The sequence below is a fragment of the Schistocerca piceifrons genome, chromosome 6 (genome assembly GCF_021461385.2).
Source record: "Schistocerca piceifrons isolate TAMUIC-IGC-003096 chromosome 6, iqSchPice1.1, whole genome shotgun sequence".
In the NCBI taxonomy this organism is placed as follows: Eukaryota; Metazoa; Arthropoda; class Insecta; order Orthoptera; family Acrididae; genus Schistocerca; species Schistocerca piceifrons.
In genome coordinates, this window is record NC_060143.1 from 434,658,928 (window position 1) to 434,731,016 (window position 72,089).

The window sequence follows — 72,089 nt, forward strand, 5'->3', positions numbered from 1 at the left end:
AAATTAGCCTCCGTGAATTACTTGGCAAGTGCCAGCCCTTAAACTTTGATTAATAAGTTCGGTAAAAATCGTTCCCTAAAGTTAAGATGACAAGAATTATTTAGGCGCACGTTTACACGCCAAACTACCAAATGAACTACGAGGTAGAATAGAGGACGTACCTCGGCGTGTCTTGAAACGTCAGAGCAGGACTTACTCACTACTCGTTGCACTTCTACAGGGTCTTTCAAAAATGACCGGTATATTTGAAACGGCAATAAAAACTAAACGAGCAGCGATAGAAATACACCGTTTGTTGCAATATGCTTGGGACAACAGTACATTTTCAGGCGGACAAACTTTCGAAATTACAGTAGTTACAATTTTCAACAACAGATGGCGCTGCAAGTGATGTGAACGATATAGAAGACAACGCAGTCTGTGGGTGCGCTATTCTGTACGTCGTCTTTCTGCTGTAAGCGTGTGCTGTTCACAACGTGCAAGTGTGCTGTAGACAACATGGTTTATTCCTTAGAACAGAGGATTTTTCTGATGTTGGAATTTCACCGCCTAGAACACAGTGTTGTTGCAACAAGACGAAGTTTTCAACGGAGGTTTAATGTAACCAAAGGACCGAAAAGCGATACAATAAAGGATCTGTTTGAAAAATTTCAACGGACTGGGAACGTGACGGATGAATGTGCTGGAAAGGTAGGGCGACCGCGTACAGCAACCACAGAGGGCAATGCGCAGCTAGTGCAGCAGGTGATCCAACAGCGGCCTCGGGTTTCCGTTCGCCGTGTTGCAGCTGCGGTCCAAATGACGCCAACGTCCACGTATCGTCTCATAAGCCAGAGTTTACACCTCTATCCATACAAAATTCAAACGCGGCAACCCCTCAGCGCCGCTACCATTGCTGCACGAGAGACATTCGCTAACGATATAGTGCACAGGATTGATGACGGCGATATGCATGTGGGCAGCATTTGGTTTACTGACGAAGCTTATTTTTACCTGGACGGCTTCGTCAATAAACAGAACTGGCGCATATGGGGAACCGAAAAGCCCCATGTTGCAGTCCCATCGTCCCTGCATCCTCAAAAAGTACTGGTCTGGGCCGCCATTTCTTCCAAAGGAATCATTGGCCCATTTTTCAGATCCGAAACGATTACTGCATCACGCTATCTGGACATTCTTCGTGAATTTGTGGCGGTACAAACTGCCTTAGACGACACTGCGAACACCTCGTGGTTTATGCAAGATGGTGCCCGGCCACATCGCACGGCCGACGTCTTTGATTTCCTGAATGAATATTTCGATGATCGTGTGATTGCTTTGGGCTGTCCGAAACATACAGGAGGCGGCGTGGATTGGCCTCCCTATTCGCCAGACATGAACCCCTGTGACTTCTTTCTGTGGGGACACTTGAAAGACCAGGTGTACCGCCAGAATCCAGAAACAATTGAACTGCTGAAGCAGTACATCTCATCTGCATGTGAAGCCATTCCGCCAGACACGTTGTCAAAGGTTTCGGGTAATTTCATTCAGAGACTACGCCATATTATTGCTACGCATGGTGGATATGTGGAAAATATCGCACTATAGAGTTTCCCAGACCGCAGCGCCATCTGTTGTTGAAAATTGTAACTACTGTAATTTCGAAAGTTTGTCTGCCTGAAAATGTACTGTTGTCCCAAGCATATTGCAACAAACGGTGTATTTCTATCGCTGCTCGTTTAGTTTTTATTGCCGTTTCAAATATACCGGTCATTTTTGAAACACCCTGTAGCTACCACGCTTCATGTCGGTTGGTTGGGCGTAGCCACACTTCCTCAACTGCCGTCAAGATAGTTAGTCACGACACCGAGGTAAGTGATAAACAACTAAAACAATTCCAAGGGATTTTTTTGTACACTGACATATTCAATTAAGCCACACGCAACCCACCGAAGCAACTCGGCGACTCCAATTCAATCGGCCGGTGTTGCTTATAACAGACTCGAAGGAGCTTGTCCTTCCGACCTCTAGGAAAACCAAATCACCATGGACGGTGGATCTGCCCTCACGACTTACAACGCCGTGGCCGCTGGCTCCGCTCCTTCGTCGTCCGGCTCGTCCCCTTGCCGTCCTGCCTACGTACACAGTCCCACGTGACTCTCGCTCACCGCCGATTCCGACACACCACCCAGCAGAGTGCACGCACTGCCGTTAAATCAGCGCCGCCAAAGATGAGCTGAAGACAAATAAGTATCGAAGTCGACTCAAAGATCAAAATGACGATCGATGGAAACTGGTGCCAGAAACGCACCAGCTCAATAATGTTGTATAAATAATTTTAAATATATAGAGTGAACATTAATGAAACTGACAAACTGCAGGGACTATTTCTACCTGGAAATGGAGGGAAAAAACCTCACAGGTTATTGCAAAGAACGGTTAGGGACTATTATTCAATCTCTACTGATCTCTCCATCATCTAGGTCTGACTTCCAAAGGACACGCATAATTTGTGCCAGATCTGGAGACTTACTTGTTTTCAAATCCTTCAGTTGTTTCTCTACGTCAGGGACGTTTATTTCTATGTCGTCCATATGGGAACTTGTGCCATGTTCAAATTCCGATATATATACAGGGTGTTACAGAAAGGTACGGCCAAACTTTCAGGAAACATTCCTCACACACAAATAAAGAAGAGATGTTATGTGGACATGTGTCCGGAAACGCTTAATTTCCATGTTAGAGCTCATTTTAGTTTGTTCTTCCACCTACGCTCAATGGAGCACGTTATCATGATATCATACGAGATACTCTACCTATGCTGCTAGAACATGTGCCTTTACAAGTACGACACAAAATGTGGTTCATGCACGATGGAGCTCCTGCACATTTCAGTCGAAGTGTTCGTACGCTTCTCAACAACAGATTCGGTGACCGATGGATTGGTAGAGGCGGACCAATTATGTGGCCTCCACGCTCTCCTGATCTCAACCCTCTTGACTTTCATTTATGGGGGCATTTGAAAGCTATTGTCCACGCAACCCCGGTATCAAATGTAGAGACTCTTCGTGCTCGTATTGTGGACGGCTGTGACACAATACGCCATTCTCCAGGGCTGCATTAGCGCATCAGGGATTCCATGCGACGGAGGGTGGATGCATGTATCCTCGCTAACGGAGGACATTTGGAACATTTCCTGTAACAAAGTGTTTGAAGTCACGCTGGTACGTTCTGTTGCTGTTTGTTTCCATTCCATGAGTAATGTGATTTGAAGAGAAGTAATAAAATGATCTCTAACATGGAAAGTAAGCGTTTCCGGACACATGTCCACATAACATATTTTCTTTCTTTGTGTGTGAGGAATGTTTCCTGAAAGTTTGGCCGTCCCATATATGTAAGATTCTCCTGCGTGAACTATTTCTTAAATGCTTCAACTTTTCTGACTGGTTCGGTACTTGACCAACGACGGTGGGCCACATTCCGGTGATCAGCAGCACTATGCCGACACCACTTCACCCGTGGCGAGCTGGAGAGAAGCGCCGCGTTTCTCCCGTAACCGGGTTGCGAACCGGCCGCCTCCGGGTGTAGTGCCCCTGGCTGCGCCACCCACGCGCCTGCCGCCCCCTACGGACACGGGCAGCTGCCATTCATTAGGGACATTAATTAGCCGCAGTTAGGGGGCCGGCGCGTTAATCCACAGTTATAAATTGTAATTAGCGGGGCCGCTCTCCTCTCTAATGGGGAAATACGGCTCCAATTGTTGCGACCGCCCGCAGAGCTGCGCGCCGAACCGTCCGCCCAGCCTATACTCCGTGTGCAGCCGAGAGCGGCGCTGACGTCACGGGCCGAAACTTGTCAAGTCACGATGTGATTTACAGCGCGGCACTTCGACTGCATTAATAATTGTAGAGTGGCGCTGTATTCTTACCACTGGCGTGCAGTATCAATTCAGGAACGGAACTGAACTGGTGGCCACTCGACAAGAGCCGAATTTTGTACCACAATACTTCAACTTGGCAGATGGCGACAAAGTTCGTTTTTTTCCGTTGTCCGATTTTTTTCAGGGTTGTATGTTGCTACATCTACATCTACATTTATACTCCGCAAGCCACCCAACGGTGTGTGGCGGAGGGCACTTTACGTGCCACTGCATTGCCTCCCTTTCCTGTTCTAGTTGCGTATGGTTCGCGGGAAAAACAACTGCCGGAAAGCCTCCGTACGCGCTCGAATCTCTCTAATTTTACATTCGTGATCTCCTCGGGAGGCATAAGCAGGGGGAAGCAATATATTCGATACCTCATACACAAACGCACCCTCTCGAAACCTGGACAGCAAACTACACTGCGATGCTGAGCGCCTCTCTTGCAGAGTCTGCCACTTGAGTTTGCTAAACATCTCCGTAACGCCTCCTCCTTTGTTGATGGACTACATTTTCTAAGGACTAACCCAATGAATATCAACCTCACACCTGCCTTACCAACAATTAATTTTGTATGATCATTCCACTTCAAATCGTTCCGTACGCATACTCCCAGATATTTTACAGAAGTAACTGCTACCAGTGTTTGTTCCGCTTTCATATAATCATATAATAATGGATCCTTATTTCTATGTATTCGCAATACATTACATTTGTCTATGTTAAGGGTCAGTAGCCACTCCCTGCACCAAGTGTCTATCCGCTGCAGATCTTCCTGCATTTCGTTGTATACTACAGCATCATCCGCGAAATGCCGAATGGAACTTCCGATACTATCTAATAGGTCATTTATATATATTGTGAAAAGCAATGGTCCCATAACACTCCCCTCTGGCACGCCAGAGGTTACTTTAACGTCTGTAGACGTCTCTCCATTGAGAACAACATGCTGTGTTCTGTTTCCTAAAAACTCTTGAATCCAGCCACACAACTGGTCTGATATTCCGTAGGCTCTTACTTTGTTTATCACGTGACACTGCAGAACTGTATCGAACGCCTTCCGGAATTCAAAGAAAATTGCATCTACCTGGGAGCCTGTATCTGATATTTTATGGGTCTCATGAACAAATAAAGCGAGTTGGGTCTCACACGATCGCTGTTTCCGGAATCCATGTTGATTCCTCCAGAGTAGATTCTGGGTTTCCAGAAATGAAATGATACGCGAGAAAAAAACATGTTCTACAAGTCTACAACAGATCGACGTCAGAGATATAGGTCTATAGTTTTGCGCATCTGCTCGACGACCCTTCTCGAAGACTGGGACTACCTGTGCTCTTTTCCAATCATTTGGAACCTTCCGTTCCTCTAGAGACTTGCGGTACACGGTTGTTAGAAGGGGGGCAAGTTCCTTCGCGTACTCTGTGTAGAATCGAATTGGTATCCCGTCAGGTCCAATGGACTTTCCTCTGATGAGTGATTTCAGCTGCTTTTCTATTCCTTGTTCACTTATTTCGATGTTAGCCATTTTTACGTTTGTGCCAGGATTTAAAGAAGGAACTGCAGTGCGGTCTTCCTCTGTGAAACAGCTTTGGAAAAAGGTGTTTAGTATTTCAGCTTTACGCGTGTCAGTCTCTGTTTTAATGCCGTTATCATCCCAGAGTGTCTGGATATACTGTTTCGATCCACTTACTGATTTAACTAAGACCAGAACTTCCTAGGATTTTCTGTCAAGTCGGTACATAGAATTTTACTTTCGAATTCAATGAACGCTTCACGCATAGCCCTCCTCACGCTAACTTTGACATTGTTTAGCTTCTGTTTGGCTGAGAGGTTTCTGCTGCGTTTAAATTTGCAGAGAAGCTCTCTTTTCTTTCGCAGTAGTTTCCTAACTTTGTTGTTGAACCACGGTGGGTTTTCCCATCCCTCACAGTTTTACTCGGCACGTACCTGTCTAAAACGCATTTTACGATTGCCTTGAACTTTTACCATAAACACTCAACATTTTCTGTGTCGGAACAGAAATTTTCGTTTTGATCTGTTAGGTAGTCTGAAATCTGCCTCCTATTACTCTTGCTAAACAAATAAACCTTCCTCCCTTTTTTTATATTCCAATTTACTTCCATATTCGGGGATGCTGCAACTGCCTTATGATCACTGATTCCCTGTTCTGCGCTTACAGAGTCGAAAAGTTCGGGTCTGTTTGTTATCAGTAGGTCTAAGATGTTATCTCCAGGAGTCGGTTCTCTGCTTAATTGCTCGAGGTAATTTTTGGATAGTGCACTCAGTATAATGTCACTCGATGCTCTGTCCCTACCACCCGTCCTAAATATCTGAGTGTCCCAGTCTATGTATGGTAAATTGAAATCTCCACCTAAGACTATAACATGCTGAGGAAATTTATGTGAAACGTATTCCAGATTTTCTCTTAGTTGTTCTGCCACTATTGCTGCTGAGTCGGGAGGTCGGTAAAAGGAGCCAATTATTAACCTAGCTCGGTATAACCTCCACCCATAATAATTCATAGGAACTATCCACTTCTAATTCACTACAGCGACAAACACGCCACCCCCGGTTGCATGCAATCTATCCTTTCTAAACACCGTCTGTGCCTTTGTAAAAATTTCGGCAGAATTTATCTCTGGCTTCAGCCAGCTTTCCGTATCTACAATGATTTCAGCTTCGGTGCTTTCTATCAGCGCTTGAAGTTCAGCTACTTTACCAACGCAGCTTCGACAGTTTACAATTAGAATACCGATTGCTGCTTGGTCCGCGCATGTCCTGACTTTGTCCCGCACCCTTTAAGGCTGTTGCCCATTCTGTACTTGCCCGACGCCATCTAACCCGCCTATTCGGTACTGTACACGTGTCGTGTGGGTGAATGGTGTAAGACTCGCCAGTGGCGAGTGCAAGCTGGCTATCTCACTTGCGTCTTGTAGGTAAAATAACACCATAAAACCCACTGACAAGGAAATATCTCATACGCTCTTCTGTGCACTTGCAGGTGACGATCAGTTAAGCGAAGTAATCTTCTCCATCGTCTCTGGAATGTTCCCAATAACGGCATCTGTTGTACAAGGAAAAAAGCCATCATAGTGAGACTACAGTTTGCAAATGTAGAAATGTACCGCAGACCTCTTCAGTTAGTTACAACAAAGAAAGGAACACTAAAGGTATTCATATTCAATTAAAATGTTTAATTATTCAATGCACACGTGTTGGGTGTGAGATCAACATTAATAGGTGTACAAGTACTCAAGAATTACTGACGTTAGTTAGCAGTATGATATTATTCAGAGCTACTTATTATCTTTAATGTGCCGAAGACAACTGAATTTCATCTATAAGAGTGCTGCAGAATAAATGAAACATCTAGTCTAAGTCTGAGCAGCTCACAATTGCTACTAAACTGGGGTAGGTTGATTCACAATCCCTGCAGTGATATCTCTCTACGAAAGATGAGAAAACAACTCCCGTTGTTGAATAATTATGCAAAGTGAGAGTTGAGTAGAGCAGGAAGGCCGGCCAGAGTGGCCGAGCGTTTCTAGCCCCCACAGTCTGGAACTGCGCGACTGCTACGGTCGCAGGTTCGAATCCTGCCTCGGGCAGGGATGTGTGTGATGGCCTTAAGTTAGTTAGGTTTAAGTAGTTCTAAGTTCTAGGGGACTGATGACCTCAGAAGTTAAGTCCCATAGTGCTCAAAACCATTTGAACCATTAGAGCATAAAGCAGGGCACAGGCTAAATGCAATATTTACTCAAAAATCAGCAACGTAACAACGCCAAGTTACAACTGGACGCCTGTGGATCTCTGCGCGTGCTCTCAACACGCCGCTGTGCAGTCGCGAAAATCGAAATTTAAGTGCTAGGCTCCTAGTGTGATGATCACTGAAGTTCAATACCGAAGAGAAGCTATTACATACCTCGCGTGTCGGACGTCAAAGATGCGTATGTCTCGCGCTCCGTCCCACTACCGAACGTTATGCCGTGGTGAGGGAGACTTGCAAGTTTACACCGACAATCGAGAATTTCTCCATTCCCTTCGAAACAACGGGAAAATAACGTAGAATTTTCTCAATAGGCGGCTGTAGTGTATACGTTAACTCACTAGGGATTGGCACTTTACAACGCTCTCGCCGTCATTGGCTGAGAAATTTTCTTGAGGAGGAGGCAGCTGGTTTAAACGCTGTGTTCGGAAAACCGACGAAGGTTCTCGTATGTATACTCCAGTGCAAGCCCGTGTTCCGTTCTAACTTCGCTCATGGCCTTTCCATGGTCCTCACGCCTTTTGGAAACACACTTCGTACGTCAAGCTTAGGGACGCGGCCACCTGAAGCGCGACCATTCAAGCCTTTCGGCCACGGAAACACGGGTGTCCTCTCCCGTAATCCTCGCTTCGTGCGCAAACTGCCCGCAGGCCTGCCACCAGCTACTTCCGCGTAGCACCAACAGCACAGAAATTCTGCTCTCACGTTCCAGACTCGACCTTAGGCCTTTTTCCGGGAGAGTTACACGTAATGTTACAGCAATCAGTTTATATGCTGTCGCTTACTGACATTGAATAAACACTTACGTAGCAGTGAATTTAAGACATTTCTTCAGAACTTTCCATTAGATTGATTACATTACCTACACTACTAGACATTAAAATTGCTACACCACGTACATGACGTGCTACAGACGCGAAATTTAACCGGCAGGAAGAAGATGCTGTGATATGCAAATGATTAGCTTTTCAGAGCATTCATACAAGGTTGGCGCCGGTGGCGACACCTACAACGTGCTGACATGAGAAAAGTTTGCAACCGATTAATCATACACAACCAGCAGTTGACCGGCGTTGCCTGGTGAAACATTGTTGTGATGCCTCGCGTAAGATAAAGGTCGGATTGCAGCCTATCGCGATTGCGGTTTATCCTATCGCTACATTGCTAATAGCGTTGCTCGAGATCCAATGACAGCAGATATGGAATCGGTGGGTTCAGGAGGGATTTACGGTACGCCGTGCTGGATCCCAACGGTCTCGTATCACTAGCAGTCGAGATGGCAGGCATCTTATCCGCATGGCTGTAACGGATCGTGCAGCCACGTCTCGATCCCTGAGTCAATAGATGGGGACATTTGCAAGACAACAACCATCTGCACGAACAGTTCGATGACGTTTGCAGCAGCATGGACTATCAGCTCGGAGACCATGGCTGCGGTTACCCTTGACGTTGGATCACAGACAGGAGCGCCTGCGATGGTGTACTCAACGACGAGCCTGGGTGCACGAATGGCAAAACGTCATTTTTTCGGATGAACACAGGTTCTGTTTACAGCATCATGATGGTCGCATCCGTGTTTGGCGACATCGCGGTGAATACACATTGAAAGCGTGTATTCGTCATCGCCATACTGGCGTATCACCCCGCGTGATGGCACGGGGTGCTACTGGTCACACGTCCCGGACACCTCTTGTTCGCATTGACGGCATTTTGAATAGTGGACGTTACATTTAAGATGTGTTACGACCCGTGGCTCTACCCTTCCTTTGTTCCCTGTGAAACCCTACACTTCAGCAGGATAATGAACGACCGCATATTGCAGCCCCTGTACGGGCCTTTCTGGATACAGAAAATGTTCGACTGCTGCCCTGGCCAGCACATTCTCCAGATCTCTCACCACTGAAAACGTCTGGTCAATGGTGGCCGAGCAACTGGCTCGGCACAATGCGCCAGTCACTATTCTTGATGACCTGTGGTATCGTGTTGAAGCTGCATGGGCAACTGCACCTGTACACGCCATCCAAGCTCTGTTTGACTCAATGTCCAGGCGTATCAAGGGCGTTATTACGTCCAGAGGTGGTTGTTCTGGGTACTGATTTCTCAGGATCGAAGCACGGAAATTGCGTGAAAATGTAATCGCATGTCAATTCTAGTATAATATATTCCCGTTTATCATCTGCATTTCTTCTTGGTGTAGCAATTTTAACGGCCAGTAGTGTATTATTTCTGAGTACTGTTTCATCCGTTACTGTGAATCAGAAAAGCTTCTTTTTTACATAGCCTATGTAAGTGAAAAGTACAGCTAGGGTGTCCATTTAATTATCATTTCGTTTCTAGCAAAGCTGCATGGTCATCCACGGTAACTGTTCTTTCGGGAACAGGTACTACCGTCATATATAGTAAAAATATGGCTTCAAGGCCGTTGACCTTCTTGTGCGAACGCACACTCTATGCCCGAGCTCGTACGGGACTTGGTAGATTAATCTGCCACGAGTAATGAGTATAATGGGCAAACATCTATTAGGCGCACTACGAATGTAGTGGTGTGGACATGTTGGGAATTTGGATCTCACGGGGAGCGTGCAAGGGATAAGTTCCTGCAGACGCACTATCCTCTGTGCCCGCGGTTTCTCAGATGGATAGAGCGTCTGCCATGTAAGCAGGAGATCCCGGGTTCGAGTCCCGGTCGGGGCACACATTTTCAACATGTCCCCAAAGAAGTATATCAACGCCTGCTTGCAGCTAGGGTGTCCATGTAATTATCATTTCAAATCTGTGAATGTTGTGTAGTATTAATTTAATCACTTAATCAGTTTTTTTACTTACAAGGCTATCATAAGACTATACGAGTATATGAGACTGTTTTTTGGTCATCAGTCATCTGGTTTAACGTGGCCTTCAGTGAAGTCCTCTCTTATGCTACATATCAGAGAATACTTATGCCCAAAGTCCTCAATTATTTGTCTGATGTGTTGCAACCTCTGTCTTCTCCTAAATCTTCCTCAAGTATCATGGAAGTTATTTATTGAAGCCTTAACACATGTCCTATCATCCTCTACCTTTTTTCTCTTCAATTTTTTCCTACATGTCCCTTCCCTCGCACGACTAGGAGGAGAATCACTTCATTTCATGTCACCATGTCATGACAAATTAGTGTTCCTTTTGCAGGAACTGAGTAAGTATAGACAGAGCATCTGAACTCATCACCACTACGAAATTCTCTTTGATAATAATAGTAATAATCTGATGAAGGCCCTGTAAGCCAAAAAAGAATTAACGCTCTCATTGTAACTGAATTTATGAAATTGAGGACTGACGTCTGGTGGCCCGCATCTAAATTTGTAGTCCTTACATTTTCTTAGAGTATTGCAATTTTTGTGGTGGAGGGCTCCAAAAATATCAGATTCGTTACTTCTCTTCTTATTATTCATACAGAACGAGATGATGCGTTGGTCACAACTGAAGACTGACGTTCACGAGAACGGTGGTTCAAGTAACGGTTCAGCCATCCAGACTTAAATTTTTTGGGATTTCCGTAAAGCATCTAAGGAAGATTCCGAGATGATTCTTCAGAAATGTTACGGCTCATTGCCTTCCTTATACTTTCCCCAGCCTGAAGCTGTGCTCTTGCTCTACTGACGTCATCATTGACGGGACGATAAAGTTGAAACATCCTTCCTTTCCTCGTTACCAGAACGCGGACAGGAAGTGCAATACCAGTTCTGGAATAAGTTCAAATTTCTCTTTTGTTAAAATTTAATTTTCAGTCTCAGGTCACACGATTGGTATCATATGCGCTTTCGACTTCTTAATAAGTCATCACAGCTGACCTGGTTACAAGGAAGAAACGAAAGGGGAAAGCAAATATCAGAAAAATAAATTAAACAATTAAACTGATCCCTATACGTAACTACTCGCACCTGAATACGTTTCACAGTAACACATTAAACTGAACTTAACAGGGCAGAAGACGCACAGTGTAAAGTATGTGCCGCATTGTTTTTGGAATAGAAGGCTACAGTTCATTATGTAATACCTGAGCTGTGGAGCGGCTCGATTCGATTGTGCCGGCGATCAAAGATACTTGTTATCATCGCTCTATGTATGTTTTTCTCGAGCGACGAGAGGGACTTTGGACGTTGCAGCAAGTGAGTATTTCGCTCCGGCTGCACCTGCGCGGGCGGTGAAGTCCTCCTTCGCGTTCGTTGTTGGTACATTGACACACGGCTGGATGGCTGGACGACATTCCTTCATGTAATGTGATCCATTGGCTGTGGGACCAGATGGAAACATTCAGCCCTAGTCGCTCCTGAGTATGCTGTACGCTACGCTACTGCTCATTCAAGGTCGCTGCCAAAAAACTTCTTTGGACTATTAAACGTTGAACTTGTGGCATGGTTAACTGAATGAGGTGAGCATCTGTTCCAGATGAAACTTTGCATTCAGACCTGTACAATCTTGTAACTCCCCTGACCGTGCTCTAATTATTCATTTTCTGATGCAACTCTTCTACCTCAATTAAATATTGTATACATTTAAAGGTAATCCAAGGAACTAGGTGTGCCTTCTATTATGAGTGTTACGTGGCACTACCCCGAATTGGGCCGGCCGGAGTGGCCGAGCGGTTCTAGGCGCTACAGTCTGGAACCGCGCGACCGCTACAGTCGCAGGTTCGAATCCTGCCTCGGGCATGGATGTGTGTGATGTCCTTAGATTAGTTAGGTTTAAGTAGTTCTAAGTTCTAGGGGACTGATGACCTCAGATGTTAAGTCCCATAGTGCTCAGAGCCGCACTCCGAATTGTCAGTTTACGTAGTTGTGTACTTCATCAGACAATCCTTTTTTACTTCAGTTTGTATAGAACGCTGGTAAATTGTAATTGTTTCTTGTGCTCCCGTAATCGCTACATTTGTAGTGAAGTGTGATTGGCATTTTGTTACCTTTGGTTTATGTATGCTGTAGTAAACAAAATGCTTGTATCATTCTTTGTCTGTACTAACCCATTAACGGTTGGACGAGCGTTTAAGATGCAAGCAGCTGGAGGTCATCCTGATCCCACATGCTGAAGTCACTTCTTTCATCACCTTGACTGATGTATTCTTTATTGTCAAATAACTACATGTAAAAGCTGTATTTTATTTTTAATTATGTCAGAAGATTGTTGTGTAAATTTTTTAACATTTAACTGGAAGTAATTTTCTTCAAAGATTTTAACTTTTATCTGGTTAATTAATATTTATGTGACATTACTTTTTTATCTTTAAAGTTTAGTAGATGACATTTCCATTCAGGGTGTTAGATTTTTCTGAATTCGTCACTTGATTTTTGGAAACCTTAATTGATAAATTTGATGTGAAACATGTACCGGAATGAAATTGGTGCAAATGGCTCTGAGCACTATGGGACTTAACATCTGAGGTCATCAGTCACCTAGAACTTAGAACTTCTTAAACCTAACTAAGCTAAGGACATCTCACACATCCATCCCCGAGGCAGGATTCGAACCTGCGACCGGAGCGGTCGCGCGGTTCCAGACTGAAGCGCCTAGAACCACTCCCAGAATGAGATTTTCACTCTACAGCGGAGTGTGCGCTGATATGAAACTTCCTGGCAGATTAAAACTGTGTGCTGGACCGAGACTCCAAGTCGGGACCTTAGCCTTTCGCGGGTTTTCCATGCTAGAAACATCCCCTAGGCTGTGGCTAAGCCATGTCTCCGCAATATCCTTTCTTCCGGGAGTGCTAGTTCTGCAAGGCTCGCAGGAGAGTTTCTGCGAAGTTTGGCAGGTAAGTGCCTAGATGCCGGGAGAACTGAAGCTGTGAGGACGGGACGTGATTCGTGTTTGGGTAGCTCAGATGGTAGAGCACTTTCCCGCGAAAGGTTAAGGTCCCGAGTTCGAGTCTCGGTCCAGCACACAGTTTTAATCTGCCAGAATGTTTGAAATATGTGGTTTTACATATCGATACCATTCCATGGGCATCACAAAGTTGGCAATGTAATTGCAAGTTTCCGTCAGATGCCAGTAGCAGTGATATGGAATTTGGCTTACCCAGTGGTGCATTCCCACTGAGCCACAACTGCAGTGGCTCTGGGCTACGAGGACCCTCTGCTGCTATAATATAGGACGGCCGGCGGCAGCCACCTGTGCTTGGAACCACTTTACTACACGACGTCACTATGACGCCGAACCAGCACAGCTCTGACACCATCGTCCATGCTCAGTCAAGAGAGCCTAATCCTTGTCCCTACATTATTAAAATCCTTCTTCATACGCCTGGAGAAATACAAGATCACAGAGCGAGGTGGCGCAGTGGTTAGCACACAGTACTCGCATTAGGGAGACGACGGTTCAAACCTGCGTCCGACCATCCAGATTTAGGCTTCTCACAACTTTCCTATATCACCCCAGGCAAATGCCGGGATGGTTCCTTTGAAGGGGAACTCCCGATTCTCTTTCCCAACCTTGACACAGTCCGAACTTGTTCTGGGTCTCTAATGACCTTGATGTCGACGGGACGTTGACTCAATCTACCTTCCCTCTTTTTGAAACACAAGTTAAGTAAATCCTTTGCTTACTGTGCTAACTTGTCCGTTAATTATATGTGCTCCTGTCCCGCCTTCCTATGATGACAGTTGCTACACAACATTATAGTCCAGTTCTCCTTAATTTGTACACAAAATTTACGGTAAATGGATTAATAACTGCTATTAGTACACATGTTTGGTAATGCAATTATTGTTAATGAAGATTTTCTTTATTATAAGGTTTAATATTGTGCCAAATTTCCTTTGTAAACAAAAATTAAAAAAGAAATAAATGTGTTGTAGATGGAAAAACACAAAGAAAAGTGGATCTGGTTAACCAACCGTTCCTACTTCCAGGCCCATACCTTTGCTCTCCTACTCCTGCTGCATAACATTAGTATAAAATTAACAGCTTTTAAATCTCAAATGCAAGATCAAAAATATTCACAATGTAAATTAAATTGTGAGATGTAGCCTTTCCAAAGTGAAAACTCAAAAAAATTACGTAACCGCTGTTAGTTACAGGAAAACTGGAAGATGATTAAATGACTGTCGTCTACAAAGATTATCCTCGAGTGTCAAAGTAGTCACCGGTGCTTGCAACTTTACATTAATAGGCAATATCAAAAAAGTGTTAAATCAAGATAACGTTAAGCCAATGCGAGCTACGAGAAAAAGGAAAAACAACAAAGGAAAAAGAAAATAAAAACGACGAGAAGAGATTTTATAACAAATCATAAAACGAAGAAACTTTCTGAGGAAACCGCTTTATTCACTTAACAACAGAAGACATTTTTTTTATAAAATGGTAAAAGTTTCAAGCTCTTCAAACGGCTCACTTTAGGAATGAGATATTGAGCTGCATGTTCCACTTTAGGCTACCGTTGTTTAGAATATGGATTTTTCTATTTTGCTGTCATAGTGCCCACGTAAGAAGGATGTGCAGGAAGGTAATATGATGTCGGAAATTTTAAGATTCAGTTACATCCTCATTTGTAGCGTTTTCCGGCATAAAATCAAGTTATCAACGAATAAACTGATGTTTACGGTAAGGTTTATATACCATGCTATTTGTAAGCCAAATGGCTGAACATCCTTTACGAAAACTCGTAAGCTGCTCACGTCAGTAAGGACATATTTGCAGCCGGCCGGAGTGGCCGAGCGGTTCTAGGCGCTACAGTCTGGAACCGCGCGAGCGACTGCTACGGTCGCAGGTTCGAATCCTGCCTCGGGCATGGACGTGTGTGATGTCCTTAGGTTAGTTAGATTTAAGTAGTTCTAAGTTGTAGAGGACTGATGACCTGAGAAGTTAAGTTCCATAGTGCTCAGAGCCATTTGAACCATTTGAACATATTTGCATAATCCATCCCTCCTGCAGCGTCTTACCCAACAACATCCGAGACGTCCTGCTCTGACTAAGGCATCATACTTGAATTTTCCGCTAGCATAAAGGACTGATACCATAGCCACGTAGAAGGAAGAGCCGTGCATATTGTGACCGGTTTGTTTGAAAAATCTCAACGGGGAGACGCGAAGAAATACACCGCAAATCTCGCTATAATCTGCTGGAAAACTTCAAAAACCATATTTATCGAATATACTTGGGGCTCATACGTTTACATCGTATTTTGGATGTAATTTTCTCTGTAACTTTGCAAACTAATAACTGAAATTAATATTTAATCAGGTCAACGTAAGAAATGTTACTCTTTCTCCAGAGTTATAGACAATTTAGTCAACAGTCTCTGGAAACACTATGCAGCGTGGATTTGATCACTAGATGGTGTTTTCAGCGAAGAAGCAGAAACGGCAGAATAGGTTGGTCGGGAAATCACTGTCTTCAAACGTGGGCTAGTCATGGGATATCACCTGAGTAACAAATCCATCAGGGTCATTTCAAACCTGATAAAGCTGTCGGCTGTTGGTGATATGATCGTGGAGTCGAAACGCGAAGGAACTGACCCCAGGTTCTGACTGACAGTGACCATCAAGCGTTGAGGACGATGCCTGTAAAAAATTTGCTTGAACACAGCTGAACTCAGCAGTCCAACTAGGATGATGACTATCCAGCTAGCGAGTGATAAACGATGGGATACAATAGTCGATCAGCTCCTTGTAATCCACATATTTCTGTAGTCACATGACACTAGAGTGTGGTAAAGAGCGACATCACTGGATTGCCAGCGACTGGAAACGAATGATTTTTAGCGATGAAGGTTTTGGGTTTGGGTCTGACAAGTGCCTGGAGAACTTTACCTACCATCATGTGTAGGTGCCCCCTTAATGCGCTTAAAAGAACGCTGAATGCGGAAGGATATGAACACAAAAAATGGTTCAAATGGCTCTGACCACTATGGGACTTAACATCTATGGTCATCAGTCCCCCAGAACTACTTAAACCTAAGTAACCTAAGGACATCACACGACACCCAGTCATCACGAGGCAGAGAATATGAACACATTTTACAGAGTTGTGAAACAGTACAGGAACAGTTGGGAGACGATGACTGTATCAACATCACCTTCACCACGGCATGAGCTCTGCTGGGAACAGTTTCAGTGATGTGTCTAAATGTCTGTGGAGAAATAGAGCCCATTCTTCCTCAACAGCCGCAGTCACAGAAGATAGTGAGTGATGTTGGACGCCGGGGTCTGGAGCAAAAGTCGACCTAATAACGCGGCACCCATTCCTAAAATGGACTGGCATGCCCAGAGTCCTGACCTGAACCCTATGAAACACATTTATGATGAATTAGGTCGACTTTGTTCTAGATCCCAGCGTCCAACATCACTCACCACTTTCTCTGACCGCGGCTCTTGAGGGAGAATGGGCTCTATTTCTCCATAGACATTTAGACACATCACTGAAACTGTTCCCAGAAGGTGATGGGTGGACATACCTCATATTAATATTCACTAACAAGTGTCTTGACAGTGTATTTAGTTTCCGGAGAGTTATAGCTATGAGTTACAGTTCTTTCAAACATGTCTTTTCAATCACGTAGGTGATGTATTTCAATCAACTGTATGCAAATCAATTTAAAGTAAATTTCTATCAGTTTTAATGCACGAGCTAGACATTTTCAAAGTTTCAGATGTGGGCGGTACATGCTGTACATGATCGGCTGCGTTACGATGGATGTTCTAGCGGCAGAATGTTCATTTAAGTGGGGTGTTGAAACTAGTGCCCTTTGCCTGAATGCTCAACTCAGTGCGCCTTCTAAACGATCTGCGGACGAAATGTAAAGCCTAGTTTACGCGACGACACTGAAACATCCCCTTAAAAAAATATGAATGACTGTGCTAGTAACTTCTTACGTTATTTGATACAAAGACCGCTGAGCAGTGATCATCACTAAATTTTTTTTAGCGCGACGCAATCTGACTTTCAATAATCCCTACAAAAGAATGGCCCTGACTAACAATAACCTATACCTTTCACGAATCACTTACCTCACGAAAATCTTCGTTACTCGAACTACTGCAATACAGCGAGCGCCAATACTGCCGGCTAAATAAAAGATTCTAACCACTGAAGGCACTGAGTACTGATAGGCATAGTTAGTAAATGAAAGATTTTGATGGAGACCAAACAATGTATTTACCTCAATAGTGTTCAAAAGTCATAATATATAGATACATATATATATCACAAATTTCCTTTCTGACGGACACACGTCCAGATCGTCCGCTCTCAAAACTCTGCCACCTCTCTTCCCTCATCCACCACTGCTGGCGGCTCACCTCCAACTGCACAACGCTACGCGCTGTTCACATCCAGCTGCCCAGCACTACAATGGCGAATATTACAACAATGCCAACCAGCCACAGACTGCACACAGCACAGCCAGTGATTTTCATACAGAGCGCGCTACATGACCTTACCAACATAAAAACCCAAACAGCTTACCTACAACACTAGGTTGCAGGCAACTGCGCTACCGGCCACTGCGCATGCGCGCCGTGCGTTTGCTCCACTCGTTGGTGAAACTGAACACTTTCAGCGTGTTACAACTTTGGCGACGCTAGTTGCAAGAGTTTTGTGGTTATGTGCGTTCGTAGAGTGTAGCCAAACTGAAATATGAAATGGGGAACAGAGAATAATGTTCTCTTTTTGGATATATATGCTTTGCATAGGTGTTTGTGGGATTTCTGTGAGGCTGATCACAAAAATAAGCAACATATTGCTGCCGCTGAGACCGTTATGTCCGATCATAACATAGATGCTTTGACAATATGTGAGCTGGAGGACAAAATTTGTTGAGTTAGGAGCACATATACAACTGAATTAAGAAAAATACAAGCAAGTGTAATTCTAGCTGTGTCAATGCTCTCGTCTACTAGATGGCCAAGTTGGCCAACTCTTTGTTAAAGAATAATGGTGACTGGAGGGAAGGCTATACAAATTCAAGAAGCTGCATTCTTATTCAATATTCATCTATTTAAAACGTCGCCGCAGTGGTCCCCATTCACGTATGTTAGAATTTTGAAATATTGCCACTGTACAGATCTATCTTCAAGAGAGTAGTTTGCAAACCATTCTCTTCTTAATGCGGCCTGCATCGAATAATTATTGTTGCTAAAGTTAGTAATTATTACTGTTAATGTTAATAGCAATTGGTGTTAATGAAATAGCGCCATCACCAACTAAAACCGTATCTTGTAGCATGCCTAGCGTTCTCGATTATAATGCAGGTAGTATGATATGTAATTCCAGTTCTGGCAATAGTGCTTCATGCATTACAGTACCTTTATTTCTTATCGCATAATTAACTCTATTTAAAAGAAACTTGAACAGTTCTGGTTACATTCTAAGGTAATTAAAAGAAATCCTTGGATCTTCCGTTATCAATTATTTCAGCAAAGATGCTGAGCAACCGAGCTGGCGTCTTTTCTTCATCCAATCACGAATTGAAACACGTTTGTTATTTTTTTCTTATGCAGCGATTCCACGCAACAGTCTTTAACTCCATCACAAGTCGTGCGACGTGCAGCTGCCAAAACTTTTATTTTAGACACTACTCAAAGACCCACAAAACGACGAAACTGAAGTGTGTGCTGGTGTCGCCGTGTCTGAAGTCATATGTGAACCACTTGCGTGCAACTCATTCCACGTCGAGTGGCACAACCCAATGTCGTCGTGTAAACTAGGCTTACAGCTGCCGCTGTCAAGGAGCGACAAATTTCTGCGGTGTTGTGTTTGCAGTCATGTTCGGCTAGGTTGTAGAATGTATCCTTAGATTGCCGTATACAAGGCAGGTAGGAATGCAGAGGCAAGCGAGGTTCGGTGTGCTAGGGACACTGGCGTAGATTAAACATGGCATACATATTCCATGAGTTCGTTAACGTGTCACTGATACTCGGCGAACGCTGACATGATACCAATTAAACGGCCATGGCACATGAAATGAGATGCCCATTAGCCACTAGATTCTTACATGCTGAACAACGGCTTTCAGACATTACAGTAGCTCGAGAACCTGCAGGGAAGAATTCCAGGACGATGTAGGAGGGGGGAGTGGAAGTATTTGTTTTAGCTGCAGTACACGACGATCCTGATGTCAGCCTATTATAAGTTGCTACAGCCATTGGCATCAGCCTTACATCGTTGTACTAATGTCAGTCACACAGGAGCTACATGGGAACAAGTTCAACCGGAGAGTTACTTTCTGTGAATGCACCATGAACAATTTTACCTTGCAGTGCGTTACACTCTTTAACGAATCCACGTTCCACATTATCGTGCAGTGATCATCATAACATGCAGCAATGGGCCACAGATAATCCAAGTAGGAACATCATGCCGATCGGCAGAGGAGTTGGTCCATTAATGTGTGCCATTGAATCCTTTCAGACGTAATCCTCAGGCAACACTTCTTCGCAGATAACCTGACAGGCGAGATGTATCGAGCTTTTACCGTCGACAGTTTAGGCGCTCTTCTTAAAAAAAGTCGGTCTAGACATTAGGAACGGCCCACATGACCACCTGATTGTTTTTGGGGATATCTAAAGAATCGTGCTTATGTACCAAACCTAAAAAATCAGTTGACTTCATCCAACTCATCAAGGAAGCTTGTCGCTCCGAGACGCAGATTGTTTAGATGGTGCACTAAGTGGAGCGCTCAGGAAAATAGGCACTCTTTGCAACACCTCATTTAGATGAACATTCTACCGCCATCACATCCGTCTGAACACAATCTATTACGTACGGCATGTTGTGCCGCCAAAAAAAGTTTGAACGGTTATAATCCCTATCTACAATTCTTCCAAATTTAATTGAAACTGATTTGTACAGAGTTGGTTTAAATATGTCAGTTATATGATAAAAAAGTTGTATTTTTGGAAAATTGTAACTCATATCTGTGACTCTCTCGAAAACAGCAAATAATAAAAAAAACAGCTTATCTGAAACACTCCTATTATCTTGTAGATCTCGCACATACAAAATTATACATATAACAGCTTGTTCAGATGATTACAAGCACTCACTCTTCCTACGCTCCATTCGCGAACGGGAAGAAATTCTAATATATGACACAATGAAAACTACCCTATGCCAGGCGCTTTACAGTGGTTCGCAGAGTAGATATACAGGGTGAAGCGAAATTCGCGCACTCGGGTTTCGCAACGCCAGCGATAAAAAAGTGTCTGTCACAAAATTTAGTCTGGGGAGTACATCCAGCAGAAAAAGGACGTTAAAGAGTGGCAATCTGGCAACACGGTAACCACATTTACAGTAATTATCTGTGTCAACAAACAGTATTAGCACTCTACAGTTGGTGCAGTGAGTAGTGTTTTGGGTTAGCATGCAGAAGGTCGAGGGTTCGATTCTGGGTTCAAGCATATGTTTTTTATTTGGTAAATGTAGTCCAGGTGGTACGGTATCTGGCATCTTATCGTCAACAGCGATTGCAGCGGGTCTCTTGCACTTACATACTACAATCGTAGCAGTGGAAGATTGGTCAGCTTTGAAAGAAGCTCTTTCCACGTCGTGGGCTCGAATTTATTCGCACCACTTCATCTACTAGATGCGAAACCTATTTTCTTTGTACTTTCCTCTAATGGTCACATTGATCAGTACCAAATATTATTCATTGCCTAGTTCAGGTCCATTACATTTCGTTCGGGCCTTACGTTATCAGTAGGACTAGGAACATGCTTTGCAAAATACGTCCAAACTCGGTTACTATATCTATGTGTTATCACCATGGTCCCATTAATTGTTTCAATTAATTTGTCTAACCACGTATCTGTTGTGTTCAGCATTACAAAATGTTGTAAATTTAGTATACATGTGACATAAGAAACGGTATATATTACAGTATGAAATGTCAGAATGAAATTAGGAAATAAATAAAATGCGCCCCAATCCAGGGTTGAACCCTCAACCTCCTGCGTTATAACCCAAAACTCTATCCACTACACCAACTGTACAGCAAAAGCAAACAATCAGATATATTTACCATTCATGTGCTTGCAGTGTTGCCAGATTGTCACTCTGTAAAGTCCTTTTCCTGCCAGATGGACTCGCTACACGAAATTTTGTGACAGACATTTTTTTACCGCTGGCATGTGAGGCGTCGCGGAATGAAGCCCGAGTGCGTGAATTTCGCTTCGCCCTGTATACATGTAAATAAATTTTTTGTATTGTAGAAAAATTTCTTGTTTTTCTTCTTCATTAGATGCACTGTTCAGCCAGAACATTATGACCACCTACCTAATAGCCGGTATGTCCACCGTTGTCACGGGTAATAGCAGAGACGCATCGTGGCATTGAAGCAATATGCCGCCTGTCCTGCTTTAACAGTCTACCCATCCTACGACGTCCGACATCTGTAGTGACGGGTGACCGCCGAATCCCACAAACGTCTGGATTTAGTTTTACCTTGGTTTCGCCAAGTGTTGAAGACGCCCACTAGAGAACTCCTCGAACACCCGAAAAGTCGTACAATTTCCGGTATGCTCGTGCCAAGCCTCCGGACCATCACTATCTGCCCTCAGTCAAACTCAGATGGGTCGCGCACCATCCCCGTTCTACATATGGACAGTACGCTCGCTAATACTACGTACACTATGCGTATGTCTGACCAGCAGTCATTCACCGCCTCTATCATCTGGACGGGTTTACATCGATAGTAGGTCGGTGGTCACAATGTTCTGCTGATCAGTGTACATTATTTGAACCCCATCATCTAGCCACTCTTTTATATTCTGTAATGGTATGGCGGAAGAAGAAAGATTTGAGAAGGATTGACTAGGAATGCATGTAAAAAAATAAATAAATATACAAAACTAATTTTTTAAAAATTCTTAACGGTGCTCTCAGCAGACACGAAGGTCCTCAAATTGCTATTCATTAACCGCTAGATTTTTTTTTTTTTTTTTTGTTTCTTATGAATGGGGAGATATGAAGCAGGAAACACTCAGCCCCTTGGTGAAAAACGGGACATTATTATGCAGTAGTACTTTAATTCATACGGACGTCTTTTCATTGGATACGTTATGGTATAGCAATTACGAACAAACAAACAAACATATACTTGCGGCTCTAGTTTGGCAAGGATGGGACAAGTTGCCGGCTTTGAGCTCACAGGTATTTGCCTGAAGTAATCAGAAAGTCCGAGGTGTCGTCAAATCTAAAATATTGTACCTGAGTGAGTATAAAAGAACTCCATCATCAGGCCACAAGTAGCCCATCGGGACCACCCGTCCGCCAAGTCGTCCTCAGTGAGGATGCAGATAGTAGAGGCGTGTAGTCAGCACGCCGCTCTCCCGGTCGTCATGATGGTTTTCTTTAACGGGAGCCCATTTTATTCGGTCGAGTAGTTCCTCAATTGGCATCACAAGGCTGAGTGCACCCAGAAAAATGGCAGCAGCTCATAGCGGCCCGGATGGTCACCCATCCAAGTGCCGGCCACGCTCGACAGCGCTTAACTCCGGTAAGCTGACGGGAACCGGTGTATCCACTGCGGCAAGGCCGTTGCTGAAAGAGTATGTACGTAGATCTAAATGTGAGATGTGTGTGTAGACTTGGATTAGACGGTCCAATTGTCGCAGCAGACTGCGGTTTGTCGACCACCAACGCCACCGAATTAAACAATTCTTCGGATCACCCTGTGTTACATTGGCACGACAATATGACTTTGTCGACACTAAATTTACTTAAAAGAATTTTACTCGTTTCAGCATACTGATTTGTTTAAAGTGTTTACTAACCTAGTAAAATGATGAAACAAGAGACCTCTCCTTCAGAAAGTCAAATACCGTGGATTTTTTCTAAAAATTTAAATGAAAGCCTCCATCGTCTCGTACTTGGAGAATCCGTGGCGTCGCGTGAAAGCGATGAGGAGAATCCACAAGGATTAACTATGTGAGGCGACGAAGCAAGCTGCGTACGTACTGTCCGAAGATTTAGTTGGAAAAAATTAACTTGTGAACTTGGATAAATTCTGTGTATTACTACATTATCAAAATTAGCCTATATCAGTGTTAGAGGGTACACTCTGAATCGTGGGCAGAGTTAAAATCGTTACTACTCCATAAACAATAATTAATGCCCTTTACCTGTCTAGCTGCATTGAGATCGATTCTGGCATCCGTCCATAGGACTTTTAAAAAGTAAACCAACAGTCAGTACACCGATTCCAGCTGATGTTTCACAGCTTACAGAGAACCTCTCCACAAAGACAAAACATGATAGGGAAAAGCCTTGCCAAAACACCACACCTCCAGCTTACACTGATATAAATGTAGTTTATTGAGTTAGATTAGATCTCGCCAAGTCCGTCAATTTTGTTAAACACCACCATCAGGTAACTAATGGATCTACAATCTGAAATGATGCCGTCTCCTGTCAAGCACGAGCTCTCTCCCTAAACTGCAGAATTAGTCTAGAAATCTGGAAAGTGACTCAGTAGCATCCTTGTAGGCTTTTCGTGCTGGGAACGTTACTTTGCCGATCACAGAAGATTCCTAACTCCCACTTCAGAAATGTTAAACACTTTGTGACAGTACTACTGTTCCAGAGTTCCTTTACCTACACATAGCTACACTTACGAGTGCATTCGGCCGGCTTCTGGATTCTTAGAGCTTCAAGCGCCTCTCAAAAACTATTTTGACATTAATACATTCAGCCAATCAATTGGACGTTTTCTGTTTCCACTAATAGCATTCCTGTACAACGTTCTGCTTCCTGTCTTGAATGCCCCCAAACTATATCCAACAGGTGTTGCAAAATACATGGCTATATTGGAAAGTTACTAGACAATATGAGAAAGTCCAACCCTTCACCGATAGCCTGAACATCGTCCACATTCACCATATGCTGGAAACCAGTTCTTGTATACACATCAGCAAAGAGAAAAAACAAAAACGGAAGTCAAGAAAGTTAAGTTAGTCAGTGCCCCATAGATTTAATACACTGACGTGCCAAAACATTACATCAATGTCGCCTGGTAACTATGGGGGCAGGAAGTGTACACTATTAGAAGTATCCACACTTATTTTAGTGGACATTAATGTGAGGAGTGTTCCTCATTGGTCTTCATGAATGTGTATACTCTGCTGGAATAGTGATGGAAGCTGAAGAAATGAATTAAAATTTGTTAGATGGCCAGGACTTGAAGATGGGTGTCTTTGCTTACTAGGGAGGTGTGCTAACCATTACACCAGCACTGTAGGTAACACAATTGCATGGACTGCTCCCGTCCAATGTTTTCCTTAACACAAACTTCACGTGTTTAGCTTAGTTGCCCGTTCCTAAAAAAGTTAAGGACTGAGGAGGTTCTGCGCAGAACTGGAGAGGAAAAGAACATGTTGGAAACATTGACAAGGGGAATGGACAGGATGGCAGAACACTTCTTAAGATATCAGGGAATGACTTCCATGGTAGTAGAGAAAGCTGTAGAGGGCAAAAACTGTAGAGGAAGACAGAGATTGGAATACATCCAGCAAATAATTGAGGATGTAGGTTCAAAGTGCTACTCTGAGATGAAGAGGTTGGCACAGGAGAGGATTTCGTCGTGGGCCACATCAAACCAGTCAGAAGACTGATGACCTCAAAAAATAAATAAATAAGTAAATAAATAAAAAATCTTTCAGTGAGGTGGAGGAATGGCAGCCCATTCCTCCTCAAGAGCCAAAACTAGAGAAGATATGATGTTGGACACTGGGGTTTGGAGCAAAGTCGACCTGATTCATCCCAAAAGTGTTGCAAAGAGTTCAGGCAGGGCTGTGGGCAGGCTGGTCCATTTCAGGAATGTTATTGACCACAAACCATTGCCTCACAGGTGCCGCTTTACAACAGGGTGCATTGTCATGCTGATACAAAAAACCAGTCTCGGAATTGTTTCTCTACTACAAGAATGCACAATGCCGTCATTTTCCATGTTCCATTTTTCATTTTCTGAAGCTTAGTAATATCATCACATCCTAACCACGAAAAACACCATACAGACTGTAACATCATCCTCTGTACAACACTGTTAGCACCACACATGATCGGAGGTAATGTTCTCCAGGCACCATCAATCCTACACCTTCCCTTCATCTTACCGCAGAATATAATCATCATCATCATCATCAGCCAATTCAATCATTAGATGATGTGGCCTCTTCGAGTCGTGGATTCAGGTAGGCTTTCAGCAGTCTTCTCCAAGTGGGATGGTCTTGGGCAGTTCTCTGCCAGGTGTTACCAGCGATCTTCTTGATGTCTTTGTCCCATCTGTCTGGTGGTCTTCCTCTAGGCCTCCGGTGCTCTCTCGGACTCCACTCCAGTACTAACTTCGTCCATCTGTTGTCTTTTCTTCTTGCGACGTGGCCAGCCCACTGCCATTTCAAGGAACCTACTCTCTCTAAGATGTCATTAACCTTCGTCACAGACCGGATGTCATCCGCCCCGTGTGGGGTTGCTAGTCCCCCATCGGGCGCCTCCCCAGGTGGCGGATAGGGGAAAGCCTCCCAGATATGGATGGCACCGGGGAAATGAAATACCCGGGGTGGACCAAAACTAGCAGTGTGGTGGCGTCTGTACTCTAGTGGAGCGGCCTACCAAAGGCGTCTGTACCCCATGTCAGGGGCGGCCTGGAAATTATATCGCCAATCCGTTCTGAAGCAAGCGTGGCGATTATGCTTCTCACCTTCGAGTTATGTTGTGTGACATTAATGTTAAATTTTCCGGAGTAATAGCCCCACAGTCGGATCTCCGGGTGGGAGCAACTTTGATGTCCCAAACACCAAGTGATGCTGAGAAGAAGATACAGACTCTTCACGTCTGTACATATAACTGTCGCTCTCTAATAGGCAACGACAGACTAGAAGAGATCGAGAAAGAGCTTACAAAAATCAACTGGAGCATTGTTGGTTTAAGCGAAGTTCGCCGAAAAGGGGAAGACTGTCTCCGTTTGCGCTCTGGCAACTTGTTTTACTTTTGTGGCGATCCAGAAGGAAAACTCAATGGAGTTGGGTTCTTAATCAACAAGAATATTGCTGATAGAGTATCTGTCTTAGAAGGAACTTCCAGCAGGACAGCTCGAATGGTCCTGAAGGTGTCGAATAGGTATAAAATACAGATTGTTCAGGTGTACGCTCCCACCTCAAGTCACCCTGACGAAGAAATTGAATCCTTTTACGAAAGTCTGGATAACACCTGTAAAAAAGGTAGCGATTGTCACTTCCAGATGGTCATTGGAGATTTCAATGCAAAAGTTGGCACCAAGAAACAAGGCAGAATATAATGTGATCCATAATTACAAATCACTCATTTACAGCCATCCATTGTCCAATGGCGTCGCTGTTTACACAACCTCGACCTTCACTTGGCTCTGGCGATAGAGAAGTATGGCTTATGAGGAGCTGTTCGACCATTTTGCCCCACTTTTCTTAACTCGCTAAGCACTGCCATTGTGTTAACTGGTCTGCTGATAGCACTGTGGAACTCACGAGTAATTCCTTCTGCTGATTCCACGAAATTTTTTATAGTCACCTTCTGCAGTGCTCGACGGTCCCTGTCCTTCGCTACATGAAGTCTGCCTGGTCTGTGGTCGCTGAGCTCTCCTGACCACCCATTCAGCTGTTGCCATTTTTCTACTGCTATCAGAAAACACTCAGAATCCTTTTATATTAACGGGTCCACGCTAGTGACATCTAGTGGTAAATTCCGTGTTGCGCACATAATACCAGATAGCGCATAAGCAGTTAGAGACGGATGGGAATCATTCTAGCGACAGTACTGGTCGTAAATGAGGAAATTCACTAAGGTTAACGACTGTGACAAAGGACAGAGTTTGATGGTCCAGAGTCTGGGAACGAACATTTTCGGTATGGCGAAGCTGGTCGAGTGTTGGCGCGAGCTATTGTCGTGAGCTTCTATGGAAAGTGATTCGGCGCGCGGAGTGGCCGCGCGGTTAGAGACGCCGTGTCACTGCGCGACCTCTCCCGCCGGAGGTTCCAGTCCTCCGTCTGGCACGGGTGTGTGTGTGTGTGTGTGTGTGTGTGTGTGTTGTTCTTAGCATAAGTTAGTTTAAGTAGTATGTAAGTCTAGGATCCGATGACCTCAGTAGGAATTCACACACATTTGAACAGTTTGTAAGTGATTCAAGGCCGGTGAAACCACGAGTGGGCGACAGGATATTCGACTTCCATGCCTGATCACAGACAGTGTATGTCAGAGTCTTGCTCCCTTAGTAAAATAGTGGTAGGCGACGATTTATGGCAGACATGACGACAAAGTAAAAAGCTGATGGAGGCACAAGTGTCTCTGAGCACATCGCTCAGCACATATTCTTGAACACGGGGCTCCACAGCAGACGACCCTGCATGTTCTCATGTTCAATTACGATTCCAGTGGGCACGGGATCATTGATTTTGGACCATGGATCTATGGAAATTTGTCATCTGATCAGATGAGTCACGTTTCTTTCTACACCCGATCCATGGGTGTATTCAGGTACGCTGTTGTTCAGGTAGACAGCTGTTCGAAATATGCATTGCCCCATAGAAGCAAGTGAGTAGGGCCAGTATTATGCTATAAGTTTGATGTCTTATACATTGTTCATGGCATCTTACATTATATGATTCTAGATTCTGAGGAATCACGTATCGTTACTACCCCATGGGCGTCTTTAAGTTGGCAGCAGAATTACAGATGTCCGCCAGATTCTGATAGCACTTGTGAGGAGGTTGGCGGATCCTAATGTGTACATCCACTGAGCCACACTCCAGTCGCTCTGGACTACGATCACCCTCTTCCATTCTGGGCACTATGGGACTTAACATCTGAGGTCATCAGTCCCCTAGAACTTAGAACTACTTAAACCTAACTAACCTAAGGACATCACACACATCCATACCCGAGGGAGGAATCGAACCTGCGACAGTAGTAGTTGCGCGGTTCCGGACTGAAGCGCCTAGAACCGCTCGGCCACCGCGGCCGCCTCACCCCTCTTCCATTGCAATGTAAGTTGGCCAGTGGGAGTGGCACAGCCCACTCGCATTTGGGGCCTCTTCGCTATGCAATGCTATGCAGATGCCGCCCAGTCACGGTTCTGACACCATAGTTCGTGCTTTTGTTCAGTGAGCCTTATCCTCATTGATGCTGAGAGCTGGATTTCATTTCGAGATGCAATATTTGTAATGAGTCTTTGTTCGCTTGGACAGGCAGAGTAAGAAAATCTCTTCAGCATATACAGCTGCTACCACAAGGGAAACAATACATTTCGTATGTCGCTGTTGTAACGTTCATAGAACGGCTCGTGTTCAACTGGACCGCAGCCAGGCGGCGGGGCGCTTATGTCCTCTTCGTGTGGATGCCGTTACTGTCTCGTTGTTGTCCTAGAGAGGGGTCGGTCAGCGTACTAGTGGCTGACGTCGTCTCACAGACCTCTCTGCTCTAACGTTCTTGACCGTCGTGCCGGCGCTTGACCTTACGCTGGAACACCAGCTTTCCTGCGATGCCATTTGCTGCTCCACTGTGTGGTTCACCTCTCCTTACCGTTGTGTATCAAGCGGTACACAAGAGAATCGTGCTGCAATGGATTCAAAAACGTGATAGTGAACTCACGTAGACGTCCTGTGTACTAAATTGGCTTGATCTGAGCCCAGTGGAACAAATGTGGGACGCCATCAGGCGCCACCTTCGTGTCCATTTGTAATCTGTGCTTAGACATTGGGCATCAGAACCTACAAGAATGCTACCAGCAACTTGTCGAATTCATGCCATGCAAAAAAGCTGTTTTATCGCTTTACAAACGTGATCGTAATGTTCTGGCTCTTCTTTGTATGTCCAGTATATCAAAGTGAATCAAATGGCTCTGAGGACTATGATTTATCCAATAACATAAAATGTCTGATAGATAGAAATCACTTTTTAAATTTAACAGAAAATGTTTTCTCCTGGACAACTCCTTCTATTGTATGAAAAAATTGTTATTCAAAATTGGTAAGTCACAAAAGAATCTTGTTTTTATTTGAGTAGGATTAAAGAATGATATGTCCGTTAATTTTAACACTAATCACGTATATATAGCCTGTAAACTTACTCATTCCACATCATTTCAATTTTAAAAAATCGGTTAAATGGTATGTGGAACTTTTAACTAACTCACTGAAACGAAGCTGCAGTTGAAAGTAACGTACGACGTCATAGCCAATCATTAATTGAGAAGTAAGTAAGATGGAATTACTTTTATTCTTGGCAGAACAAGTCGTGACAGAACCATTCCACCTCTTATGCAATGTATATGGAACAGGTGGAATTCCACCTGACATCAAGGAAAGTGGTATTAAAAATGGTTCAAATGGCTCTGAGCACTATGGGACTTAACATCCGAGGTCTTCAGTCCCCCAGAACTTAGAACTACTTAAACCTAACTAACCTAAGGACATCACACACATCCATACCCGAAACAGAATTCGAAACTGCGACCGTAGCAGTCACGCGGTCCCAGACTGAAGAGCCTAGAACCGCTTGGCCACAACGGCCGGCGAAGTATATCCAAATATTTGTATTTAGACCGAAAGTATCAGCAAAGATAAGGTACTGTTTCCGTTCAACTGCTGTTGTAATTTCAAATCAAAGGCCTTGTCTTCATGCTGAGGGGTTAGTTGAGTATCCATTCCTCAGAGGAACAGATTTATCTGGAGCTCTTGACTGCGCTTGTGGTGAAATCAAACGCTTCTGATGCCACTTAGTATGCAGTTCTATTCACCCAATTGTATTCGACTTAATTGCGAGTTACTTTCAAGTCTATTACGTGTTTATGCCGAAGGCAGCAAGGTCGCATGCTAAAGTGTTAACGTTTGAAGAACGTACATGGTCGTCAGCAGGAGCTGCAAAGAGCAGCCGTTATGAACTCTGCGTTTTCATGCTCACCATTTGATTCTTACTCCTTGGACATCATGCTTCTTTCTGTGTGTGTTCCATTGAGTTCTAACTCTGCTTCACCCCTTTAGAGGTATTCATTTTACATTTTGCTATAATGTATTTCATTTAATTAAGACGGGGAGAAAATACACTATACAGTGCTCAAACGCTGGTCAAAAATTTGTATCACTCGTTTTGAAAAGTAAAAGTTAGTGATACGAATAAAGTTAAGTTTTTAGCTACTCGTACTATAATCTTTAACAAATATTCATCCTCTAGAATAGAAGAAACTTCCACAAGAAATCATTTTTGACTAGATTTAAATTTTAAATTGCTACTTGACAGACGTGTGATGTTTTCGGAAGAAATATCAAAATTTTGGCTGTGTACAGGCTTTGTCCTTGAGTCAATGGAGAAACTGTTTTATAAATGTTTTGTTTTATTTTTGCACTCATCTAGGATATCAGAAAAGGTATGGTCTTTGACGTAAAGTACTTAAACGGAAACGGGATGTGGGAGGCTGACTAAGGAGCGAATGAAGTTGACATGTGGTTGTTATGTACCTTGTCTGACTGCAATATCTGCTTGGTGTATGAGACACTGATGTGACCAAATAGGCGGATGTTGCAAACGAAAGGCCCACAAGCATTCATAGTTAGTTCTAAAGGTCTACAATTTTCAATATTTCTGGCATCTTTTAGTACACTGAAATACCGTCGTGGATATTAGTAACAAGGAGTGACTGCACAGTTTAACATTTCGCATCCTGTTTAAATACCCAGTTGATGCGCCTCATCCAAGGCTACACGCAGGTTGTTTCTCACTCTCTGATACGATATTGAAGCAGCATCGAGAAGAATAAGGAAGAAGTTTTCGTGGAATACAGGACTAACCACTTTTGATGAAATATTAATATTACTGGCAACTTCTTCACATTTAATTTTAGGCCCCCAATTTTACGGCCATCTGCATGTTGAGGAGATTCCGTTATTCAGCGTCGGCTTTAATAATCAGGTGGTTAGTTAGTTTCGTGTGCCATGGATCATTTGTACGGTAAATTGTAATGATGTGAAATGGTCATTTTACATTCACATCGCAAATTTCTTTGTAAATATGTGAATATTTATAAGCTTTTTGTTTTTTCCTATTATTATCAATAAATGCACAGATGTGAGTTAGTAATTCATACTCACCGTCCTTTTCACATTGCAGTAATAGAGACTTTTTTACGGTATAGAAGCAGTTGTCAAGGAGAAACTATCTCAGTTTGTTTTCAGATTTTACTTTGGTGTCCGTCAAACGTTTTATATCACTAGGTAAGCTACTACAAATTTTAGTTGCCGCATTCTGTACCCCTTTTTGTGCTAAAGACAACCTTACATTGGAGTGATGAATGTCTACTTTCTTTTTGTTATTGTACCATTTGAAGTGCAGTACATTATTTACAACAAATTGCTTGAGGGAATAAATATACTGTGAAGCAATAGCCAGAATGTCCAACTCCTTAATCACACATATACAAGATGACCATGGGCTTTTCACCACATATCTTTATTACATAACATGTCTGAGTGATAAATTATTTCTTTCTTAAAGATGAGTTACCTCTAAACATTATTCCATATGACATTGGAAATGAAAATATGCCAACTTACTGATTTGTCTGTCCCCAAGATTTGCAATGATTCAAGTGCTCATGTGGCTGCACTAAGTTGTTCTAGGTGTTCCAAAATGTTGTTTTTCCAGTTTAAATACTAATCAATATGGATACCTAAGAATTTTAATGCTCCCACCCTATTTATTATTTGCTCACCATGTGCTATACTTATCATTGGTGTAGTATCCCTAGATGTGCCGAACTGAATATGTTGTGTCTTTGTAAATTTGAGGGTTAAACCACTCAATGACACTTTTAAAATACTTGTTTCCATTTCATCTATTGCTGTACGTGTGCTTTGATTGATTACAATACTAGAGTCATCGGTAAATAGAACTAATTCTGCTTCTTTATATTAGATGGAAAATCATCTACACATAAGAGGACAAACAGTGTAGCTAAGACTGAGCCTTGGGGAACTCCATACGTGATTTCTCTCATTAAGAATAATATCCCCCGACTTCATTGGATGAATGATTAAATCTAACCATCTGCATTGTTTTGGTCACATATAACATTATCTGTTGTTTAGCTATACCATCAATTCTGTAAAACATCACTTTACCTAGGAAAATATTTTGATTCACACAGTCCAATGCCTTAGACAGGTCGCAGAAAATGCCAGCTGGCGCCATTTTGTTATTTAATGCTTGTAAAGTTCGGTCAATGAACATGTAAATTGTACTCTCAGTTTTCTCAGGTTACATACTATTCTGGAATACATCATCTCTGATATTCTGGAACACAATGTTAGCAGTTAAACAGGTCGGTAGTTATTGATGTCGCTTCTTATCGCCTTTCTTAAAGAGGCGTTTAAAAATGGCATAATTCAATCTCTCTGGAGAATCCTTGAGCTAATGACTTATTACATATTTGATATCAGACACGGCTTATAATATGAGAACAAATCTTTAATACTCTATTGGTTATATCACCAAATCCAAATGAACTTTTATTTTTGAAAGAATATATATAATGTTCTTAATTTCACAACAAGAAGTTATCAATATATTTATATGACAGAATTTTAAGAGAGTCGCTTTTTCGACATACTGCTATGCTTTTTTGTTGAACTTTACTCCCTATACTTTTTGCTATGTTTAAATAATGAATATTAAATATGTTTGCTACCTATGACTTGTCATTAGCAGTCCTTACAATCAGTTCAATAGTGATATTATCCTGTTTTGTGGCGTGTTATCCTGTCTCTCATTTCACTACATCCCATAAAGGCAAAGTCTGTTGTTGAAATTACTGATTTCTGGCGTTATGTGCATGTTGTTGGATTTTTAATAACTTTTCTTAATAACTATTTGTAGTTTTTGTAGTATGCAACTACTACAGGATCTCTACTTCTTCTTGCCAACAGATATATTTACCTGTTTCTTCCATAAGGTACTATAATCCCTGTAGTGAGCCACCATTTTTTACTTGGCTGTTTAATTCCTTTCTGATTAGCATATGCAGAAAGTTATTTTCAAATAACGATATTAATTTATAATGGCATCATTAATAATTGATTTCCACAAGGAAGACTCACACTCTAAGGCTTCATCTTATTTGTCCTAACTATGCGTCACGTTCAGAGACAGCATTTGTTATTGTATAAACTGTTAGTTTCCTGCTTTGAGCTTCACCAAAGAAAACCTTACCACATACTATTCCACTGTCTTTATCCACCGGTGTTGGGATGATAATTACAGAAATGAAATTGTAGAACCGAGTAAGATTTCCTGTCAGAATCGTTTATAAAATCTACACTGGAATCACTACAGAATATTAATAGCTAGTGGCTGTTTGAGCAATCAGATTCCCTCGTAAACAGTTCAAAATTTCCAGTGGTGAGCTGTATATAGTTACAATTAAAAGTGAACTATTCATCAGTGTTAATTCAAAAGCACAGGCTTCTATGTGCTGGTCATTACAGAATCTACATGTCTCAATGTTTTTGAACTTGTGTTCTTTCTGAATATACGTAACAACTCATCCTTTTCCCATATTATTTCTGTATGAGTAAGATGCTAGAGTGTAATCTTACATGTGTAACTTACCTAACCCTGTGGTTATGTGGTGCTCAGATAGCCACAGGACGTCTATCTACTCAGAGCTCTCAAAATTTTCCATAGACACAAGAAGGTCATCTACCTCACTACTCAGATGTCTAATATTTTGATGAAATAAGCTAGTTCAAATGGTTCAAATGGCTCTGAGCACTATGAGACTTAACATCTGAGGTCATCAGTCGCCTAGACTTAGAATTACTTAATCTTAAGTAACCTAAGGACATCACACACACCAATGCCCGAGGCACGATTCGAACCTGCGACCGTAGCAGCAGCGCGGTTCCGGACTGAAGCGCCTAGAACCGCTCGGCCACAACGGCCGGCTGAAATAAGCTAGACTAACTTTTCTGTGAATTCTTAAGCATGTAGGAGCACTTTTTGGTTATTTGGCTTCTTTCAAAAAGGGGGCCTGAATCCTGATTATAGCCTAAAAAAGGTGACATCGACCACAGGAATCTTGCTTTGTATTATGATGGCCCCCATACAGCTCCTGCAAGAAGCTCAGCCAGCGTATCTTTCTCTATTCTATCCAGGTGTACACCATGCCTAGTATATCCCCATCACCCATTGTAGCAACAGACACTGCACTTATATGAGATTTCATTTCAGTCAGCAACAGCCCCCTCAACTCATTGTTTATACGTCTCACAGCAGTGTTAACACACGGCTGGTCAGGCACTATAGGACCTCCACAAAACTCATGTTTTTGTTTGCAGCTGCTACTTCTGTTTCATACGTATAACCCATAATGCTGTAACTGTAATGAAATAACAGTCAAGTACTGAACAGTCTTCTTTGTACTGTAAAAGGCTGAGAATGGTTTTGTGTGAGAAATGCTTGACATAAGTAGACCGTTACTACTCATTTTCTGCATGTTAATTCGTAATTGAATGAAAGTGTAATTCTTCGTTAAATAACCACACACAAATCAAAACTAGCTAAAAACTGTTCGGCAGTACTCTTTTAACGAATGTCAGTCAGCTCTGTCACATGTAAAGAAAAGGGAAAATTATAACATACTCGTAGTTCTACTCGGCATTTGTACAGACTTGCGAAAACAGCTGGAATGGAATACTTCGCTTTCTTTGCAAAGAAAAAGCTCGCTCGCTCACTGTAGCGGAAGCACATGCATTGCATTGCGTCGACCTCGTTTCTCGCTGGAGGTCGTCCCCATTAATCTAATTACTGTACTTAATTACTCCTCTGTGTAAAATACGATGAATAATTCACGATGCCAGCGACGCGTTCGACAATTCTCTGATATTCTTTTCTGTTCCGAGCGTAATGAATAATTCAGTCCTTTATCACGCAAAATTTTAATAAATTCTCTTTTTAAATGCAAGCAAAGAATCTTAGTAAGCCACGCAGAAACATTAACTTGCTACGCTAAATAAAAATAGTGTATTATTGCCCATTTTTTTCAAATCTGCTGGGTCTCGCAGAGTTTTATTCTTTATGGTGATTTAAAACACATTCGATGAGAAGTAGTGCTGTTTCTAACGAATAATTGAAGATTTGAAATAAAAAGTGTCATAATAAGCAATTCTGAAGTTTTTTGTGAAACCCAAGCCCAATAACGTATAAAACGCTCAAACTGCCACGAATGAAAGCACCATGTGCAATCAACAGATGGCATGTAGTTTAACAGCCACTGCTGTGAACATACGAGAGGTTCTATCGTCCGCACGCTTGCTTTTCAGTGTTGGATAAAATGGTGGAGGTAGCAGATGTTCGTAACTTTAGAGTGAAAACAAACGACGAACTAAAGGAGAAGGTACTGGAAAAAGCTGCAAAATGGGAGGGAATAAATACGGAAGTTTGAGTAATAAATGTAATCCTGCAAAAGCACACGAGGTAAGTCTCATTACTTATCGCTAACCTGCACCATAACTGGACAGAATGTTTACTCTTTAGTTACCAGATGTATTGTTCGAGGAGGTGAAAAGGACGTGATGCAGCCATCAACCGTCATGAATGAACCTGGATTCTTAGATTTCAACAAGACATCAGATGGTAACACAAATACTGTAAATCTAAACATATCCAAAGTACAGTGGCTATGGTTAGACAAACGTAAGCGTCATGGAGTTAACAGTAGGAGAAACTTAAATAAAACTGAGGCCTGGTAAGTGTAACCACACTTTATGTGAATGGAGATTACTGTATAGTTTTTACAAAAATTTTCTTTATAATTTTTTTTATTTTGGAAGGATTTTAGGAATATTTCAGTAATAACAGTAGAGAAATTTCCAAAAAGTAGTAGGGTTCAAAGCAACCAAATGTAGGAATATGGAATATAAAATCCTTTGGAGGACTATATGAGGCTATGTTCCCTTACTGTTAAGTTATTACCGTTATTCCCGTTACTGTTTCGTCTGATGTTACTCTTACAGTTACTGGTACGATTACTAGTACTGCTCTTGTCAAATGCACGTGATCATGTTATCCATTTATGTTTTCTGAAATGAACTTCGCAAAAAATAGAAAAAAATAAGAAAAGAAAAGAAAAGAGAAAACACAGAAAAGTGTTTCTTGGTGTTTTCGTATTCTGAATAATTGACAAACTTATTCTTTGAAGACAGCGTCTGTGCCGAAGCAAGCGCTTAATTACAAAAAGGAATTAATTCAATAAAATCCCAGGCTAAAGGACTAAAGCAAGCGATAAAGACAGTTTCATACAAGAAAGTTTTCTTCTGAATGATAATTCGCAACGAAAACTCTGAGACGTACCAAGCAGAGAGACGCATCTCTCGAGAGTTGACTCTAAATAATGACGAAACAAGTCCATACAAGTTATTTAGTATGAAATGCAAGTACCTTTCCAGACAAGACCTTAAATAGAAAGTGACTTATTTCAGAACTCTGACTTCATATAGCCAGTTAGCGAAATAACTTCACTAACATACGCAAATGGGTGCAGTGAACAGGAAGGCAAACGACATAGTTTCCTCATTCAGATTATAAACTGACGACTCAGTTCTTTAAGAAACTGACCCTCTTCCTGCTATAATAATTGGTCTAAGTTACGTCCCTTAGATCCCGGTGAATTCGGAAAGCTGAAACAATCATAATGTTCATTCAGCCAAGCAGGGAGCGGATTCACAAGGTATCCTCATTTTGAAAAAAAGGTGTACGAGTACAGGACATAAATAAAATGCAGCTACGTGGGCTGGATGTTACGAGCCACATCTGCGAGAAAGAAGAAAAAACTTATTCAATCGGTGCAGTACCTGACAGATAATGACTGTATACATTTTTGCAAAAGCAGAAGTAGCTTCCACTATCTTTCTATTGAACACTGAACTGTGGCATTTAGAGCTTTTGTTTGCATTTTCAATTATTTTTTATACTATTACGATACAATGTTTGTAATTTCCTTTGGAAACTAGATCCATACCATGCTTAACTCTCAAATAATACAGTAATAGTACAATTAAGACCATTAGTTACCTATATCTAAAACTCATTTTACTCAATTTTTTTGTTTCCGATTTTCAATTGGCCAGTTATTCCGTTGTCTAAATGAAATTGCTATGGGAAACTTTCCTTTTCAGTGAAGTGGGGAATTACATGTTTCACAGCAGTAAAAAAAATGTTGTTTTGCACCACGGGCTGGTGCAAGTCTTTCAGCTGGACGCCACTTGCTTGCCCTTAAAACCAACGGCGCACTATTTTCCCTGGAGGAAAAGCAGGAGATTTTTTTTCGTCGAGTATCAGAAACAAGAAGCTAAGATTGATTTTGGTTCAGGTTAAGTTACCAGAGAAACAATTCTGAAATGGCGCTTATTTATGGAGGTAAAAATCAAGAAAATCAATTTCAGCGAGTTGTGGGCCTGGAGGCTCCCTTCTACAATACAATTCATTGTAGGATAGGCGAAATGTTGAAATGCATAGGGATAAAATCAAGCGATGAAAAACAAGTGAGGGTGGTAAAATTGAACGATTAAAAAAGGACAGGTTACTGTTAAGCGTTCTATCCCCTCACTAGAGTTAGATATTCGCCTCCCTTCACTTAATTATCCATTTATTTTCTCTCTTTGCACCTTTATGTTATCACTTTGTCATCTTTGGACCTACTGTGCAAGTGTATTTTTAATACAAACCTTTGCTGTACATCGCGTCTTGCAGCTCTCCAGTATTGAAGAAAAGTCATTTTAACACCAAAGCTGCTGTTTATTTATTGGCTGACTGGTTCGAGGCTTTGCTCAATTTCTCATCCACCTATTACAGAAAATAAAATCTGTTATGAGTGGAGGTGTAGAATGTGGTTAATAAAGTTATCAGTAGTAAAATAGTTAACATAGTAACTACTTATGTATTTATATTTATGGTATGGTTGGTGTGGACAGTTCTACTGATGTCATCACATTTACATGTGTCTACTATCTGCGTTAAACGATGTAGTCATACCTTACGTTAATCCGTTAATGTAAATGCAACATATACATTTGTTAATTGTTGCATCTTCATTACCCAGCACGATGTGATCCACTAGAAACAATACTGTACACACAATGGAGTATTTTTTCTTAATGGATTGCACAGTGTGTCACGCTGTGTTATTTATCGTAGGTGTTATCTTAATTTGACTGATGTCTTATATAATCTGCAACGTCAATGAAAAGCCAACATGTCATAACAGAACAAACCAATTGACTAGAGCAAAATACATCACCAAGAACTCCTACAGCAAAAAGAGCCTGTCAATAGCAACAAAATTAAAACACTACAAAAGAGTCACTCTACCAGAAATAACATACGCAAGTGAAACAATCTTCAAAACAACTAACACTGCACAAATAGACAAAATACTCAAAATAGAGAGATGGACACTGGAGAGTAGCTACAAATGAAACAGTCTACAAGGAAACAGAACCGGTAATGAGTGCAATCAGGAAGAAACGCTTTTGATCAGCAGGAGAATAATAGAAAAATTGTGGAATAGTAAGTACAACATTAAGTGGGTTACAGAAATCAAAGAAGATATGGATGAGCTACAGATGACATTGGAAGACCTAAGAAACAAAACTGACAAAACCAGGAAAGTCGCAGACAAACAAACCAGACTGCAAACGAGAATCAACAAACAGACAATAGGAAGTTGTTTCCGATGAAGAAAGAAGGGTAAGATCCGAGAGAATGAAGAAGTACTGGGCTGACAGAAAACTGGAAAATTCTTTTTATAAAGTTGGCTAGAGTGGTCCAATGAAGGCCATAAAATGTAAATAAATAAATCTAGAATGCACCACAGCTTTTTATCTATCTGGGTTATGATAATCAGTTCACTGAACTAACTTCTAATTTCGGTAGGTCCTTTCAGATTTCTCTTGTTTCGTTGACTAAAACTGTGGTGGCAAACAATTTTCAGTCATTTTTGTAGTGTCAATAATTATTTGATGAGAAAATACCGTTTTCACATACGGCATCAAGACAGACGTACCCTCTGTTTCACGAGACAACGAAAGATTGTAAAATCATGTTTTGTATGTCACCTCAAAAAAGCGTAAACCACTACATTTTCTATAAAAGTAGAAGGAGTAAACTTCAAAACATCGGGGTCGCCTAAGTTGAGCATTTATTCAGGTTATCAATGTTGGGTTATTTGGATCTCATACACTCCAGCGATAGCGGCATTTTGAAATTTGCCCACAAAGTTGAATAATGTCAAGCACGTATTCTAAATTTTAAAAAACTGAATCAGATCCACAGTAGTTGGTCTTGTTATTTTCTCATTATTTGCATACGCTGTGATGAACCAGTCTTTCTTGCGTATGATAATCATTTGATTGTTTAGCAGCTGTTTCTTTTCAGTATTACGAAGAATACGAATTCAATACGAGTATTTTCGAAAGTCTCTCTCTCTCTCTCTCTCTCCCTCCCTGCGTGTGTGTGTGTGTGTGTGTGTGTGTTTTGCAGATACTAGGTTTTCTTTCCTGCCTGAGAATTCTAAGCGCTAAGTGGTAAGAGCAGAAGCGAGAAACATACACATTTACACTGAGCTGACAGAAGTAATGGAATAGCGATTTGCATCCATATAGATGGCTGTAGTATCGCCTACGCGAGGTATGAAAGGGCAGTGCATTGCTGAGCTGTCATTTGTACTCAGCAGGTGATTCAGGTGAAAAAGTTTCCAACGTAATTGGCTGCACGATGGCAATAACAGACTTTGAACGAGTAATGGTAGCTGGAGCTGGACGCATGGGACATTCCATTTCAGAAATTGTTAGGAAATTCAGTATTCCGAGAGTCAAAATGTCAAGTGTGTGCCGAGAATACCAGATTTTTTCAGGTATTGTCACGGACAACGCAGGGGCTGGCAGCCTTCAGTTAGCGGCCGAGAGCAGCGGCGTTTGCGTAGAATTGTCAGTGTTAGCAGACAAGCAACACTGCATCAAATAACCACAGAATAAATGTGGGGCGCACGATGAACGTAAACGTTAGGACAGTGTCAGGAAATCTGGCGTTAATGGGCTATGGAAGCAGAGGATCGACGCCAGCGCCTTTGCTAAAAGCGCATTTCCTGGGCTCGTAACCAAATCGATTGGACCCTAGACCACTGGAAACCAAGCCTGGTGAGGTAAGGCCCGATTTCAGTTGTTAAGAGCTGATAGTAGGGTTCGAGTGTGGCGAATACCCCACGAAGCCATGAATCCAAGATCATGGACCCAAGTTGTCAAAAGGCACTGTGCAAACTGGTGATGGCTCTGTAATAGTGTGGGCTGTATTTTCATGGATGGGCTGTGTCCTCTGGTCCAACTGAACCGATCATTGACTGGAAATGATTACGTTTGGCTACTTAGAGACCTTTTGCAACCATTCATGGACTTCATATTCACAAATAACGATGGAAGGCCACAAATGTTCGCGATTACTTTGATGAACATTCTGGACAATTCGAACGAATGATTTGGCCACCCAGATCGCCCGACATGAATCCCTTCGAACATTTATGGGACATAATCGAGAGGTCAGTTCGAGCACAAAATCCTGCACCAGAAACACTTTCGCAGTTATGGACGGCTACAGAAACAACAGGGCTCGATATTTCTGCAGGGGGCTTGAAACGACTTGTTGAGTTCATGCCACGTCGATCTGCTGTACTACACCGGGCAAAAGGAGGTCTGACGCTATACTAGCACGTATCCTATTACTTTTGTCACCTGAGTGTAAAATATTTTATGCTGATTGTGTTCCACACCTTTGATACTTTATAGGAAAGTCATTACATAACACCATAATTTCTTCTGTATTGTGTAGCTTACGGTGTTACATAGTATGATTTCTGCATACACATTTACTGCTATGAAGATCTATATCGCCCACAATATGCTGTCCTGCCGCCAACCATTCAACATATGTCTGAAGTTCCTCTACTTTCGAGTCCTTCCCTACTGCGTGCCAGCTATTTCTTCGTTTTCTTCTATAGCACCCCATCACCTCGCAGTCTGGAAATTCACTGGTCAGGACATCTCTCCTGCTAAGTCCTTTAAACACACTTTTTACTACAGAAAACGATAATGGGCTGTAAACAGGTGCTTGTGGCGCACATATTCTAACGGGGAAAGCTGTTGCGCATAGGCTGCACACCTGACCCTGGTTTTACTGTCTTTATAATCGTACATCTGTCATCAGCCGTACTTACTTCTCTGGTACTAGCGTTCGGAACTGCGCGTCAGCTTCTCTGACCTTGGAACAGTTTATAAAACTTATAATGGCCACTAAACCTAACCATCAAATCGATTTTTCCTCGTGTACATTCCTTCTATTTTCTTCCGTTTTTTTTCATTTGATATCTCACGCACGACGGTTGTTATTCCAACGTCATTCAGGAACCGGACTGTGCTTCCGTGCTTTCACGCTCTCTGTTAAATAGCTCGTTCCCATGTTTTCGTTATTTCATACATAACATTCCAAAATAGTTGGATCACAAGCCCAGTGCATGTGTCTTACAGTTTGAATTGATTTAATATATCCAACTGACATTTTGGTGTGTTGTTTCATATAGACACAAGCTGTTGTCTCAGTCACAAAGTAATCATCGTCGATCTTAGCCACGTCTCCATGCCCCTGTTAAGATAGTTAAGTATGCAAGACGGAAAAATGTCTTCGGTTCTGCACTAAATGAATGACTTGATGAGGCAGAGCTCTGCGATTTGTGTAAATTTAAAACTGGGCAACCATTTTTTCATGGTGTCGCGTAGTTTGGCAAGGAAAAATGGTACGTCCACTTGTCTCCACATTATTTTATTATTAAATGACTAACTGTTTACAAATGTCGTGCACGATGATTGTGTCAGCAAAGTTTGGCTTTAGTGTCGTAATAACGTTAGAAATAAAACTTCTGCTTAGTTAAAGATATGGAACGACGTAAATGGAGTAAATTCAGTAATTAGTGACAATACGGGTTTTTTCGGAACGAGCTCATGCACACTATGACATCAAAGGAAAGGCGGCACCAACGGGTATTTACTGTCATGCATGGCAGGCGTCTTACATACGAAAGTTACGTGATAATAACAGTTCTCATCCTATCCTGTGCCAATCTTATCGTTTCGGAGTAGGGCTTGCAACCTACGTCCTCAGTTATTTACTGGATGTCTGTCTTCCATTATAAATTTTACCCTCCACAGCAGCCTCTAGTATCCTGAAAGTTATTCCCCGATGCTTTAATAGATGTCCTGACTCTTCTTCTTGTCAGTGTTTTCCGTATATTCTTTTCCTCTTCGATTCTCCGCCGAGCCTCCTCGTTCCTTACCTCATCAGTCCACCTAGCCTTCAATATTCGTCTGTAGCACCACATCTCAAATGCTTCGATTCTCTTCTGTTCCGGTATTCACAATGTCCATGTCTCACTACCATAAAATACTGTGCTCCGAACATACATTCTTGCACATTTCTTCCTCGAATTAAGACTTACGTTTCATACTACTAGACTACCATTGGCCAGGAATGCCCGTTTTGCTGCCTAGGTAGCAGAATTCCTTAACTTCATGTACTTCGTTACCATCAGCCTGATGTTAGGTTTCTCGGTATCCTCATTTCTGCTGCTTCTCATTAATTTCGCCTTTCTTCGATTTACTCTCAGTCCATATTCCATACTCATTAGCCTGTTCAGTCTGTTCAGCAGATCCTGTAATTTTTCTTCACTTTCATTGATGATAGCAATGTCATCAGCGAATTTTGTCGTTGATATCTTTTAACCTTGAATTGTAATTCCACTCTTCAACCTCCTTTTATTTCCATCCTTGGTTCTTAGATGTATAGATGGAACAGTAGAGGCGAAGGACTAAATTCCTGTCTTACACCTTTTTTAATCCGAACACTTTTTTCTTGGTCTTCCATTCTTATTATTCCCTCTTGGCTCTTGTACATGTTGTATTTTACCCGTCTTTCCTTATAGTTCACACCTGCTTTTCTCGGAGTTTCTAACACATTGCACAATTTGACATTGTCGAACGTTTTTTCCAGGTCGGCAGATCCTATGAACGTGTCTTGACTTTTCTTTAGTCTTGCTTCCGTGATTAATCGCAACGTCAGAACTGCCTCTCTGGTGCCTTTAGCTTTCCGAAAGCCAAACTGATCGTCACCTAACATATTGTCAATTGTTTTCCGTTCTTCTGTATACTATACTTGTCAGCAACTTGGATGCGTGTACTATTAAGCTGATTGTGCAGCGTTTTCGCATTTTTCAGCTCTTGCATCTTCGTAACAGTGTAGATTATTAAAAAAAAAAAATCCACACATTCTCGAAACCAAGGGGAAGAGACGCTTTATTGCCACCTCCCCCAATGATTTAAGAGGTTCTGGTGGAATGTTATCTATTCTTTCTGCCTTATTTGATTTTTAAGTCTTCTAAGGCTCTTTTAGGTTCTGATTCTGATACTGCATCCCCTATGTCTTCTATATCGAATTCTTCTATCACATCACACAAATCTTCCCCGTCATAGTCCTTCAATATACTCTTTCCATCCATCTGCTCTATCCTCAGCATTTAACAGTGGAGTTACCACTGCACTCGTAATGTCATCACCCTTGATTTTAATTTCACCATAGGTTGTTTTGTCTTTGCTACATTCTGAGTCAACTCTTCCGACAATCATATTTTTTTCGATTTCTTCACATTTTTCGTGCAGCCATTTCGTCTTAGCTTCTCTGTACTTCCTGTTTATTTCATTCGTCTGTGACTTGTATTTCTGTTGGTTCAAATGTGTGTGAATTCCTTAGGGGACCAAACTGCTGAGGTCATCGGTCCCTAGACTTACACACTGCTTAAACTAACTTACACTAAGAACAACACACTTGTATTTCTCTATTCTTTAATTTCCCAGAATATTGTGCACTTCATTTTTTCATCAGTCAGTTAAAGTATTTCTTCTGTTATCCATGATTTATTCGCAGTTACGTTCTCTGTAGCTTTGTTTTTCTTTCGAACTTCTGTGATTGCTCTTTATAGAGATGTCCAGTTCCTTCAACTATACTGCCTACTAACCTATTCCTTATTGCTATGTCTATAGCCTTAAAGAACTTCAAGCGTATCTCTTCGTTCCTTAGTACTTCTGTATCCCACTTCTTAGGGTATTGATTTTTCCTTACTAATCTCTTAAACTTCAACCTACTCTTCATCACTACTACATTGTAAACTGAGTCTATATCTGCCCCTGGGTATGCCTTACAATCCAGTATCTGATTTCGGAAGCTCTGTCTAACTATGATGTAATCTAATTGAAATTTTCCCGTATCACCCGGCCTTTTCCAAGGATGCTCCTCTTCTTGTGATTCTTGAACAGAGTATTCGCTATCACTAGCTGAAATTTATTACAGAACTGAATTATTCTTTCTCCTCTCTCGATCCTTGTCCCAAGCCCATATTCTCCTATAACGCTTTCTTCTTCCCCTACAACTTCATTTCAGCCCCCCATGACGATTAGATTTTCATTTCCCTTTACGTATTGTATTTCCCTTTCAACATCCTCATATAATGTCTCTGTCTCTTCATCTTCAGCTTGCGATGTCGGCATATATAGCTGAACTATGGTTGTCGGTGTTGGTTTGCTGTCGATTCTGATGAAATGAAATGTCGTGTGGCTAGGGCCTCCCGTCGGGTAGACCAGTCGCCTAGTGCAAGTCATTTTCGTTGACGTCACTTCGGCAGCTTGTGCGTCAATGGGGATGAGATGATGATGAAGACAACACAATATCCAGTTCCTGAGCGGTGTAACTATCGTTCACAAACCTGATATTCAGTTTTTTGAGTCATAATAGCCGCACCTATTGAATTTTATTTTTATTTTAAGTTGAATAAGTCAGCGAGGCTCTGGATGCATTCTACCTGACGAAAAATGTGAGCCGCCCAGAAAGGGAGAAGGAAATGCAGCGAAACTTCACGGCTTTAGATTGTATGTCATGTTACTTCAGATTAGACTAGAATCAGTTTTCGTTCCGTAGACTAAAAAAAGAGATGATTCTTATGGGTATGGAACAAGTCAGAAAGTATAACATAAAAAACATAAAACATTTGGATATAATACTCACTCCTGCAATTACTTGTCAGGATCTTGTCAAAATATGTGAACACATTACAGCAAACTAGAACTGCTAATATTTATAGAATTAATAGGCTGTCAGAATGAAACCTAGTTATGCACTTTTAATGAATTTTTCATACACAAAATACCTGATCTTGACTGTTGTGGCCAAGCGCTGTCAAAAGTGAAATCTAACAGACATTTTTACTTAAGCTGGTCTAACAGTCCCTGTTAAGATACTCCTCTATAGAGTGGGTTGCATAATTGAGTCAAATTCATAAAAAAGTTGGAAATATGAACCGACTTACCAGCGAGACGTTGTACCCCCTATGGCCTAGACGCCCGCGCTGTTTGGTTTGGGTATCCACCCCTGAGAAGGGGAAGCCCACAACTGTTGTAGCTGGTCCTTGATATCCTACATACTGGCACTGGAACGAAGTTGACGTCCAAGATGGTACCATACACGCTCCATTGGGGACAGATCTGTGGATCTTGCTAGCCACGGGAACACCTCAAAATAGCGCAGATCGTTCACAGAGGCAAGTGCTGTTTGTGGAAGAGCACTTTTCTGTCCAAATTTGGCACAGGGATGCTGTCGTATGAACGTGAGATATTGGAATGCGGGACGCCCTTGATGTACCATTGTGCAATCAGAGTTCCCTCTATCGTCACCAGCCGTGGCCTGAGGACACACCCCATGGCTCCCCAGACTTCAGCCCCAGGGATAACACCACCGTGCCTCTCAGAAACACTGGAAGAACGGGATCCCTCCCTAGGTCGAAGTCATACTTGGTAATGACGGGTGTCCTGGGTAGTTCAGAACCGCCATTCTCCAGCAGTCCATGTTTCCTGGTCGCAACGCCATTCCAAGCAGAGCCGTTTGTGCCGTGTTAACGGCAGTCTATCAGGAGATGGCAGTTCGGAACTAATTAAGAAGACGAAGCCAGTTAACTGGAAACTGCGTGTGACAAAACTTCTTGCTTGCAGTGTGGAAGCAAGTACTTTTATATTTCGATTACATTGTCTGAGTCGTGCACGGCTCGTGCGTGTTCATGCTATTTATTGTTTGTCATCTTCTATTATGGTACTGAGGCCTCGTTTTCTTATACCATTTACTGGCGTCACTAGCTCCCTGCCTTACTTGGCCATGAGTGACAGCAGCAGCGCGTATCGATAAGTGCACTGTCGTACCATCTCTGCAGCGACCGATAGTACTTTCGAGCCGTCGTGTGTCTGGCAGTCAGTTGGAGACGGACCAGCAGTGCAGTCGGGACGCACAGCAGTGAAGTCGGGGACGGAGGGCCGGTGAGGTGCAGACAGCCAGTGCTCGCCGACCGCTGAAGACCGACATGAACTGTCCGACGGAGGGAGATTGGAGCGGGACGACCGTTGGTTGGTCGTTCGGTTGGTCCTCTCATTGGCCGTCGTATATCTGGTCCTTTCACCGTTTCCGGGCCTGAGCAGTCGGTCGGTTGGCGTGGAGCAGCGAGGAAGTCTCCGTCGTGAGTACTCTGGCTGGGACCGCTGCCGGTGTGCACGCGCAGTTGGGGTGTGAGGCGCTGCTTGCGAGTGCTACGAAGTTCGTCGGCCACTGATCTTGCACATGAAAGTTGAGTGCTCACTTCACCTACTATCCAACCTCAACTATTTACATTTCTTTCTTTGATCCTGGTTGTCGCTTTTGGGACATTCCCGCGAGCAACAACGTCTATATGTTCAAGATTCCAGCCGTCTTCCTGTGGAGTTACCTTAACTTAATTTATTCCCTGTTATTGAAGTTGGCCAGCGGTATCTTCTGCCTTGCAGCCGTTGACGTTCCGGTTACCTGCCCTGGTTCTTGACGTAATTTTCGGCAGTGTATTTTCCCTGTCGAGTTGTTGCTGTCCAGTGCGGCGTGTAGTTCGACAGCTGAGGTGTTGTTGGTCGTTCTGGGCGCTAGTATTCTGTGTGTCATTGTATTGAAATCTTGTGGTCGTTTTGCTCGATGCCTGGAGCGGAACTGATTTTGTTGATTGGTCGGTCGGCTGTCTGTCGGTTGGGTTGCCTTAAGATTAAGAAGTCTTTGGACGGGCTGCCTGTCTCACCTAAATGGGGGTGAGTGTCACAATGCCAGGCCAACCCTAGGAAACTTCTGAGCGCCGTTCCTTGTGTGTTACACAGTAATTTCCCTGTTTGGGTTTTAGTTATTTGGTTAATGTGTGGCCTTCAGTCGAGTATCAATATCTCTTAATTTAATGTTCTTGTCTTCCTGTTGAGGCATGAGATTGTTATTCTTTTATATTGGGCCTTCAGCCGAATTTTACATGAGATATTTTAAGATAAGGCCTTCTACCTTTTAAATTGAAACTCTTTTTCTAGGCCTTAAGGTTTTAAACGTATTTTTGTTGATATGTGGCCTTCAGCTGAGTATTAATATCTCCGAATTGATGTTCTTCTCTTGCCCTTAAGGCACGAGATTTTTATTCTTTATAGGGGCCTTCAGCCGAGTTTCAGTATCTCTTAAATTAATGTTCTTGTCTTGCCGTTAAAGCATTAGACTGTTATGCATTTGTATGGGGCCTTCAGCTGAATTTTGCATGAAATGTTTTAAGATAAGGCCTTCTGCCTTTGATTGAAACTCTTCTTATTGCATAATATACGGCCTCCAGCCAAGTTCCATTTAAATTAAATTGCTAAGGCCTTCAGCCTGTTTAGATAAGGCCTTCAGCCTGTTTAGATTGTGTAGAAAATAATTTTTGGAAGAAACCTCCCGAAGAACCTAATATTTCAACTTCTTGCTTAAGCCTTGTGTCTTGGATTTTGTGTGTGGCCTTCAGCCACTCTAAAGTTAATCAAGGGAGGTCGATTAACATTTTGAGTCTTTTGTATCCTTGTTGTAATATTGTGTGTTGATGAATAAAGTTTTTACGTTGAGTGCAACTGACAGCAACTTATTTTGGCCCCTTTCCACAACCTAATCCGCTCTGTCCTGCTAGCCCAGGCATTTCAGTGTCTGATATGGAATCCGCTTTGGTACCTTAAATTTAAGCATGCACATAGTTGTCAAATTACTTTTCATGTAAGTGATACCAGTTAAATTAAACTACATCTAATAATCTGTAGCTGGCCGGAGTGGCCGAGCGGTTCTAGGTGCTACGTCTGGAACCTCGCGACCGCTACGGTCGCAGGTTCGAATCCTGCCTCTGACACGGATATGTGTGATGTCCTTAGTTAGTCAGGTTTAAGTAGTTCTAAGTTCTATGGGACTGATGACCTCAGAAGTTGAGTCCCATAGTGTTCAGAGCCATTTGAACCATTTTGATAATATGTAAATGAGGTTAAATGTAAATAATGGTTATCAATAGTGCTCAGGGTGACTTTCTCACGAGACTCATACACAATGGCTAAGCGCTACGTAACAAAAACTATGCTCTATTACAAAACGCATCCACTGAATTTATATAAAATTATATAAATAATTATAAATAAAATTGTAAATTATGCACATGTATATATAAGTACATATAATACAATATAATGTAATATATATATGCAAATTATGTAAATAATTATAAATAAACTATAAATTATAAATAAAATTATATAAATTATATGAAATATATGAAAACTGTTTTCAATGCTCTCACAAAAGGTTCGTTTAGGCGCTGCAATAGATTGTCACCTTGCAGTGAATGACTTGGCTCTGCTCGGTCTGTATTGAAAAAGCGATGAACCGAATGTTGAGCTGTAATAAATCAGTGCGTGCCAATTTGTTTCCCTAGTTCTTTAAACAGAGTGTATTGACAAATTAAACGTTTTGGTCTTTTTCTCTAAAATTATAATCACGGTTCACGCAATGGTGCAAGGCGTGACAGTGCAATTTTTTTACTAAACAAATTTTTCATTTAAAAATAAGTAAGAGAGTATTTTACAGTTAGATAGAAACGTTTCAATTAAATAGGAAATACTTTAACTAACATCAATTTTGTGTCAACATTATCTTTCTCAGCATTGTTATACACATCACAATACTTTTAACAGACACTTTTTTAAACCTCCTAAAAATTGACTCCTTCAGATTCCTAATCAAATTTCTTTAAGTTAACCTTGGTGGAGGAAACCAGTTACTATACTGAACACATGTCCGATAATTCCCCCCTGGATAGCAACACGTAGATATTGTTAAACACAATGAAATCTTTACACTAAAATAATTACCAGCCTAGGGCTTGCAGCAAAGTAAACTCATTCCAGATTACTTTTTTATCAAATGAGCCGTCTCTCTACATAGTCATATCAAATCATACTCTGTCCTCAATCACACATCATGAAGCATCTCAAATAAAAATTTCTGTGCAACTCATCTGCCTTCCAAGTCCGATGGTATCTGCTCTTTCGGACATGTCCGAAAGAAGTGACCATGCAGCTCATTAGAATGAAATTACAATGAAATGAATACAATTAGCTGCATACATGCGGTGACATAAGCCAAAGGGGACAGTTGAAAATGTGTGCCCCGACCGGGACTCGAACCTGGGATCTCCTACTTACATGGCAGACACTATATCCATCTTAGTCACCGAGGACACAGAGGATAGTGCGACTGCAGGGACTTACCTCTGGCACACCTCCCGTGAGACCCACATTCGCAACTTATTGTCGCGCACTGTATTCACAGTGTCCCTACCCACTATACTCATTACTCGCGGCTTTACTGCCGATTCCGATAAGAGTTCGGGCACTGTTTGTGCATCCGCACAAAAGAACATGGTCATATGGCCAGTGAGCCTTAACTGTATATATATATATATATATATATATATATATATATATATATATATATATATATGAAGATGGTATCTGTCCAATATATAGTTAAGGTTCTGCGGCCATTTGACCATCTTCTTATGTGCGGATGCACAAAGTGTCCAAACTCTTATGGGAATCGGCAGTCAAGCCACGAGTACTGAGTATAATGGGCAGGGGCGCTATGAATATAGTACGGGACAATAAGTTGCGAATGTTGGTCTCACGGGCGGCGTGCCAGAGATAAGTCCCTACAATCGCGCTATCCTCTATATCCTCGGTGACTAAGATGGATAGAGCGTCTGCCATGTCAGCAGAGATCCCAGGTTCGAGTCAAGGGTGGGACACACATTTTCAACTGTCCCCGTTGTCTTATGTCAACGCCTGTATGCAGCTGGGGGTATTCATTTCATTGTAATTTCATTCTAATGAGCTGAAAGAACAGATACCATCTTCATTTGTATATATATATATATATATATATATATATATATATATACTGTTAAGGCTCATCGGCCATTTAACCATCTTCTTGTGTGCGGATGCACAAACAGTGCCCGAAATCTTACGGGAATCGGCAGTAAAGCCGCGAGTAATGAGTATAATGGGCAGGGGCACTATGAATATAGTGCGCGAAAATAAGCTGCGAATGTGCGGGGGTTTCGGTGGCTCAGATGGATAGAGTGTCTGCCATAAGCAGGCAATCCCGGTTTCGAGTCCCGGCCCGGGAACATATTTTCAACTGTCCCCATTGAGTTATATCAACGCCTGTATGCAACTAGGGGTATTCATTTCATTGTAATTTCACAATACTCTCTCTCTCGCTCTATCTAGCTGCTAACTATTTTCTGCTCCTTCGCTCGCTCGATCCCGGTTCAGTAATACTACAACCAATAGTAGCTAAAGAATACGTGACACTCAAGTGTTCCGAATGCAAAGATGTTCATAGTGCTAAACATTTAAAATAAATTGTCCTATGTACCAAACACACTGATACTTCTCATGATACATACATCTTTCATAACCATTTCTCCTAATACGTACACCTTTCGAGATGCCTAACCCAGATGCTACTAGCCTTTGGTGGGAGCTTCTGGATGACACAGAATGTTGCTGGGACCTTGTCACTTGTTAGCAGAAGGCCGGTGCAGAGGTGAAGCGGTTACGATGTGCTTACCGCACAACACAGCGATCCTTCCTTCTGTTGGTAAGCTGTGGCAGACAGCAACATTGACAAGGAGTATAAATGCTCTCACATTGTCACGCACTCCAACGTCAGACCACTGTCAGATCTCAGTGCCTACAAATCTGGATACAACACAATTCGATTATCCGGCTAAAAGGATACCCACAAATTGTTGCGGTATAGGACAACATCTACATCTCCATCTACGTGATTACTCTGCTATTCATAATAAAGTGCCTGGCAGAGGCTTGAATGAACCACCTTCATGCTGTCTCTCTACCGATCCACTCTCGAACGGCACGCGGGAAAAACAAGCACTTACATTTTTCTGTGCGAGCCCTGATTTATTTTATCGTGATGATCATTTCTCCTTATGTAGGTGGGTGCAAACAGAATGTTTTCGCAACCGGAGGAGGAAACTGGTGATTGAAATTTCACCAGAAGATCCCGTCACAACGAAAAATGCCTTTGTTTCAATGACTGCCATTCCAATTCCCGTATCATGTCTGTGACACTATCTCCCCTATTTCGCGATAATACAAAACGAGCTGCCCTTCTTTGTACTTTTTCGATGTCATTCGTCAGACCCACCTGATGCGGATTCCACACCGCACAGCAATATTCCAGAATAGGACGGACAAGCGTGGTGTAAGCAGTCCCTTTAGTAGACCTGTTGCACCTTCTAAGTGTTCTACCAATAAATCGCAGTCTTTGGTTTGCTCTACCCACAGTAATATCTATGTGATCGATCCAGTTTAGGTTATTTGTAATTGTAATCCCTAAGTATTTAGTTGAATTTACACCCTTCAGAGCCACGCGGGATTAGCCGAGCGGTCTCAGGCGCTACAGTCATGAACTGTGCTGCTGGTTCCGGCGGAGGTTCGAGTCCTCCGTCGGGCATGAGTGTGCGTGTGTGTGTCCTTAGGATAATATAGGTCAAGTAGTGTGTAAGCTTAGAGACTGATGACCTTAGCAGTTAAGTCCCATAGGATTTCACACATATTTGAACAACACCCTTCAGATTTGTGTGACTTATCGCGTAATCGAAATTTAGCTGATTTCTTTTAGTACTCATGTGAATAACTTCAAACTTTTCCCTATTCAAGGTCAAGTGCACCATATAAATATCTTATCTAAATCATTTTGCAAGTCGTTTTGATCATCTGATGACTTTACAAGACGGTAAATGACAACATCATCTGCAAACAATCTAAGACGGCTAATCAGATTGTTTTCTATAGGTGTTAATATAGATCAGGAACAATAGAGGGCCTATAACACTTCCTTGGGGAATGCCAGATATTACTTCTGTTTTACTCGATGACTTTCCGTCTATTACTACGAACTGTGACCTTTCTGACAGGAAATCACGAATCCAGTCGCACAACTGAGGCGATACTCCGTAGGCACGCAGTTAGAAGACGCTTGTGAGGAACGGTGCCGAAAGCCTTCTGGAAATCTAAAAATGTGGAATCAATTTAACATCCCCTGTCGATGGCACTTATTAGTTCATGATCATAAAGAGCTAGTTGTGTTTCACTAAAACTATATTTTCTGAAACCGTGCTGACTATGTGTCAATAAATCGATTTCTTCGAGGTACTTCATAATGTTCGACTACAGTATATGTTCCAAAACCCTACTGCAAATCGACGTTAGTGATGTAGGCCTGTAATTCAGCGGATTACTCCTGCTTCTCCTTTTGGGTATTGGTGTGACTTGAGCAAGTTTCCAATCTTCAGGTACGGATCTTTCTGTGAGCGGGTAGTTGTATATAATTGCTAAATATGGACACTCTCACACATGACTGTATGGTATCCCTGTCTTTCACAATGATCACTCAATATCTGACGTTGTTCAGAGTCCTTATATAATATATTAGACCTCATTAAATATGAACAAACTAATGCGCTCGGGTGGCCATTCTACCTGTAACAGAGAACTGAAACTCCGTTCATTTACATACTTGCCAATGAAGTGTACGTGTATGAAATACACTGACAACCAATGACGACTTCTGGATGCTCCACCATTTTTGCCAGGCAGTGTACCTTAACTTAGGATTGTTTAGTGCCACGTTAAGCAAGAGGCGCAGGAATGCATATGAGCAGGAACCCATGTCTGGAAACGACGCTCCACGATGCTACGGAGTGTCTATTTTATAGCCACCCGCGCCTGACACTAGGCCACCCTTTCTGCAGCAAAAGTGACATTATACGCTGATGGACTGAAGGCGGAACGTCTCGCAACGTTGTTTATTATTCAGTGAACGTGATGGATCGTCACAATCGCAAGTGGAGAAAATCAAGGTAGCTGCTTCATCTACACACCTTGATTCCTTTAAATCTGACGCTCTATTGCATTGGTGGATGACAGATTCGGACACTTGTTTCCATCGAAATTTTAAAGGGTTCCAAGAAAAAAATAAACAGTGGATTACGGAAAGCCATGTTTGAAACTGTCATCCACCAAGGCAACAGGGCATCACATTCGTAGAAGACAAGGCCTTTGAACGCAGGAGCTAGCTCCATCTCCTCTACTGGCGATCGTGACAATTCACGGCGATCACTGAATAAGGAACAACATTGTGAGACGTTCGGCTACGGTCCGTCAGCGAACAAAGTTACGTTTGCTGCTGAATGTGTTGCCTAATGGTAGGCGCTAGCGCCTGTGACTTCGACACTCGATTTCTTCCTCAAGACACCCTCTACAAACTCTCGACGTTTGTCACAACATTTTTGGGACATCCTGTATATGCTTCACACCAGTTTCTCCTGATTTGTGTTTACCTTTTTGATGCAATTATTTTTTGTATCCCTAACACTCAATTGAAAATCTGTGTTACCTGAAATTTCATTATCGTGTTGTGACCATTAAGAGTGCAGGCTTAACTTACATGAATTAAATGTGCCTCTAGAGTCTCACATAGCCTCTGACTAACGAATGTATTTTTTCCACCTTCCGCAAAACTGCCAACTCGTCCATGTGGACTAAAATTATAAGCATGTTGGTAAGGCTCGTGGTACAGCTACATGATGCCGCAGTGGCATTTCATTCAGTATTGAGCGTGAATGCAGAGAGAAACAAAGATTGACTTTGAAATTCTGTTAGAATATCCTGCAATATTTAGAAATGGAGAGAGCGTCACGTCTACCACACATCTATCGTACCGATACCAACACATTACACATCATTCTGAACTGGTGACGTTTTCTCTTTCTTGTGCTGCTCGATTTCCTTTGCATCATCAACAACAAATTATGCGTTTTATTCGGTGTGTGATCCATATGCTCCTATCAAAGCACAAAAGAGGCTAATATGCCCCTGTTGTAACAAACTATGACTGAAAAGTGGAGTACTATCTTCTTCATTTGCACTTTCCTCAGCAGCTTTAAGAAATTTTTCGCAAAATTTTGGCAAGCGAATATTTTCTATCATGCAACACACCTCTCACTTCCACAAGCTCCGCTAACTGCAACTTGCTATACCCACTAGTCCTTTACTGTAAGTTGATCATACGCGCCCATTCCCACTTGCTCATTCTCATTCGCTCATTCATTCCAACCCACTGTCACTATTCTCTGTGTCTCTCTGTCATTGTGTCCTGTCTCACAGCCACAGTCTCCTTCGTTCTATTCTACTACTACTGTCTCCTCTCGTTGCCATTGTCTCCCCCCTCTTCTCTCTTACTACTTGTATCTCATTCATTTCTTTCCACTGCTGCTATCTCTCCTCACTGCCACTATCTCTCTCCTCTTCATTGTCATTATCATAGACTGTGTCTCTCACTATCGGTGGCTCCCACCCACTTCCGCCTTCTCCTTCCTTCCGCTTTCTCCGTTTTCTTTATTCCTCTTCGGCTGGTATTGTCTCCTTCAGCCTTTGCCTAGCACTGTTTTGTCACTGCCAACTATGTTCCACTGCCGCTATGCCCCCTCTTTCTCTCACATTCCCATTGTCGCCTCCGCTCTTTCTTTTCCACGACCACTGTCTGCTACCGACCAACATTTATTTCTTTTCTGCCTCTTTCCCACTGCTACTGTCTCCTTCTCTCTCTGCACAAAAAAGAGGGAATATGTTCGCATTCCAAAATTTTTAGAAAAAGTTTTTAAGGTGCTAAGATAGGTAGAGGCGGCTGGTGCTCCTATTTTCGGTCAGCTTTTTAAAATGTGAGCGTATTAGCCTTTTCTGTGCCCCGATAGGAGCATCAACTGGTTCCCTTCTGTTCCCTGCTACACCATGGCATGTCACTCAAATGAAAAGAACTTTACGAACCAGTAAAATTTTTATAGTTTACTCATATGAAATTGAAATAACACAACACTAAATTTACACATGAGAGCAGAATTTACGTCCACAAAAATTTTACATTTGCTTCAGTACTGAAGCTTGGGGTTCCCAGAAACTTCTCATAATAACAGAGACACGTTACAGCGTACTTCTCGGTTCTACGTCACTTTAAACTCCGTTTTCGTCTCACACCGGATATTACGTGCATATCTTACGTGTACAAATGCGGTAACTTTGAACTTCTCTATCTCAGAAATGGATGAAGATATTAAGGAAATTATCAGGGATGTTTGAGATCGGTATCTTGGGAATGTACCGTAAGAGTTTCAGCCGTTTGCCGTGAATAGTACTTTGGAATCCGCGTTTCGGTATTGGTACCCAAAAACCATGTTTTTCATGTTTCGTCAGGAACCGCTTACGAACTAAATCTAAATGGTGCCTGTATAAGCCCCTTAAGGCATAGCATACACCACATGTAATGCATTTGCCCCCTTTCCCTAAGCTAGGCCTGCCGTTGTGCCCGAGCGGTTCTAGGCGCTTCAGTCAGGAACCGCGCTGCTGCTACGGTCGCAGGTTCGAATCGTGCCTCAGGCATGGATTTGTGTGTTGTCCTTGGGTTAATTAGGTTTAAGTAGTTCTAAGTCCAGGGGACTAATGACCTCAGATGTTAAGTCGCATAGTCCTTAGAGCCCTCTGAACCCTAAGCTAGAGGAAGTGTGTAACACTGAAATTTTGGGATACTTATGGTAAAACGACCTTCCTGTTGGGCATACAAAAGGCCGCTAGCCCAAGAACTATCCAGAATAAATGACCCTACCTTTCTATCACCAACAGAACCCAAGGTATGAGCGCCCGTTTCTATGCGAAGCGTTTTGGAACATATTTTGGTAGTGCAGGCTGTCGCCTGCTTAGCGATGCGGACGTCGTGATGACAGTAGTGGCGCAGGTCTTCATGAGTGCAGCTGGCAGTGCCACAAGATCTCCCCCGCCCTCCATCACCTGCCACACTCCCTTACATCAATTTCTTTACTAGTTTTTTTAGCATCCAATATAGCTGGCACAATTAATCATGGCTGTCCAAGATAAGTGTGCCGCTATGACATCACTGGGGACATAACAAAAGTATGAATTTTAAAAAGTACAAGCGAGATTGGTTGGTTGGTTTGTGGGAGTTGAAGGGACCAGACTACAAAGGCCATCGGTCCCTAAAAACGAGACAGCTTGTATATGGCATGCTATAATTATTTAGGAACGTTTCTCCGGCCATTCAGACATGTATGTAGTAGTACTACGTTAAAAACATGCTGTAGCACATACAAGAAATCGCCACCATTGTGCTTCACTGATGTGCTTTAGAGCATTAGGTTATAACTTTTTAGTGTTGTTAACCATTAAACAGAAATTCCCATTCATGTCAAAAATAAATAATTAAGAGAGTGTTTACACAGTTCAAGATGCATCACCACAGTGTCCAAAAGCACGACAGCACACAACCACCAAGTGCATCATGCCTCACCAAGTAGTCTACTGTCTTATATTACTGAGTGTACAGCATGCTACTTATGTTTACATAGGCGAGAGCCACGGCGATTGGCACACTCGCCAGACACAGTGCACTGCACCAAATGTACAAGTCAACTTCATTCTGCAGCAGGTGATTTAACTATGGACTGATGCCTGCTCCTAATCTGCATGCTGTCGACAGCAGTCCACAGAAGTGCAGTACCTCCCACTCGGAAGGTAGCTGCCAATTGATGACACACCTGCCCTGAACCCACATAACTCCACTAACCGAGCACTTGTTGTCATTCTGAATCATTTATCATGCCACTTGAATAAATAGACACTATAATGTGTCCACCTAACCTCCAGAGTATCAGCATTCCTTACCTCCATCACATTAATGGGCCATCACACAAGCCCTAATAGAGATGTTAAATAATACATATCAATACATAAAGGTAATCCCAGTTTTATTTTCTTGCTTTATTGTGTGAGGGAGGCATCTCACATGTTGTGGCAGAATCGTTGACTAACACATACCAGACACTACAATTTTTTTCTGCTTCATTACATTACATCCCACAAGCCTGCTAGACAGATGTATCAACAGCCTCTTCTCACTCCCCCACCCTAATAGTCTGTTCACCTACTGGCTGAAAAAAGTAGGCTATTATTCTATTGATTAGATGCACAGGACTTGGCCTCAACAACACAAGACAGATGGGCCTGTTCTTCCTCCATACCCTCCAATCAACGTCCAGGTGTTCATAAGACAAAGCCATACCAGCTGAATTCACATCAGTATTAGACTGACAGTCCCACCGTGAAATGTATGTTTAATGATCTATCTCGAGAGGCTGTTGAGAACTGTAGACATCCTCATCTGATGATGACATTTCAAGTAAGTACCTAAAAATTTTATGTGCATGTGTTTGTTCAGGTATATATATGATCTGATGAATTGTTTTGATGTTGCAGATGACAACATACCATTACCACTGAAGGGTGATGAAGCACTAACTCTACTGATGGAGATTATTGGTGCTCCAGAGGCAAGTGCCTGATTTATGAAGGGTAGACCACAGCCACTTATCAATGATGATTGTGCTTGTAAGTACCGCCACCAACCCATCCAACCATCTGCCCAACCACCCACCCACCCACCCACCCACACACACACACACACACACACACACACACACACACACACGCACGCGCGCGCGCATACAACACACACAGAGTAGTCAGGTGCATTTCCTCTGGTGTTCTGGAAGATATTTGCAATCTCTTTTTTTGCAACGTGTAAGTAGAGTCAGCCCAATCAAATACAGCTCATTATGTGAAGCCCAGTGTCGACAGATGGCGTCGGTTCTATTCCTGTTGCGAACGAAATGACTTTTATATCGGAATTTTACGTGCCCATACGATTGAGTGGCCCGAATTAGTCTTGTGCTATATTCTCTTTATCTACCTGTATTAACCGACACAGTAAACCACGAAGAACAACCAGTACTCAAGCAGTGACACAACCACACTGGCCTGCGCTGATGCTACCACCACACAGCAGCATTGCTCAGTAACTGCTGCTGGAGAACTGGTTATTCATCATGTTTTACTGCCCCTATTAATGCATGCCAACAAAGCAAATATTGCAATAGACTTACAAAGGTCCGCTCAATCGAATGGGCACGTAAAATTCCGGTTTTAAAATCTTTTTTCTAGTAACGGAAAACAAACCAAAGCTTTCTGTCGACACTGTGCGTCATATGACTACGCTGAGTCATATATATATATATATATATATATATATATATATATATATATATATATATATATATATGGTGTTTCAAAAATGCCCGGTATATTTGAAACGGCAATAAAAACTAAACTAGCAGCGATAGAAATACACCGTTTGTTGCAATATGCTTGGGACAACAGTACATTTTCAGGCAGACAAACTTTCGAAATTACAGTAGTTACAATTTTCAACAACAGATGGCGCTGCGGTCTGGGAAACTCTATAGTACGATATTTTATCCACCATGCGTAGCAATAATATGGCGTAGTCTCTGAATGAAATTACCCGAAACCTTTGACAACGTGTCTGGCGGAATGGCTTCACATGCAGATGAGATGTACTGCTTCAGCTGTTCAATTGTGTCTGGATTCTGGCGGTACACCTGGTCTTTCAAGTGTCCCCACAGAAAGAAGTCACAGGGGTTCATGTCTGGCGAATAGGGAGGCCAATCCACGCCGCCTCCTGTATGTTTCGGATAGCCCAAAGCAATCACACGATCATCGAAATATTCATTCAGGAAATTAAAGACGTCGGCCGTGCGATGTGGCCGGGCACCATCTTGCATAAACCACGAGGTGTTCGGAGTGTCGTCTAAGGCAGTTTGTACTGCTACAAATTCACGAAGAATGTCCAGATAGCGCGATGCAGTAATCGATTCGGATCTGAAAAATTGGCCAATGATTCCTTTGGAAGAAATGGCGGCCCAGACCAGTACTTTTTGAGGATGCAGGGACGATGGGACTGCAACATGGGGCTTTTCGGTTCCGCATATGCGCCAGTTCTGTTTATTGACGAAGCCGTCCAGGTAAAAATAAGCTTCGTCAGTAAACCAAATGCTGCCCACATGCATATCGCCGTCATCAATCCTGTGCACTATATCGTTAGCGAATGTCTCTCGTGCAGCAATGGTAGCGGCGCTGAGGGGTTGCCGCGTTTGAATTTTGTATGGATAGAGGTGTAAACTCTGGCGCATGAGACGATACGTGGACGTTGGCGTCATTTGGACCGCAGCTGCAACACGGCGAACGGAAACCCGAGGCCGCTGTTGGATCACCTGCTGCACTAGCTGCGCGTTGGCCTCTGTGGTTGTCGTACGCGGTCGCCCTACCTTTCCAGCACGTTCATCCGTCACGTTCCCAGTCCGTTGAAATTTTTCAAACAGATCCTTTATTGTATCGCTTTTCGGTCCTTTGGTTACATTAAACCTCCGTTGAAAACTTCGTCTTGTTGCAACAACACTGTGTTCTAGGCGGTGGAATTCCAACACCAGAAAAATCCTCTGTTCTAAGGAATAAACCATGTTGTGTACAGCACACTTGCACGTTGTGAACAGCACACGCTTACAGCAGAAAGACGACGTACAGAATGGCGCACCCACAGACTGCGTTGTCTTCTATATCTTTCACATCACTTGCAGCGCCATCTGTTGTTGAAAACTGTAACTACTGTAATTTCGAAAGTTTGCCTGTCTGAAAATGTACTGTTGTCCCAAGCATATTGCAACAAACGGTGTATTTCTATCGCTGCTCGTTTAGTTTTTATTGCCGTTTCAAATATACCGGTCATTTTTGAAACACCCTGTATATATATATACCTGGATAGCTGATACCAGTAGGAACCAAAATTACTAATGTTGTGTAGGTCGACAACGCACCATTTCTAGACTAAGGAGACTTGGCGCCACGCGCTCTGATTGGCCGCGGGGTTGCCATGTTGCCGAATGCTGTGGACAACTCATGGCCGTGAATGCTTTGCCTGCAGGAGGTCGCGATGCATCCATGGCGGCCCGCACGCTCGGTTGTAGCGCGCCAGCCTTCCACTCTGGGAGCCTGGGCGCGAATCCGCCGGGCTCGTCACACCCATGGGAGTTTCATTATATGATGTGTCGGGAACGAACCTGTCAGCAGCTGTTACTTAAAGCAGGTTCTCGAACTGGCCCCTCTGAGTCGTCATAAGGTTGGTAACGTCGAACGGTGTTTTGCCGAACTCTTTCAAAGATTTCTGGCATTGCCCTGATGTGATTGGAGGCACGTTGAATGTGATCAGTTAATTCCTCTTCATGCGTGTGCTGCCGCGCGGTGTGAGGCGACTTGTCACGGCTCACGCGGCTCCCCCCCCCCCCCCCCCCCCCGTCGGGGGTTCGAGTCCTCCCTCTGGAATGGGTCCTTAACATAAGTTATTTTTAGTTAGATTAAGTAGTGTGTAAGCTTATACACCGATGACCTCAGCAGTCTGGTCCCACAGAGCTTACCACAAATTTCGTGTGTGTGCTCCGAAGCGAAGCTTAATTGTGAGTGCCTCTAACGTGAGGTGGAGACAAACAGCACGAGCTATTCGAAACGTGTTCGTGTCACGTTGGTACAGTGACGGGGTAAGGGACGTTTGTATGTATGTACCGTCAATCGTAGCGCTGCCCGTTCACTGACGGGCAATCTGTGCTACATATAGAGTATATAGAGTATAAGCGAAGTGATTTAGAGCTGACGCTACTATCGATGCTGCTGATCTTGAAGCTGTTGAACTGGGCCGTCAACAGTCGGTCGTGGCGCTTATGTCCTCTCCACATAGGGGCCGCTGCTGTGGCGGAGGTCCGGTCAGCGAACGATTGGCTGACGGCTTCACACAGCCATCTCTTCTCTGTCGGTCCCGACTGGCGTGCCGGCGCTTGACTTTACGCCGTAATACGCTCAATACCATTTGAAACGAGACTCATCCGACCAGGCAGCGTATAACCTGTCATCAACAGTTCAATGTCGGTGTTGACGGGCCCAGGCGAGGTGTAAGGCTTTGTGTCATGCAGTCATCAAGGGTACACGAGTGGGCCTTCGGCTCCGACAGCCCATATCGACGATGTTTCGTTGAACGGTTAGCACACTGACACTTGTTGCTGGCCCAGCTTTGAAACATGCAGCAATTTGCGGAAGGGTTGCACTTCTGTCACGTTGAACGATTCTCTTCAGTCGTCGTTGGCCCCGTTCTTGCAGGATCTTTTTTCCGGCCGCAGCAATGTCAGAGATTTGATGTTTTGACGGATTCCTGATATTCACTGTACACTCGTGAAATGGTCGTACGGTAAAATCCCCACTTCATCGATACCTCGGAAATGCTGTGTCCCATCGCTTGTGCGCCGACTATAACATCACATTCAAACTCATTTAAATGTTGATAACCTGCCATTTTATCAAAAGTAACCGATCTAACAACTGCGCCAGACACTTGTTGCCTTATATACATGTTGCCGACGCAGCGCCGTATTCGGCCTGTTTACATATCTCTGTATTTGAATACGCATGCCTATACCAGTTTCCTTGGGGCTTCGGTGTAATTACTACGTGAAACATTTCCACGCGGCATGTTCCTAGCGCAATACGTCTCACTTGCTTTTGCAAATATTTGCATCATTAACCACCACTTGTTTCTTTCTTATTGAGAAACTTATTCCACTGTCGTTGTGTAGACCAATCTGTACACATAGGATTCCATTCAAGAGTAGTTCTGTCAAAGGTGTTGGTGAATTGAAAATGCCGCTTATTTTTCGTATAGCTATCTTCGGATACTAACAGAAAATGAGCTGATTCTTTAACCTCTGAAAAACTTCCCAGCTCCTTGTAGCTGAAGATTTTTAAATGTTTATGCCTCAGCTTAAAAGCTATAGCTTTCTATGTGCCGCTAAAAACTCTTTCTTGAACCATCTTAGGAAGGTTGGTCCAATACAGTACTTCAGTCCTTATGGGACAAAGAGGATAAATCGTGAGATAATATTAACAACAGTTACTTCTTAAGAGATCTTACTCTAAAGGAGCGCAACATGCTTATCACAACAGTGAACAGGCGGGAGAGGTGCAGACAGAGTGCCAAGTAAATAAACTACAGTGAAACACACTGCGTACTCTGGATGACCTTTCAGGCAGTTTTTCCCGCTCATTGTGCGTTTCGAAGTGCGGAAGCGAGAAGTGGTGAGCGGAAAGCAGATCTTATATGGAACTAGAGGCGTCTTAGGTTCTTTAATTATACTGACACGTTACTAAGTGAGGGCTAGTTCCAGTACCAGTGAGCCCCTTCTCCTTCACTTCCGTGCACTCCCCTACAGGGAATTTGCTGTAGTGTTCTGGAACTCGTTTCAGAAATTTCAGGTATACGCTTCCACCTGTAGTTCTTAATACATACATTAACGATGTCGTGAGAATGTGGAAATATGTAGATCACTCAGATTTAGGAATTTAACTAACGACGTGCCGTGGATGTTTGCGAGTAACACTAACAAGGGGAGGCCGCCAATTGTGAAATTCAGATTCGATTCATACTGCGCATAATAAATGCTCCTGGCCAGAGGTGTAATGTGGCAAAGCACCAAGATGCACTTCTCAGCCGTTGTCGAGAAAATCGACAGTTAAAATAAACCGTTGCGGTGAAATACTCTCTACGATTGATATTTCTCTACAGCGTCATGGCGCAGCGGTAAGCGCTCGGGTTCGTAATCCGAAGGTCACCGGGTTGAATCTCCCGCCACGCAACCTTTTTTTTTTTTGTGTTTGTTTTTTTGTAATTCAAATGTGCGTATACATACACACGCACACACACACACACACACACACACACACACACACACACACACACACACATATATATATATATATATATATATATATATATATATATATATAATTCCCGGCAATCAGTTGCAACAATTATGCATATAATAAGTTGTTGAAAGTCGTTTGTCGTGGAAAAACTGACGACTTCGAACATCATTATGTTTTCCGCAAACAAAGTTATATTTCACAAATGTTATTAATTGTCTTCATAATGTTAACCACGTATAGTTAACGGAAGACGTAGAAACGTTATTCCGAAACGAATACGTATAGCGTAAGTCAAACGTTCGAATTAGAATAGAAACCCCATAAATTTGCTGTGGCAGGTATCAAATATAAACTCCGTTACTCGCTCGTTACACTTGAAGGACAGATGTTGAATGGGCCGAATCGAGCCGCCGCATAACAGCGTAGTTGCCTGCTAACTTCGAAAGAAGGTAGATGCGGTCCCTAGCGCAAGTTATAACATCGTCGAAAATCAGTGCGGACGTGAGAGCTTTGGTACACCCTGTTAAACAAACGGAAAAATGGAGGCGGTACAATTGGAGAGCGATCCGCCTTCACCAACATGCATAAGCAATTCATTAATAGTTTTTATATATATATATATATATATATATATATATATATATATATATATATATATATGAAATACAAAAAACTAATAATTAAAAATAATGTTGCATGGCGCGAGAGTCGATCCGGCGACCTTCGGATTACGAACCCGAGCGCTTACCGCTGCGCCACGACGCTGTAGAAAACTATTAATCGTAGAGAGTATTTCACCGCAACGGTTTATTTTAACTGTCGATTTTCTCGACAACGGCTGAGAAGTGCATCTTGGTGCTTTGCCACATTACAACTCTGGCCATGAGCTTTTATTATGCGCAGTATGAATCGAATCTGAATTTCACTATTGGCGGCCTCCCCTTGTAAGTATTGAAGCCCATTTGGACGGCCGTTCCCTTTGACGCCAACTAAATCACAACACTTGTTTGCCGTTTTATGTTGATAAAGAAGACATGTGATGGCTAGCAGAATATCCATCAGTTTTACACGGAAGAGCTACTGTTGTTCTCTCTGATGAATTCGGTCATGCTATACCTTAGTTATGTACATTTATACTTAATCTTGGGATCTAAATACATGGGCCGCAAAATAATGATAGTTTTCCGCGAAAGAAGAGAGAAAAGTGTGAAATTTCCACGTCGACAAAATGTTATCTCTGTGTACTATAATCTCCTCAAACTCTGTGGCGTGGAACGCAGTGCTCAATTCAGTCATAGAGCTGCGAATGCTGCAGTCCAATTGGCCTGACTGTATAACAGTGTGACAAAGTGATGAGACGCGCACTGCCTTATTTCAGTCGTAGTTTGTTAACAGTCAGTTCGGGTGGCAAATTTGAGGGTGCTTTAGAAAGGTCTGGGTATCCTCCTCCTAACAAACTGAAAAAAAATTACTTTCAAATCACATTTATTTATTTCAGTTACTCCAGACAATAAAAACAGAAAGCGTGTAACTAATGCAGTACTGGCGTTCTACGGATCGGATCGTGGAATGTCAGATCCCTTAATCGGGCAGGTAGGTTAGAAAATTTAAAAAGGGCAATGGATAGGTTAAAGCGAGATATAGTGGGAATTAGTGAAGTTCGCTGGCAGGAGGAACAAGACTTTTGGTCAGGTGAATACAGGGTTATAAATACAAAATCAAATAGGGGTAATGCAGGAGTAGGTTTAATAATGAATTAGAAAATAGGAGTGCGGGTAAGCTACTACAAACAGCATAGTGAACACATTATTGTGGACAAGATTGACACGAAGCCCACGCCTACTGCAGTAGTACAAGTTTATATGCCAACTAGTTCTGCAGACGCTGAAGAAATTGATGAAATGTATGATGAGATAAAAGAAATTATTCAGGTAGTGAAGGGAGACGAAAATTTAATAGTCATGGGTGACTGGAATTCGATGGTAGGAAAAGGAAGAGAAGGAAACGTAGTAGGTGAATATGGATTGGGGCTAAGAAATGAAAGGGGAAGCCGCCTGGTAGAATTTTGCACAGAACGTAACTTAATCATAGCTAACACTTGGTTCAAGAATCATGAAAGAAGGTTGTATACATGGAAGAACCCTGGAGATATTAAAAGGTTTCAGATAGATTATATAATGGTAAGACAGAGATTTAGGAACCAGATTTTAAATTGTAAGACATTTCCAGGGGCAGATGTGGACTCTGGCCACAATCTATTAGTTATGAACTGTAGATTAAAACTGAAGAAACTGCAAAAGGGTGGGAATTTAAGGAGATGGGACCTGGATAAAGTGAAAGAACCAGAGGTTGTACAGAGTTTCAAGGAGAGCATAAGGGAACAATTGACAGGAATGGGGGAAAGAAATACAGTAGAAGAAGAATGGGTAGCTTTGACAAATGAAATAGTGAAGGCAGCAGAGGATCAAGTAGGTAAAACGACGAGGGCTAGTAGAAATCCTTGGGTAACAGAAGAGATCCTGATTTTTATTGATGAAAGGAGAAAATACAAAAATGCAGTAAGTGAAGCAGGCAAAAAGGAATACAAACGTCTCAAAAATGAGATCGACATGAAGTGCAAAATTGCTAAGCAGGCATGGCTAGAGGACAAATGTAAGGATGAAGAGGCTTATCTCACTAGGGGTAAGATAGATACTGCCCACTTGCATGAATATCAAGAACTCAGATGGAAACCCAGTTCTAAGCAAAGAAGGGAAAGCAGAAAGGTGGAAGGAGTATATAGAGGTTCTATACAGGGGCGATGTTCTTGAGGACAGTATTATGGAAATGGAAGAGGATGTAGATGAAGGTGAAATGGGAGATATGATATTGCGTGAAGAGTTTGATAGAGCACTCAAAGACCTCAGTCGAATCAAGGCCCCGAGAGTAGACAACATTCCATTAGAACTACTGACAGCCTTGGGAGAGCCAGTCCTGACGAAACTCTACCATCTGGTGAGCAAAATGTATGAGACAGGCGAAATACCCTCAGACTTCAAGAAGAATATAATAATTCCGATCCCAAAGAAAGCAGGTGTTGACAGATGTGAAAATTATCGAACTATCAGTTTAATAAATCATGGCTGCAAAATACTAACGCGAATTCTTTACAGACGAATGGAAAAACTGGTAGAAGCCGACCTCGGCGAAGATCAGTTTGGATTCCGTGGAAATATTAGAACACGTGAGGCAATACTGACCTTACGATGTATCTTAGAAGAAAGATTAAGAAAAGGCAAACCTACGTTTCTAGCATTTGTAGAATTAGAGAAAGCTTTTGACAATGTTGACTGGAATACTCTCTTTCGAATTCTGAAGGTGGCAGGGGTAAAATACAGGGAGCGAAAGGCTATTTACAACTTGTACAGAAACCAGATGGCAGTTATAAGAGTCGAGGGACATGAAAGGCTACCAGTCGTTGGGAAGGGAGTGAGACTGGGTTGTGGCCTATCCACGGTGTTATTCAATCTGTGTATTGAGCAAGCACTAAAGGAAATAAAAAAAATCGGAGTAGGAATTAAAATCCTAAGAAGAAATAAAAACTTTGAGGTTCTCCGATGATATTGTAATTCTATCAGAGACGGCGAAGGACCTGGAAGAGCAGTTGAACGGAATGGATAGTGTCTTGAAAGAAGGATATAAGATGAACATCAACAAAAGCAAAACGAGGATAATGGAATGTAGTCGAATTAAGTCGCGTGATGCTGAGGGAATTAGATTAGGAAATGTGACACTTAAAGTAGTAAAGAAGTTTTGCTATTTGGGGAGCAAAATAACTGATGATGGTAGAAGTAGAGAGGATATAAAATGCAGACTGGCAATGGCAAGGAAAGCGTTTCTGAAGAAGAGAAATTTGTTAACATCGAGTATAGATTTAAGTGTCAGGAAGTCGTTTCTGAAAATGTTTGTATGGAGTGTAGCCATGTATGGAAGTGTAACATGGACGGTAAGTAGTTTGGACAAGAAGAGAATAGAAGCTTTCGAAATGTGGTGCTACAGAAGAAGATTTCACACACATTTGAACTTTTTTTTAAAAAAAAAAGAAAAAATGAAAAAGAGGCGCTGCAATTAACACGCGTCGCGTGCCTGCGACAGGCGTCATGAGGAGTCATGTAAGTTAGCAACTGACTTTCGAGAAATATAATTTTTTTCTGAATTTTTGATAGATGTGCTTTAGTTCTGCAGTTCTCTGTACGAAGTTCGAATAGTGCTGCAGAACTGTGAAAAAAAAATCTGACGATAATAGTTAATGAGTGACCCATTTTCACTGCTTGCGAGGTTGGCACCGAGCTTTCGAGAAACATATATTTTCACAGAGTTCTTGGTAGATATGCTATAGTTTTAGAGTTCTCTGTACACAAATTGAATAGTTCTGCAAAGGTTCCTAAAAAGAAAGTTAAGGTCGTAATTCTGAATTGCTGAACAGCTGTTATTGGAGAAGGGCAAACTCATTCATCTTTGGGAACTAGTTAACTGGTGATCTCCCCTTTTATGGGAACTGTTCATTTTTACTCTTTGGCCGTTCCTTTTTGTAAGCTATATGCATTGAAGATAAATTTCAAGTACACACAAGTATTATTTCTGCATGATATGTGCATTGTTTACCTAATGTAGTCAGGGTGTTTACTTCAGTTTCCTCAGATGAATGTGTTCTCAGAAAGCGTCGCATTAGCTGTGTGATGTGACAGGTCAGTGACCAAAAGTCAGGCAGAGAGAGCCCAGAACAAGCTGACCAGAAGTAAGGATTACGGAACCCGTTTACGACTCTGAGTGGACAGCCTCAATTGTCATTCACTTTTGAGATAAGCTCGTAGTCATAGATAGTATAATACCTTCCAGTTCGTTTACTAAAAACTACATATGTTTATGTGGGCTCTACGAGCGTCAAATAATTGGAAATAAACTCTCATTAATTGTTTACTTTTACAATATGTGGCTGCGTTAATTAACTACACATGACAGTGTCATATTGTGTGGGAAGCGAAAATTTATCTGAAACTGAGCTGCATACTAATTGTATCAGCAACGACGGCAACTGCATAATTATGCTGGGAGAATGTCGAAACTTAACAAGTGAAAAGAAACAAGATTTTTTTTTAAATCTTGATGACACAGTTCACGTCATTGCTTAGAAGATCTTTACAATCGCTGAGAAGCGCCCCAAGGCACACGCATGGACTCAATAATCAGTTGTTTTGGAAAGAGAACTTCTGAACCAGCACAGGCAGCCGTTAACAGACGAGAGTGAAACGAATATGAGAATAAATAAATCAGTAAATTATGTATTAATGTACTTAGAACACATATTTTAGACACAAATGTAATTCAAAGTAAAAGAAAAGAAAATCCGCTACTAGTAAAATACTGAAAATTTTTCTCATATTTCGGTCGTTTAACTTACTACCGAAAAGGGCAGGAAGAAGTTGTTCATGAAACTTGTACTGAGTGGCTTATCTGTTATATCATCACTGTCTGTCACAACGACATTAAATACGATCCCTTTTAGAGGTGCATATGTTTTATTGAAAACGATTTGGATAAAGATCTCTTGTACTTACCTTGCAGCCATAAGATTTATGAAGCGATTATAGTTACAGTTTTTCAATTAACTGAGAATGTCTGAGACGATTACAGTGACGATTATATAGCGGTTACACCGATTATTAATGTATACCAGCGTATCATCCCCTCCTCACCAATACACTTACCCAAAAAAATCGCAACGCTAAGAAGGAGTTCAGGTTTGCTTTAAATAGACACTGTGAAGATCCAGAGCTTTAGTTACCTTTGAGATTGGACGTGGTGAGGTGATGTTAGGCAAGAATGCCTTTCAAGCGACAAAGAAACTATAATCGGCGCCTCACGGAGTATGAACGCGGTCGTGTAGTAGGGCTTGAGAAGCTGGATGTTTCTACTGCGATACTGCAGAAAACTTGGCAGGAATGCATCCACTGTTCATGACTGCTGGCAGCGGTGGTCACGAGAATATACAGTCGCAAGAAGACTAGGCTACGGACGACCTGTTGGGACTACCGAGAGGGAAAAGCATCGTGCTCGGCGTATGGCTGTGCAGTATCGTACTGCATCTACAGCAGCAATCTGAGAAGCAGGTGGTACCACAGTGAGACAAAAGAAGCGTTACAAGTCTGTTAGTTAAAGAAGATCTCCGAGCCAGAGTTCGTGTAGCGTGCTTCTACTGACTCCAACGCCGTTTGCGACTTCAGAAGTGTCAAGTGAGATCTCATTGCAGGAAAGGGTGGAGGTTTGTTGTGTTTTCTGATGAAAGCTGGTTATGCCTCGGTGCCAGTGATGGTAGTGTGTTGGTTAGGAGGAGGTCAATTGAGGGCCCGCAACCAACCTGTCTGCGTGTAAGACACATTGGACCTACATCTGGAGTTATGTTCTGGGGTGCGATTTCGTACGACAGCAGGAGCATTCAAGTGGGTATTCCACGCACCTTGAACGAAATTTAGTGCGTCAATCAAGACTTTCGTCCTGTCGAGCTGTCATTCATGAGTAGCATTTTGAAGAGTGTTTCCAACAAGATAACGTTCGCCCACTCACAGCTGTTGTAACCTAACATGCCCTACAGAGTGCTGCCTTGGTCCCTTGATCCCAAGATCAGTCTCCAGTCGAGCACATTTTGCACATCATCCGCTACCAGAATTAACCGTCCCTGTACTGGCCGATCAAGTGGAACAGGCATGGAACTCCATCCCACAAACTGACATCCAGAACTTATACAACACAACAGATGCACGTTTGCATGCTCACATTCACATTCTGGTACACCAGAATATCACATTTGCAATGGCTTAGCTTGCTCTTACATTAACTTGTGATCTTGCAATGTTAATCATGTTCATGTTACCTAGACAAATGTGTTCCCGAAATATCATTACTGTACATTAATTATTTGTTGTTTTTGTTGTTGTTGCTGCTGCTGAAGTCTTCAGTCCTGAGACTGGTTTGATGGAGCTCTCCATGCTACTCTATCCAGTGCAAGCTTCTTCATTTCCCAGTACCTACTGCAACCTACATCCTTCTGAATCTGCTTAGTGTATTAGTCTCTTGGTCTCCCTATACGATTTTTTCCCTCCACGCTGTCCTCCAATGCTAAATTTGTGATCCATTGATGCCTCAGAATATGTCCTACCAACCAATCCCTTCTTCTAGTCAAGTTGTTCCTCAAACTCCTCTTCTCCCCAATCCTATTCAGTACCTCCCCATTAGTTATATGATCTACCCATCTAATCTTCAGCATTCTTCTGTAGCACCACATTTCGAAAGCTTCTATTCGCTTCTTGTCCAGACTAGTTATCGTCCATGTTACACTTCCATACATGGCTACACTCCATACAAATACTTTCAGAAACCACTTCCTGACACTTAAATCTATACTCGAAGTTAACAAATTTCTCTTCTTCAGAAACGCCTTCCTTGCCATTGCCAGTCAACATTTTATATCTTCTCTACCTCGACCATCATCAGATATTTTGCTCCCCAACTAGCAAAAGTCCTTAACTACTTTTAGTGTCTTATTTCCTAATCTAATTTCCTCAGCATCACCCGACTTCATTCGACTACATTCCATTATCTTTGTTTTGATTTTGTTGATGGTCATCTTATACCCTCCTTTCAAGACACTATCCATTCCGTTCAACTGCTCTTCCAAGCCCTTTGCTGTCTCTGACAGAATTACAATGTCATCGGCGTACCTCAAAGTTTTTATTTCTTCTCCATGGATTTTAATACCTGCTCCGAATTTTTCTTTTGTTTCCTTTGCTGCTTGCTCAATATACAGATTGAATAGCATCGGGGAGAGGCTACAACCCTGTCTCACTCCCTTCCCAACCACTGCTTCCCTTTCATGTCCCTCGGCTTTTATAACTGCCATCTGGTTTCTGTACAAATTGTAAATAGCCTTTAGCTCCCTGTATTTTACCTTCAGAATTTGAAAGAGAGTATTCCAGTCAACATTGTCAAAAGCTTTCTCTAATTCTACAAATGCTAGAAACGTAGGTTTGCTTTTCCTTAATCTAGCTTCTAAGATAAGTCGTAGGGTCAGTATTGCCTCACGTGTTCCGATATTTCTACGGAATCCAAACTGATCTTCCCC